The sequence below is a fragment of the Cygnus atratus genome, chromosome 3 (genome assembly GCF_013377495.2).
Source record: "Cygnus atratus isolate AKBS03 ecotype Queensland, Australia chromosome 3, CAtr_DNAZoo_HiC_assembly, whole genome shotgun sequence".
NCBI classification, from domain to species: Eukaryota; Metazoa; Chordata; class Aves; order Anseriformes; family Anatidae; genus Cygnus; species Cygnus atratus.
In genome coordinates, this window is record NC_066364.1 from 25,575,396 (window position 1) to 25,647,484 (window position 72,089).

Genomic DNA, 72,089 nt, shown 5'->3' on the forward strand with positions numbered 1-72,089 from the left:
TACAGAAGATTGCCTGCAAAAAAAGGAAAATAAAAATCATGTGGTCTGATGCAATTTTCCCTCATCCACATTTCTTTATCTATGACAGGGACAGTGTGAGAGGCAGGTCCAATAAAAGCTCTGCTGGCAAGAAATTATATTAAAGACTCAAACATTTGTATTACAATCCCATATGTATAAACACACACACACACATTCCCCCTTAATGACTCTACCATTCACAGCAATGCATCCAGACCAGCTGTGCTGCCAGCTGTGCTTTCAAAAGTAGCTGTCCTTTGATTCTGTGACCTTCTGCAGCACTGAACAATCCAGTAGAAATCACAAAGGGAAAGATTCCCTTCATTCCCTGCCATTAACTTCTTCAGGGTCCTCTCATTCACTACAAAATGGAAAAGGAAGAATGACGTTTTTTTTTTACCTCTGCTTTTTCAGCTTTGAAGACTTAAATTGTCTTGTAACTGTTCATATTTCAAAGTATGTTATTTTTTTGCAACTTAGCCTTGTTATCTCTGCTAGCAGCTTCAAAATACTCTGCTCTTTTTTTCTGAATCTTTTAGGTTTTGGCAACAGTACCATGCATATTTCTTTAAGTCTGCAGTCAAAAAACCTGGAGAGCACGGAACAAGTAATAAAGGCTGTTATGCATGTCTTTTGATATCTACTGTTTATCTTCATGATTTTATTATTCCAGCCATTTACTTTTTAAATTGGAATGAGGACTCACTAGTAAGTATTTATTACCCTATTTACATAGATTTCCAAGTTCATTTTGAATCAAGAAATGTGAACTTTAAAAGAATATCTTTTGGGTAATATTTTATGTTGAATATCACCTGACTTTTAAAACGTGCCCACAGTAAAACAGCGCAAAATTAAGCATATAAAGGAAACCTAGATCACTGGAAACAAGATAGAAAAGGGGGGATGCAGGATATGTTTACTGCAGTGAAAGTCAATGATATATAGCCCTGCATATCAGATAGGAAAATGAAGGTGAAATGTAATCTAAGTATAATTTCCAATCATCTGAAGAACATATTAGTTACAGGTAAATGAAGCCAGGAGGAAAGAGACCCTCCTTTAACACCATGTGCTCATTCCTCACGTTTTGATTTTAGAAGCTTAAAGTATAGAACTAAGATATTGGACCGTGTATATTCTGCATAAGAAACCTTTACTACAAATTTTCTTCCTCACAAAAGAATGTACCCAACATTTCATAATGATGGATACATAGCTGTGGCTTTATTTCCAGTATCTTTTTTTTTTTTTTTTATCTTGGGCAAATAAAACAGTTTATAACATGTCTGACTAATGATTAACAAATACAGAGCCTTCATAAAATTTTGTAGTCTGCAGTTTTCTGTTCAGATTTGTTTCTGAATAGTAAGTGGAGGTATTCCATCTGCAGTAAATGGATATTTGCTGATAAAGTCAAGCACAGAGAGACTTAAAAAAGGTGTCTAGAGGTGGAAGAATGTGGCTAAGAAGTCAGATCTTGCTCTTATATTGCATTGCAAGTGAAGTTTGGATGGCAAAGCAGCTTGACTCTAGAAGAAATTTGCCCCGGGGACTTTACTCTGTTGAAGGTGGTGGTTCTTCAGGGTGGGACAGGCTGAAAAGGAGTCTGTATCAAGGAAAGTCCTGCAGGATACGAGGCTGCTGCACAGGAAGAAACGATGACTGCAGCTTTAACATTGCCTCCAGAGCAGCTATATGTTACTGTGACCAGTTCTGTGCCACAGGTCCTCCTGGCCCTGTGGACTGTTGTGCTGACTACTGGGATGTCTGTGACAACACTGTTGAGCCCACCAGGTCAGATGAGCCTTGGCCACCTCCAACATCAGGTGGGTATAGAGAAAAGACCCAGTTGGTATTAGTGTACCACAAGAAAAATATAGTTGGAAGTAAAATTGCTGATTAATCTTTAAAGTGTGTACATCCTGAAAACGTGCCTACAGACATAGCGGACAAAGACATTGTTTATAAAGCTGAAATAAGAATTATGCTTCCTGTTATTTCTTTGCCTCTAGGGATACATTTCTAGAGTTGGCTCGATCGGATCTCTGTTGGCCAGAACCTCTGTTTCACCTGTAACTTTTCTAGAGATAACCTCATCAGTTTGAAATTAATGTGATCTCATCAATCTCAGCTTCACAGATTAACACAAGATGAACAGAAAGATCTAAATTTTGTACCCATCAGTACAAACAGATAATTCTTAAAACTTATGATTATCATAAACGGTACTGCTCTGAGGTATTCTGTAATGGCTTAGATCCACCAGAGCTCTCCTCTGGGACACCACTTTTCTTGCAGCATCTCAGTGCAGGATTAGCTGAAGGGATGTAATTAGAACAAGGATTTCTGACTGGCATATTGTCCTTTTATAGTTTCTTGCTGCTTAGCTTGTAGTGGAAGTTCCTCCAGAACTACTCTAATCTTAGTCTCTTGTCTTTAGAACTAAAGATTGAAAAAAAAAAACACAACACAAAAACAAACATACAAAACCCACAAATATGTACAAGCAGCATTTACGCATGGTTTCTGTGGAGGGCAAATCTCCGCTGGTGATACAGTTTTAGAATTGTAATTTTAAGACTATAGCTTCTTGCTAGGACAAATTTATCTGAAAACGTAAAGACTACCAAACTTGCAAAAGCCTAAAATCAACAAGAATACTACCATGGCTTTTAAAAATTAACTGTTTCTATGAGATATCTCTGCTGTTTGTACTCTAGCACTCAGACCACAAGCTCTTCATGAGCCTGTGCTCTTAAGCCAGGCACACAGCCAAAATCTGATAGGTGGGAGTAACAAAAAAGCCAAACGCTGCAAAACAAGCTTGTTTTTCCAAAGTGTTTCTAATCCTCTAAAAGAATGTTTTATGATTTATGTAAATAAAGACATTTGTTCCATACTTATTTAGGATGCACTGTTGCATATTATTTCCAACAGATTGGGGGGTTGCTGTCATAAGCTCTATGTAAGCCCTGAGCACTGTTTCTGCTCCAGAGCTGACAGCCTTGGGATAAGGTTTTGCAGACTGCTTAATGGAAGGGAATCACTACAAAACCTGCAGCATTTTGCCATATGGGTCCTGTGATAGGCCTACCTCTGAAAGGTAAAAATGTAACAGAAGTTTTAGGTAACGGAATAAGTGACGGGTAATATTTGTACTGCTTTTCTCAATCCAACTTTTGCATGTGTGTTCACTGTTTTGTAACTCCTGGGTTATACAAACCTGACATAGGTGGCAATGCTATTTAATCTATTCAAGCACATTTATTCGTTCCATATGTGAGCTGCTATCTTATTTAATTTATATCTCACATCAAAAGAAGCTGATGTTTTTCTGGTGCAGAAAGTGTTTCACTGATGGGAAGTATGTATTTTTCTAAAAATCTGTTTATTAGATATTTGTTATAGAAGTAGTTTAAAGGGTTAAAGGTGAATAACAAAGCAGGCAAAATACAGCAGGTAAAAATATCACTCAAGAAGGAACTTTCTAGAACTGAAATGACTGTGGGACAGGGAGCAAAGAATGAAATTGGAAGGAAAAGATGAAGAAACAAAAAGACTGAGTGTCAGAAGATTAAGCAAACTATGAAGCATTTTTAGAAATGCCATAAGTATATTGGCTAACTTTTAATAACTGAGACTGCTTCTGCCTTTGGCTAAGAATTATGTAAGAACTACCAGACCACATACACCAAAGTACATTTCACCTTGAAGATTTTGATCTTTTGGCTGTCTGTGGTTTTGCTTTCAGTGCTTTCTGAGTCATATTGCTTTAAATAAACCAATAAACTTCAGTACTTTACAAGGGGTAGAATGAAATGCAATAAAACTGCACAGTGCTGTGTTTCTGCATCCCAGCGCAGTGACTTGGTGCACAACAGTAGTGAGCTATTTTGTACACCCTAAGTGTCTGCACCATGCTGAGGACTCCAGATGTAAATGTGTGGAACTGCTTTGACTTTGTCTTTATGAACCCAGCATTCAGTATGTTTCAATGGCTTTCTTGTGCCGTTTCACAAGAAGCCGTGTATACTCATTCCTCTTTCACCTGTCCTAGACACTGAATAGAAGTTCTGGATTTGTTGTTATTGTTCTTAGGAGAATTTTTAGAGTTTTATTTATAGAATACATTTATTTATAGAATACATTTATTATTTATTCTTTTTGTTTCAATTACTCTGATGGTATAAAAAGCGTTATCTGACTCGGTACACTAAATCTCACACTGGTAGTGGTATAAAAGGGATGCCTAGAGAGTTTGCTAATTGATTTTACACTACACAGTCAGGATCTGGCCTACAAGTGTGTACATCTGGACACATTTCACTTAGAAGACTACTTACAACAAAGATGGGGCAAATGAGGTGAGAATTATAGGAACTCAGGAACACTGAACCAGGAAGGAAGTCCTGGTTTATCAAGTCCACTTCATTCCTATCATGATCTTCACACCATACAGTCCCATGAAGTCATCAGGCTGCATCTTAAAATGAATTAATTTCCCACATATTTCTCACTGTATTTCCCACTATATTAATATTCCAGCCTAATATACTCATGGCCAGATAAACTACCTCTGTTCTTATGCAACCAGTGTCTTTTAGCTTAGACATCTCTACTCTGACACTGATATCTTAGACAAATTTACAGACAGCACTCCTGGCCTTTCAAGTCTTAATTTGGATAGGCTAATGAAACTGTTCTTAATCTTCTATTCCTTAAGCATGTATTTTTTGAAAGCTTCTTCTATACTTGTTCAGGCTTGTATTTTTTTCTCAGGCATGGGTTGTGAAGGCTGCTAGCAGAGCTCATCTGAAGATTCATCCTGTCTCTGAGACCACTGCTTTAATACTTCCTTCCCTTGCTATATTTTAAATAACTTGCTCTATGCCTCCTTCCAGCTACTGTCTGATGTTGGCACTGGGGCACACTATGATAAACTGTGACACTTAAGTAATTTGCCTTGGATATTCTCTGAAAAATGTCTCAATTCCTAGCAGAAATTGAATTAGAGCAGACACTTTGGGCCTCGGACTGCTTGGGCAAAATCACCTATGTCTGTAGTAGTTAATGTAGTCTGCTGTATGGCTAACAGGGCAAAATAGGCGTTTATATTTAACTAATTGGTTCTAGTCCACTTCTGCACTTTGGTACTTCTCCTGTCAGTAAAGGAGGTCTACGTTGCTGAGGAGTGAATGTGTATGGGCTCTACTCCTCGTTGTGAGATGGAGAATAACTTTCCTTATGCTTGAAAAGAAAAAAGCATGATATAATGCTAATGCAAGTCAACACTTTATTCATATAAAATATGAATAAAGAGGCTAAAGCTTCTTGAAAACAGAGGAGAAAAAAAAAAGTTTGGAGTTCCTTGCTCCAATTCCTTCACTGGGGGAAGAAACATAATCCCTTTAGGATTATGACCTTTAGGGTCACCAGTGTCTGTAGAGAAAGCATGAGAAAAGGCTGGAAAACAGAGCCCCATATGATAACTATACTATATTTATTATAGATTTGATCCAAAGCCCACTGCAGGCATTCTGGATCTTTCTTTTAGTCTTGGCACTTAAATACACTGAATAATATGTTTGTGTGGAAGATCTTATAACACATGCAAGGTCTTTTCTCAGTGAATTATTATCAAAAAAAGATATATACGTAGGAGGAGTGTTATATTTAAAAATAATTGATCTCTTTGTTTTTCAAAAATGAATTAAACTCTGCCAAGAAAAAATAACATAATACAATACGTGTTTTGAAACAGGTATTATTTTTTAAAAAATCAATAACTGGAAAAACTGAAACCTATTTTAATTACCTATTCAAAATGATCTTTATTAAAATGTATTGTTTTATTACTAGAAAATAATTTGATTTGTGTTGTTGTTTATATGTAAGATAATCACTTTTCAGTGAGTGTTTTGAATCTGTTGTTGATTTTGTTTGGTATGAATAATAATGTAAATGGGAAAAAAATAAAATTCACCAAACTGCCTTCATTACTGGGAAAAAAATGGAAATAGTTGTTTTCTTTCACCTAAATAAAGTATGTGTACTGCATACAACCTATTAATTCAATAGTAGCAAAATTTTTGAATTAATTCAGTTCAAGAAAAATTATTTTTTTCACACATCTATATGTTATGTTGGCAGGTTGTTATAAAGATGGCCGATATTATGGAGAAGGAACAATAATTAAAGACAACTGCAATTCATGGTAATGTTTCAGAGAACAGCAAATTGAATTTAATTTAGCATATGTCATGAAACAGGAATTACGTTAGTGAGCATCCCTAAATTCATATTAAATGTAATCAAATCACAATGGTTGGAAGACTAATTCTGTATTACGATGTTATAGAATTAAACTACAGCCAACATAGAAGAATAGCAAGAGGTCAATGGGTTTTCTAATCAAGACATAAAACCAAGAGTATTAAAGTCTCCTCCCCACTGGCCTAGTTCTGTCCCTGTTGAATCTGCTGGCTCTGACATGAGTGGAAATGGTTTTGGCATAGACCTGGACATTGACATGAATACAGAGAAAACCAATATCATTAAATTTTTGGGGAATATTTTTATAACGTTTTGCTCTGGCACAAGAGATGAACACTTTTGTATGGGGGAGAATATATAATTTATGTAGGAAATGGAAGAACTGTTTGAATACCCCATTCCCCACCTTGGGACATCTGCATGGAGCAGGCAGGGTGCTCTGCTGCTGGCCCTGGCAGTCAGCTGCCCCAGCCCTACCTGCTTTTCCTCTCCAAAAGCTGGCTCCATACCTCCAAACCCAGGGCAGCCCAGTGGGCTCCAGTGGCATCCACCTGCCTTGAACTTGTCCCAGGGTCTTTGGAGCAAAGTATGTACAGCCATGTAGCTCCTTTCTGGTTCTCCAGAGTTAAACTCTTTCACTCTCTCTCTCTTTTTTTTTTTTTTCTTTTTTTTCTAGTGAGGCTTGGCCTTACAAAGATGCAAGCAAATTTTTTCAAAGATGTTTTCCACAAGCTGTAAACCTTCCCACCTCATTCCAATTAGGATTCATTAGGTACTGAAGTGACACTAAGTAAAATTGTGTTTTTGTAATTACTGTGACATTTATAGTTTAGGTTCCCCCCCTCCCTTCTGCTGTAAAAGTGCATATATTTCTTTTGACAATTTATTTTCTGCTCAATGATATTCTTGCCCTTTCAGCAAATGCTTCCAAAGTAACTGGAAATGTTCAAACGAAGTATGTCTTGTTCGCCCAGACTTGATTCAGAACATCAATTCTGGAGATTATGGGTGAGAATACTTTTATTTTAAGGTTTTGTTGTCATCTACTTAATTGCTTATAGTATGTAAGTGCAAATTACAAGTTATGTGCTTCTCTCTGTCTTTTCCTTCCCCAATTACATCCCATGAATATGATAGTAAAAGTGCATCTGTAAAACTTTTCTAAATCTCTGGCAGATTATAGAATTTTAAGTGGAAAGATACTGGAAGTCTCATGCTAGTAAGAGCTAATATTGTACGCACCTATCTAAGACACTCTCCAAAATTCATATGATTTTATTTATTTTTTTTTCCTCACAAAATGGTCTTTAGATCATCTTCCCTTATTCTTCACTCCAATGCTTAGGATAGATGTTTTTAATTTTTTTTTTTTTTTGGTGCCTACCCTCAAGAATATCATTCTACATACCAGGACTCTAGGTAGTGTTGGAAGAGGAGAGAATGGGCCAGATAAGGACCAAGATATCAGAACTTTGTGAGATTCAGTGTTTTTCTTGTTACCAGTTCTTGTTCCCTGTAGTGCAGAAGGACACCCTGGTATCAGAGCAGTGCCTTGGGAGCCTGCTGGTAATTTACAGACAGAGATATAGTGATTGCATCCCTAGCAGCTGAGGTGCTAAATTCACCAATGAAACCTACACAGGTGCACAGATTTCAAGCTGTCACTCTGTACTAGAACATGTTGTACTTCATGGGAGAGATTCAAACCAATTGAGTTAGGACAGACAATTAAGTCAGTCACCTGGAGCCTGATAACCACAGAGTGGCTTAGTCCACCTGAGATACGACCCAGCTTCTTCAGGTGTCCATATTCTCCACTGATTACAGGCAGACCAAGAGTGATGAGGCTTGTCATTTAGGCAGCATGAATCTCACCTGTTTTCCTCATATACAAGCAAGAAAGAAATTAATGAAGAGACTGCTCTCTCTTGTAGCTCAGTTCTTCTCCAGTAATACATACAATTTCAGTTTGTTCAAAAAGTGTGTAAACGTAAGGTTTTGTTATGTTGTGCATATGGTTTTCAGGCTTAGTGCTAGATTCTGAGGCTAATCTACCTTCCTCAGGTAGAGTAGGGAGGGAATAATTAAAAAATGTTTCTTTTTCTGAATATTAATGTAAAACTGAGGCAGAACAGCTGGGCTTTCTGTGTGGTTCAGCAGTGTCTCACAAACACTGCTGGTGCGCCAGAGCTTGAAGTCAAAGTAACCCACTAAGTGAAGCTGTTAGTTCTCTGTTGGCATCTGGTCTGAAGCATAATGTGAGCACAACTTCAAGACAACTGTAATTGCTTTTATTGAACACCTTATTTTCTAGTGCTTCTCTGAAGCATTGCATGCTCATCTGCTGCAGGCTGACACAATGCTGACCTTAAATAATCACTTTTCATACCCTGCTGTGTTGCTCTAGCCTGAATTTATCTGCAGTGAAAACCCTGTACTAAAGATTGTCTCATGCATATCTAATAAAATGTCTCAAAACATAATTTGAAACATTTATTTCTGGATGTTATTTTTAGTGGTGCTCTTATAAAGAAGGAGTAAGGTATTAATATGAGCAATATCTCAAATGTGGCTTTGTTTGCTTGTTTTCTGTCTGTGAGGAAGATGGAAAGCTGACAACTATAGTCAATTCTGGGGAATGACACTGGAAGAAGGCTTCAAAAAGCGGCTGGGCACATTACCTCCATCTCATTCTTTGCTGAATATGAAAGAAACTCCAGTAAGTATCAGGTGATTTTTTTTTTTAATATATTCATTATTGGAATAATTATAAGATTATGACTGAGGTATTTAATGCTAAATGCTTCCATGTTGTATATGAAACTCCCAGAAACTTCCAGAAACTCTCCTAGCCACAGAGATAGTCTGCTAGCCATAGTCATACCTATTGACATTCAGCAAGGAGGAGCAAAATAAAATGGTATCAATTGGGAAGCTGTACACCATTATTCACATATCAGTGTTAGAGTTGTAGAATGGCTTGGGTTGGAAGGGACCTTAAAGACCACCTACTTCTAATGTTCCTGCCATGGGCAGGGACACCTCCCACTAGACCAGGTTGCCCAAAGGCCCATCCAGCCTGGCCTTGAGCACTTCCAGGGATGGGGCATCCACTGCTTCTCTGGGCAACCTGTGCCAGTGTCTCTCCACCCTCTGAGTGAAGAACTTCCTCCTTATATCTAATCTAAACCTACCCTCTTTCAGTTTAAAGCTGTTACCCTTTGTCCTATCACTACACTCCCTAATAAAGTGTCCCTCTCCAGCTTTTGTGTACCTTTTTGGTACTGGAAGGCTGCTATAAGGTCTCCCTGGAGCCTTCTCTTCTCTTGGTTAAATAAGCCCAGCTTCTCAGCCTTTCTTCATAGGGAAGGTTCTTGAGCCCTTTGATCATCCTTGTGGCCCTCTTCTGGACTCAGTCCAACTGCTCCGTGTCCTTGTGCTGGGGGCTCCAGAGCTGAATGCAGCACTCCAGGAGGGGTCCTCACAAGAGCAGAGCATGAGGGGAACAATCACCTCCCTCGATCTGGTAGCTATGCTTCTTTCATTGCAGCCCAGAATACAGTAGGCTTTCTTTTATGTCCAGCCTATTGCATCTTTGTTATTAAGCTTCCTGTAGCTTCTTTGACTGCTGCACTACTTATGACCTTTGTTCTGCCTGAAACATTTCTCAGGCACGTGTTGTCTAACTGGTCTCTTTTTACAAAATCTGTGAGCCACAACCCAAATATCTTTGGCCCTGCCAGAAACCCAAGGAGCCTGAATGCACTCTTCTCCAGAAAACCAGCTCCATGAATTTTTCCATGTAACCCTCAGAAAGTCATAGATGTTGCTGGAAGCACATGCTTTGCACAGGAGTCTAAGAAATCTTTCTATTTACTTACAAAAGCTAAAAACATAAAATAATAATCTCGGTATGTCTTTCCCAGCTTCTGGAGAATTCTTTGAGTTTACAAAAAAATTATTCTGAATTGTACAGGAGCCCATCGTCTACCTATGGTTTCTCTTCAGAAGTATTAAAACTTCCTTGTTCCTACCCTAGTGGTTTTTGTCTTGGATTGTTTTGATTTAAAAATATTTTTCTCTGAAACTTCCTGTGAAGCTCCAAAGCTCCCTGATCGTGTCCTCTTCTACGGTTTTCAAGAAGATCATCAGCTCTTAAGTGTCATTATTCTGCCTCAGGAAATTTTCAATCTGCCACGTTTTAATATTTCCCAGAAATGTAAGAAAACATGCTTTTATTCCCTTAAGCCAAACTTTAATCACCGTAGTAGGTGATTCCATGTGAATCAGCAGTTATCAGGACCTAAATGCCCACTGTGTAAAGATGTGATAAATCATCTCTTCATAGCTGGCCCAATATCTACTGTCATTGAATGATCCAGAAAGCTCGTAGCATGAATCAGGCTCACCAGGGGTAGAGACAAATTCTTCCAATTGGCAGACCAACAGTAGTCATGGAGATAACTCCCAGGCACTTTTTAAGATATGTGTTTTACTAGATTTTCAGATAAACTTGCTTTGGCTTTCCCTTCCATGAATAATTTTCTGTAACTGATATTTTGTGAAGCATACAAACGCATTTACAAACACCTAAGTGATAAAAAAAAAAAAAAGCGAGTTTTTATTAAAGTGTTTCCATTAAGCTTCTGTATCCAGGTGACAGCTCAGAAATGTATAAAAATCTATAAATGATGAGAAATTCAGAAATGATGATTTTTAAATATAATTTTTTTTCAGAGGTTTTCTTCAAACTTTAATGGCTTGGCCTTCAAGTGACTTTGTTGAGTACTAATTTACCTGCAGGCCAAGGTACTACTTACTGTGGATAAAATAGGCACTATGATTATTACTGTCTTTCCCATTTTGCTAGTGTGAAAACTGTGAGTCACTTGCCCAAAGTCACATAGTTGATAAAAATGGTACAATTAGTGTTTGGGAGCTTTTGGCTCTATCTAGTGTTGATCTGATTAAAAGCTGCTGGCTTTGCTAATGGAGAAAGAAAACCATAGTTACCTATTCATTAAATACAACATTTTCTGACTTGAAATAAAAGCCATTTTTTCAGCATGCTAATGGTCTACTATCTTGAATATAAATTACAGCATTTGGTAACTAAGGGGCTGCTGTTTCCTTTTGTGTTTTAGGGATGCTCGAGAAAACCATTTTCACGTAGAAGGAGCTCTTTATTCAATCAGTTTATCTACAGCAGGTTCTTAGCAGTGTTTTGTCATGGAGTAGAGGTTTTTTAGTTGTTTCATTGACTTGACATGTTCAGCTACAAATTTGGTTTCATAATATTACTCTGTGATAGAGCTACTTTTAATTTTAGGAAAAACACAGACTTCTTGACTTACAAAGCTTTTAAAAATTCTGTTATTGTCTTTACAAAGCCCTGTGATGTCCAAACCTCCTTCTTATTTTTTTATATTAAAAATAATTTTACATTTAAAAAAAAATCCTTCAGGAAAACAAACAAACAAACAAAAAACTATTTTTACGTTTGCAAATTCAGTAACCTTTTTTTATCTGATGGGCCATCTAACATTTCTGAAGTAATAGATGAAATCTGAGTATTCCTATATATCTCCTTACCTTTCCATTTTGGCCAGACTGCTAGCTTCACTGCATAGAATACATATGAAGGTTTAAAAATAGTTTGCCAGTCATTCTTCTGATTGCTTTGTACTGTCTAATGGTAGTTTATGGAGCATACGTTGAGAAACAGTTGTCTAGACTTACCATTTATCACAGAACAGCAGTGCTTTTCAATATCAGGGTAGCAATTTCTCAGACAAAAAGCTAATGTTTCTGGCTACAGAACAATCTTGCATTTTGAAATGACAAGGCTGAGGGTTAATAAGGGATTTGCTCTGGGATTTACAATTTGAGGCTATTAAATACTTTGGCAATAGTTTAGGAATATATAAATTAACGCATTGGCTTAGACCAAAGGTCTATTTATTTTTTTTTCAACTACCTCATTTGGACTGTAAATGGTCATTGCTCAGGCAGGCATGCTAAGCAACATTTGCCAACTTTTATTTGTCTACTTGTTGATAGTGAGCAGGTTTATCAAATAAATGAAACACTCTTTATCTGCAATTTTGCCAGTACGATTAATCTTCAAAGTAAATCTTGTGCTTGTGCTTGTTCATTAATAATTAACTTAATGAAAATTTAGCAAGATCTTTAACTTAGCAGTTATTTTGTGCATGACGTTTGTGGTTGCAAGTCTCATATTTCTAACAAGCTTTTGAAGGAAGCAGGCTTTCGAAAGCAATTAGTGAAAATATTGAGATTAAAATCTTAGCAAGATTAAGATTACTGGTTTGTTATGTGTGAAGGTAAAACTTTCAGAAGAACATAAGTGACATACGAGATTGCAATATACTTTTAAAATGACTAATGGTATTTAAGACTCACAGCCTACATCTAAAGTGGTAAACCTCAGGCACTTCAGAGTTACTGAATCTGGGTGTATGTACAGACTGTATCATTCTGTCTGCAAGTGCTGTATACCAGTCTAATATCAGATAAAGACCTGATGTACAAGCTTCCCTTTTTTTCTCACACATTTCTTCTCAACTATTGGTTTTATGTGGGAAGGAAATCCAGATGTACAAGCTGGATGGAGATGTTGCTGTTTCCCAATACAAGCCACAAAATTATCTGTACGCAGCCAAAGTGGCAAAGTTCAGTTGCTAAAGGGTCCCGAGATAGCTTGAAAGAACTGGGCACAAATATGTAATCATCTTAGAAAAAGGTACTTAGTCTTGTAAGTCACATAAGCAATTTAAAATAATGGTGCAGCAAGGACACACCGAATTAGAAGACTAAGGATAAGTAAACCAAAATAAAATAAAGGATTTTGACCAGGATAGAAGATTTTGTACCTCTGGGTGTGAGCCTGAAAAGAAACAACGTTAAATGTTTTGTTTGGGAACAGATTATCATATTTTGTATGTTGTATTTTCCTCTGGAACAGATGTTACAACCAATTGTTTCAGACAAACTGCTACTGGATGGACCAGTCCTGTAGTTTTGTATAGCCATTCCTATTTCCCTGTGCAGCAGAAGCAATCAGTCCATAAAGTTAAGCAATTTAAAAAAATAGGTCAATGATTTTGATATGTCAAACATAGAGCAGATTATTAGCAGTTGTACCAGATGGTTCTTGCATATGTGGATATGTGTTCAAAGCATGGAGGACATAAATTAAAGCTGAGAGATGAAGATGCCAAAAATGGCTGTCCAAATGGCTTTACTGAGCAGGCCATGAATTCTCATCAGCTCAACATCAGATTGCAAACCAGAACGAAAATCATGGCTTTTCATTCTGGAATGAAAGTAAGTGCTGGAAATCAAAAAAGCTCTGTGTAAAAAGTGAATTAATGATACACTCTACTGATTCCCTACTAGTAACTGGAATTTTCTATTGCCAGCCATGTGGAAATATGTAAAGCATGTCAAGGAGAATAGGGTAGCAGGTACCTGACTTCACTACTGTTTGCAGCAGGCGGCTTTTTCTTCCAAAAATGCCAGCTGGGCCATAATTGACATGTTTCATAGGGAAACTTGAGATAAAAATCAGAGGAAAACTGGACGGGTTATTCAGGTTGGCAGCTGTGCAGCTCAGCTTTCCAGCTCAGACGGGGCAGCGCCAGAAGCCTCTGGCTCTCAAGGCAGCTTCAGCGCACAGACAGGATGGTTGCCACGTGGATGCTTGGCAAGCCACAGCTGCCGATGTTTTAGGTTTCCTCAAATCAAACATTAAGAATTTTTAAAACAAAATGAGGGAGATATTGAAGGCAAAAGTAGGAAACGAAGCATATACAGATCTCCTACATTTTGTTTTAGGGAAGTTCACCTCCGGAAGAAAAATTTCCTGAGTTTTTTGCAGCCACTTATGCATGGCCCGAGTGGATTCATGATCCTTTGGATCAACGAAATTGTGGAGCATCCTGGGCTTTTTCAACTGCAAGTAATATTCATGTTTTTACCTCCATTTAAAAATATAATTCTAGGTTACATGTGTAATGAAAATGTACAGTGATTAGTAATGAAGTAATTTCATTTAGCAATGAAAATTTCCACTTTGTTAACTTTTTATCAGCAAATAGTAATGTTTAAAATTGCTACACCTCTCCCTCTAAGATGTCCCAAAGACAAAGAAACCAATAAAAGCGGTAGAGATTTTTCTTTGCTTTTCATAAGTTTCTGTATCGTATGAAAATTTTTGATGACAGAAAGTAGCAAATGAATTGACTAGTAAAGTTTATCATAAATGGTGGAGTAACTTTAAACAAATCTGCATTCTTTGCTTGCACAACTGCATGCTTGACTTGAATGCTTAAAACAGGAAGTCATTATTATATTTTTTTTTCATATCTGTGCATTTGCCATTGCCTAACCCTTGCTATTCAAGTACATTAGGTGCAATCTTTTTGATTTTATGAGAAGAAAACCCTGAAATTGGTCAGATATTTGTGGAAGAAATTATTTTCAAGGTTTATATATAAAAATATGTCAGTAATAAAATCATGTGTTACAACCTCTGGTTTTATGACAAATGGACATGAGTATTTGTGTCATTTTTCCCAAATAAAATATACTGATCAGTTATGTTCATTTATCTCGTGCTGCAACAAATCTCAGTACCTATTAAGATATCTAAAGATAGAGAAAAAAATATTAAATAAATCCTTATTACTTGATCTGGCCAGTGGGTCCTCATGGGTGAAGGTTTCTTCTTCTTTAAATCACAACATTACAAAGAAGTCATTTGATTTCACTTATAATTTAGTTAATTAATCTGCCTTTAAACCTCTGAATAAATATGTAAATACTTAGAATCATGACTGCCTGATCTAGTTCAGACATCTAAGGTGACTATCTCAGAAGTAGTTTTGTGTGAATCCCATACTTATACATTAATATGAGCAATTCCAAATATTCTTTCCAAAAAAACCAATACATATTTTCAGTCTTGAATAGTCCTAAAGGAAGAAAAGGTAAAAAAGAAAGAGGGACTTGGAAATTCAGCTTAAGAGATGTGGGGAGTATTTGTATCTTCTGCTGAAGATAGATGAATGTGAATGTAGATGAATATTCATGTACAGACATAGAGATTATCAGACTATATTATCTAAAGGTCTCATCTGATGCTTATATTTAAGTTTTGATGATATTTGGTAAATCTATGGATTTACAAAATTACAGTGAAGTTGCTCATGGTGCTTTGCAGTTTCACAACTCTCTTAAGATTCTGACAGATAATATCCAAATTCTTTTGCAAAAATGTCTACAGACAGAAAATACTGATGTTATAATTTCAGTCACTCTTTCACAATAACTAGTAAAAAGCAGTGAGTAATTATTTGTTTCTAATAACACAAAATTTCTTTCAAAACAGGTGTTGCAGCAGATAGAATAGCAATTCATTCTGATGGTCAGATCACAGACAACCTTTCTGTTCAGAACTTGATTTCTTGTGATACCAAGAATCAGCATGGATGTAATGGTGGAAGTATTGATGGTGCTTGGAGATATCTGAAAACACATGGGTAAATATTTTATCTGTTTAGTTTATCTGAACTTGACCCAGTCACTTAATTTACATGTGTGATAATGATGATTTCTGACCTTTCAAGACAGAAACATTTAGCTCTGTCTTAGGTCAGATTACCTGTGTCACCTCATCAGGACAATCACTTTCTCTGGTTTACACCTTCTTTAAAACACCTTATTGAAGCCCAGGAGCTATGAATCATTCCCAAAGAGATAAATGAAGACTATTTTGAATTAGAAAGATAGGAGCTCTTGCTGAGAAAACTCTTAAAATACCCATCTCCTCTTCAAGGCTCATTATATCTGGATGTTGTCATTAGTTATAATACTATGGAGAAAAAAGGTAACTTCTCTAACAGCAAAAAAAGCAAGAAAAGATTTTTTATGTCTAGGAAAATACCATAAATGCACTCAAAACTTCTATAGTTATAGAGATACAGGCTTTTCATGTTAAACGACCTTGAGAAAGCAACCAGTTGCAAAAGACAATATTTTGAATATTTAAAAGATTCAGACGTTTTCTTTATATAAAACAAATTGTAATCATACTGTATCAAGATTGTTTCAGAATGTAACACCGTAGCAAGGACTGTACCTGAATTTTTCTATCTTCGAGTTGGACTCAGCAAAATTAATAACCCTCAAACTCTACATGAACAGTTAGAAGCTTTTTGAAGTGACATGGAGCAATTTATAGAATTACAGAATGACTTAGGTTGAAATGAACTTTTGGAGGTCACCTAGTCCCCTGTCCTGCTCCTGACTAACTCTGAAATTAGATTAGGTTGCTCAGGGCCATGTCCCCTGTCATGTCTTGAGTATCTCCAAGGATGGGGGTTCCACAGCCTTTCCTGCAATGTGTCTCTGTGTTTGATCATTCTTGCAGTAAAGAACTTTCTTCTTTTATCTAATCTGCATCTTTTTAGTAAAACTTGTGATCGATGCCTTTCATCTTTTCACTGTACCTCTTGAGTCTTGTTCTGTCTCTTCTGTGGCCTCTCCTTACGTAGCTGAAGACAATACTTAGAATACCTTTTAACCTTCTCTACTCCAGGCTGAACAAATTCAGCTCCCTCAGCCTCTCCTTGTATAACAGACGCTTCAGCCCCTTAAGCACCTTTGTGGTTCTCCACTGGACTTGACCAGCTTGTCAATGTCTTTACTGGGGATGCCATAAAAGAACACAGTACTCTAGATGTAACCTTACAAGTAACAGTTTGAGGGGGATAACCACTTTTCACTATGTCTTGGCAATGCTCTTGCTTAGCAAGATCAAAATCAGTATTGTGGGTCCACCTTTATCAGGAGGGCCCACTGCTAACCTAGGTTCAACTTACTGCCCATCAATACCCCAGGTACTTTCCTGTAAAACTGCTTTCTATAGAGGTGGTTCCCTGCCTGTACTGCTGCATGCACAGTTCTGGCTCAGTGGTAGGATGTGGCTTCAGTCTTTGCTGAACCTTATGAGGTTTCTGTCAGCTCATTTCTCCAAACTGTCAATGTCCCTGTGAATGGCAGCCCTGCCCTACTTTCCAGCATACTGACCACTCACCACTAATTTGGCATCCTCCACAAGTTTACTGAGCATTCATTATGTCCCACTGTTAAGGCTTTTAATATAGATGACACAATGTTGACTCCTGAGGAATGTCACTAGTAAAGAGCTACCAGTCACTTTAACAGTCAACCTTTTATCATGGCAGCCCAGTTCACTTATTGAAATTGTAAGCAACTCATCCAGTCCCTCTCTCTCCAGTTCAGCTAGAAAACACTGAAAAGGTTGCTAAAGTCAAGGTAAATTACATCATCTGTTTTTCTTATTCTCCATGGAGCTAGCAATTTGATCTCACCACCTCATCATGGTGAGGCATGATTTGCTCTGGTAAGTCTGTGCCGTCTGTTCCCAGTCAAGTCCTTGACCTTCGTGTGCCTGGAAATGGCTTCTAGGAGGATTTGCAATAACCAGATGTTATATACTCTATAATTAAATTCAGCTGTTTCTCACATTGTAAAAATTATTTTTTTGTGCTTCCTGTTCCATACCATAATCTACTTCCCCTCACTTTCATACGCTCTCACCCTTTATTCTGTCTTTGATGTAGCTCATACCTGTAGATAGAGAGATCTCAGGTCTGCTGTCTGTCAACTTTTAATTTTAGTTTAAAAACAAACAAACAAACCATGAAAAGATCAGGAAAATGTCAGATGTGCTGCATCAGACGTCATAGTTGTCATGGCAGCATGGGGATCTAGGTGAAGACCGAAGCACTGTCATTCACACAGTCACTAAGAATACAAAGTGATCATTCTGCTTGTCTTCAAATGCATTAAACAGGTGAACTATTTTTGATCTGACAAAGATCTCAGGGCTTCAACATTAAACTAGTTTTGACTAGTTTTGAGTGGCAAGCCCTTTAGGTAGGTGATTACAGTGGGAAGTAATGGATTCCACCCTGGTAAAGGCCTCTCAGCACCTCATTTAGGCAAAGGTTTCATTCATGAAGAAATGAAAGTTATAGCTTTATATTTTAAGTAACTCTTTTCTATATCTAGAAGAGCAGGCTCCTTTTAATCTGTAGCTCATGCTCTTTACAGAGTAAATATAACTCTTTCTCAATGAACTGTTTGCTTGCCTACCGTGTTAAGGATGGGAGCACAAGATTTGGTAGTGTAGACAAGATAAAAGATTCATTTTAATCAGTATTATCTCCACAACAGTTGGAGATAGCTATTTTTAGAGGGAAAGTCCTAAAGAATGCAGGAATCCTGCAGCCTCCTGGGTTTCTGCTCCCCCTGACTGTTATCCCTGTATGGGCATAACCACCATGAACCCGTAATAATAAGATTCTTCCTATACCAAGAAACTCTATCTTTTTTCACCTGAAGCAGTGTGATTAGTGACACAAAGCACTCTTCAGAGGCAGTTTAGGCATACCAGAGTTAATTTATTTCTATAAAGAAAGCAAGGCATGCTGAAGCTGTATGAGGCATTTTGCTATCTACCCAGCCATATCTATACTCCAGATTTCAACGTATGTGCATTATTGCTCATTCACTTGAGACATGACTTGCAGCTCATTCATCTGATTTACCGGTCTTGCAGCTGACTGTCTGAGCAAACAATTTGACAATTTGCAGAGCAGTTGTGGTGAGAACCATCAAGAACTTTTGAAGGCTATCTAGATCTCTAAGAAATTTCTGCAGTCCAAGATCATCTTCTTAGCCAATCTTAGCTTTCTCATCCCTGTGGAGCCAGCTCCTACACATACAGCTTTTTTGCTCTTACAGAAGTTTGCCTGCCTCCCATGCTTACCCCCAGTTTTTGCTTCACCATCAAAGTACCAAACATGAAAATATCTCTACTTACCCATTTTTATACACAATATTTCTAAATCCTGATTTTTATTCCTCAAGTTCAGATGATATTTCAAATCCTCCTCCAACTATTCTAGCCACAAATAAACACCTTAATGAAAAGATAGAAAGAGTGAGAACAGATGCTGGAAGAGCACTAGAATGGTTATGCTGGGTCTAAGCAAGGGTCCTTCTAGTCCAATCTTCTGTCTCTGACAGTGGCCAAGAGCAAATGCTATCACATTTACCTGGAAAAAAAAATAAAAAATTTAATCCACTAATGCTGATGATTGAATCATTTTTATAGCTAAAACCCCACAACACTTTACTTTTGACTATGAAAAATTGGAATTTTATGGGATAAATTCCAAAGTGTTTTTTGAATGAGCCCGGTTAAGTGGTGCTTGCTTCCTCACACTTTCAGGTAACTTTTATTTTATGAGCCAGTGTATTGCAATCAATTTTTTTTTCATTATCTCCATAGCTTGCAATAGGCAGAAAGCACATTGATTTTCTGTGTGGGCTTGTAAACTTTCACAGCAGGTGTTCAATGCTGTTTTAAAGCTTCTGGCTTTCTGATTTCTGAAGTGTCCTTATCTCAAGTTTTTGATAGATATTCAGGAAAATATAGTGCTGGCCTAAACTATTGCCAGTGAAGTCAAAGGAAGACTTCCATAAAGTTCAGTGAGGAGAGCTTTCAGAAAGGCTGAGCACCCAGTTAACAGTGAAATCTGCTGTAAGAGGAGCTGAATCACTGTCTAACTCTCTCCCTCTCTCTCTGTCTTCCCCCATTAATTAAAGAATAAATCTAATTATTAATAATTTTAGGCATCTCAATTACAAGCCATATTTTCATAGGAATCAATTTGGTTTGGAAGCTCTTTTTTTTTTTTTTTTTTTAATCTGGTAATGGAAATTAAAGCTTACAGTCTTTATGAATGAGAAGGAAGTATTTTACTTTCAGGAAGTAAATGGTTACACACTTGAATACAAATACTGCTTGTAATCAGGACCTGATCTGTTTCATAGCTTGGGCTCCTAGTGGTTGCAGGGTTTGATAGGGATGTTATTGTAATTAGGTTTGGCCAACTTGCTATTAACATAATCTAATATTTTAAACTATGTCCTCATTTCTCAATTCAGATATGTATGCAATAAAAAAGGAAATATTTTGATAAAGCTAAACACATAAACATGACTAGATGAATTCACCAAGAATTTATGAGAACACCACAGGCTTATGATGCTTCTCCATGGATGTTGCTTGGTCCTAGTACTAGTATTTATTTATATGCTTATGTATATGTACACTTAAACCCATTAACATTTGTTTCTGTTTTTCTTCTATGACTCATGGCAAGGACTTCTCTGATTCACTTCCCTTAAAGGTTTTTAGTGTTTAATGTTGTACTGATATTTCAGGATGTACAAACAGATGTTCTGGCAAGGAGTTAAAGGCAATCTTTATGTTAAATTATGTATGGCAAAAACTATAGTTAGTGAAAGAATTCAAAAGTAACTGCTATTTCAGAATGAGTTGTCAAGTCTGGAATACTACACAGATCGAGAATGCTAGTTAATCATTTGCTTCATTTCCGTTACCATAAATGTAAGACCCATCCATGCAGAATCTGTGACAACTCCAATGGGGCAATCAGACTGAAAGAAGGGGGAAAAAGATCCCCATCTCATGAATGCACTTGTCGTCTGTTCTTTTCCATGGTGTTTCTAAGCATACTTACACTGGGTTGCAGTCACTTCTGCTCTGCTTATGAGGGATTGTGCTCTAAGGGCTGTGTTTACCCACCTTACCTGCTTTGCAGGCCTAACTGCACTCAGCAGCAATGCTGTATTTCTCTTGGAATGCTATGATCAGTGGTGACTAGAGTAATTACATATATAGATACATTATATAAACATTATAAAAATATATATATGAAAACATACACATATATATAAAACAAAGTATTATTTCTACCCAGTGGAAGAAATAAAGTATAATACATTTTAAAACAAACAACAACATCGTAGTACATACGTAGTACATGTAGCTTAAATACTTATCATTCCCCAGTTAAAATCTGGGGAATCATACTATCTTCAGCCATTTCAGAAGGAATTAAAAGGACTTCCCAGTAAGTCGGTTGAAGACCTAAACAATAACAGCCTGATTGCCCTTAGATGGGCAGTCTCTCTTTTTTTTTTTTTTTGTAGGCAGAGTTACTGTTTTCTGCAGCTCCTGAGTGTGTTGGTCTAGTTTGGGCAGAAACAATTTCCTAAGCAAAAAGACACTCCTCAGGGTCAATTGCTCTATAACCGAAGACTTAATGGGAAAATGCCAGAGTAGCTGAAGCATGAGTGTGCTCATCTTTTAAAATTCCTAATGATTAAGTAAACACAAGCAAATCTAATTATGCCTCAAACTGCATGGAAATGCAGTTTATTCTTTTTCAGATTCACTAAGTTCAGTATAATTGTTGAGCTACTAAAATACATATCCTTTTCATAGGACTACACATTTCAAAATATTCTGTTTCAGTGAGCTACTTTATTCCGTTCCTTAGAAGAGCCCTTCTGATATGCTTCCATGGCAACATCATAGAAGCGTGTATATTTTTTTAGAAACATATAGTGCTATAATGTAGAAAACCAAAAAGTCCCAAAAATCTCATAAAATATATAAAATAATGGTAGATTCTGGGTGCTTTTACTTAAATGTTTCATATTGTTAGTAAGCGTATTTTAAATTTATGCTTTATTTGCTTCACTTTATTCAAGTAAAAAGGATGTTCAGTTAGTCAGACAGTCAAAATGACTGAATATATCAGGATAAGCTACTTGAAAGAAAGAAATTTACTGTATGAAGAAGCAGTTCATTATAATTAAGGTTTTGATGTATTGCCAAGGTAAAGAATTAAAACCTCTCCTTTCCTCTCCATGAAACTACCCCTTATTTTCATTACCATTCTCCATTCGTGGATGCAATGGGGGTTCTTAACCTGTTCTTCAAAGCTCCTTTGATTTAGCACTTTGCAGATTTTCACCTCCAAAATTAGCATGGGTTTAAACCTCAGGTGATTTATTGTAGCTCTTCCACTATCATTCCTCTGACAGCATTAGTCTTAAATACCTTTGAGTCTTTGAAGTCTACAGCTAGAGGAGTGTCATCCAGAAGAATTTTTTTCAGTTCAAAGATTTGTCTTTGATTGAGTTAGAACTATAAATTCATTTCACAGATTTTCTATTGAACATTTCCTCCAAGATTCTTGCAGTAAATGGATATTTGTGATTTTGAAATCTTCATAACAATAGAAACTGTCCAATCATTACTGGACTTAATATTTAAAAAACATAATCTTTCTAGAATATACAAGTTTATTTAAAACTGTTAAAAATGAGTCATTTTCTATAACTAAACTCTAAAACCTTGAAATCAAAGCATTAATGCAGATTTATAGTGAGCAATATGAAAAAATTAACTGTTGTATGTGTGATCAAAAACTCAGCATTTGGAAAATGTTTTGATATACTTTTCTAAGAAGTAGATAGGATGTGTTCAAGAGCTGCAGAGAGCAGACACATACTGCTGTTATATCACAGCACGGTCTGTCATTTCAGTTTCCTCAAAAGGGTCCAGCTGTCAATAACCAGAAACCTACAGAAGAAGCCCTGTGGCCTGATCATCCCAGGATAGTCACTGACCTTTTCTGAACACTGGATGCCACATGCTTACCAGCCATTTAAGTTTACCTCAGCAACCTGATCTAGTAGGTAGCACCCCTGCCCATGGAGAGGGGTTGAAGTTAGATGATCTTTAAAGTCCCTTCCAAGCCAAGCCATTCTCTGATTCTATGGTTTATGATTCTATACTTCTGCTTGTCCTTTTGGTTTGTGTTCACTTCCAGGCACAAGCCTATACTTTTCTGCTTCCTTGAATTTCTCTATCTGGAATTATACTTTCTGACTTCAGTCTGAGTTTAACCCTGTCAAGAACAATGTGATGGGAAAAGGAAGATTACAGATAAAGCAACCTTACTTAATCATACTCACATTGGCTTTATAAGCATAAAACATTATTGCAAAATAGTAAAATTATAAAATCGCAATAAGTCCCACCACTCTGATCCCTACTGAGTTTCACACTTTCTCTGTCATTTTTCAGTGCTTCAAACTAGGCAAAGTTCCTTCTGTTAGCATCACTCCAGAGAATTTTATTTTTCCCATGAATCAAGATAAGGCAACCCAGTTACCAACCCATAATCAAATGCTTTTCCTAATACTTCTCTACTGTCAGATAGTTCGTTAACTTAAGTTCAGTACTTAACACCTTCTCAGGTCGTGTTCTCACTTGTACTTATCTCCCATGTATTTCAGGTAGTAAAGTTCCCTTTTAAGGAGGTGCATTCACTCCAGAGGTTTGTTGTTTCTATTAATTAAGCATTAATTAGGTATTAACCACTAAGCATTGGACCTTTCTTTGGAAGAACCAAAAAATTTACTCATTTGCCAACAGACCAATTATTTTTACCCAAACCTTTAAAAATTTAATATAGGATTTTTTATGTCAACAAAAGTTCACAAGAAAATATGAGCAAATATTCTCTTTATTTTGTGAGAAAAATGTAAGTTCTAAGACTTTTTAGCTGAAAGAAACAAAAGCACCTGTAGCTTCTCAGCAAAATTCCTGTAGAAAATGTAGATAAAACTAGAAAATGATTCATTTCCCTTAAAAGTTTTCTGCTGCAAATATGCACATTTCACAAACCACTTTTGACAAATTGATACTGTTGAAAAAGTTGGTAATTTATTGATCTTATTCAGTGTGAGCATTCATGCATTCTTAATGAGGTGAATGTGCTAGGTGACAAAGGGCAGTGCTGACATATTTTCTATCCTACCTCTATTTAGAGAAGGGCGGGGAGAGAACTACTGCAACTGAAACTTGATTATAAGCATCATACATACAAAATGAAGCAAACACCTTCCTGTTGAAGCTGTCAGACATATTCATATGTTTGAAGAATGATTCTTTCTGTGAACTTACAGTAGCAAAATAATTAAAAACTTGAAATAAAACAAGTTTAAAAATACTCTTATCAACTTTTTTATTTTATATTATTTTTTAAACTGAACAGGGTTGTATCTTATGCTTGTTATCCATCATTTTGGAAGCATCACTTGGATCCACCAGGTGAAAATCACTGTTATGTGTCAAGCGAATATGGACAAAACTATACAAATGGGCCATGCCCCAATGATTTAGAAGAATCCAATCGGCTATACCGCTGTGGCTCTCACTACAGGGTCTCCTCAAAAGTAAGTTCATGCCGTACACTCATCCTGTCATTATGTTTTTTCCTTTGGGAAAAAATATCTGGCATGTGGAAATATGTCTGTTTTACTTGAAGAGTGATAGAGTGAGTTTTCATTTTTATTGCCTATGTCTTTTCAGAATTGGTTTAAATTTCCTACATTTTTTTTTGTTGTTTTATGTTATCTCTTCAAAGAGATGTTGCTTTGTGGTTCTATAGGAAATAGATAAGAAATTATGCAGCTGGAACTGTGTATTAGTGATTCTTAAACATGTTTCTGAAGGTTTTGCTCATTTGGTAAACCAAATGTTCTGTAGCAGAAATACAAGTACAATGACATATTTTTTATGCATCTATATACATATGTATACAATGATAAATTAGTATGTGTTTTTAAAGTAATTTAACAGAATGTATTTTCTTCCCTTGCTTTCTCTGCTGCTGCTTCCCTCCCATCAGGAAACCGATATAATGGAAGAAATCATGAACAAAGGACCAGTGCAAGGTATGGTAAGTTTGAAATATGTTAATATTGTTATTGAAATAATCAGTGTACAATGATCTTGTATCAAAGTATTAGAAATCATAAGTTACATTCCACAGTTAATAAAAGAGGCATATGCACAGACTCCAGCATTTATGTAACTTTTGTTGTGTAAGGAGCCCTCCTGCAACAAAGGACTCAAATCCTAGTGCAATAAAGAGACTTCAGCAGGGAGTGAGGGGAGGGAGAAGAGTTAGTTGTTTAGCTTGATTGGTTGCAGCCATGAATGATGCTGACATCATCTGAGGATTTGGAAAGGGCATTGTGCAAGATGTCCACGTCATGGATGGATGACCAGTGCAAAACCAGGGGACCTCTACATTTCTACTGACCTCAAATATATAATGAATTATCACAGCCTCCAATTCATTATTAAAATCTTCATTATTAGATATAATTCATTTCAGTGTATCATGGTGTTGAAGTTACTTCTTAAAGCTTGTTAGGTGGGCAGCTGCAATCTGAAGCTCAGCCTTAACAAGATCAATAATATTAGTCTATGTTCTGCCCAACTTTGTTTGCTAAATGGAAATGTTCTTTCCCATGCTGCATTTGGTGAACACAGTATTTCCATTGATTTTAAGAACATGCTAAAAGTGGGATCCTGAAGATAAAATTTCAGATCACTCTCTAATATTGCATTCCTAAAATATGTACACACAGTTTGCTAAATTAATCTGTCCATACTAAATATTCCACATAAAGTAATCTAGATTCAGCCATTTGATACGTTAAACCACTCAATAATTCATATGATTTTGGTATGTCAATGATTTTTCAGAGAAAGTGTCTGTATGAGGTAAAGCTAATGTTTATGTGGAAAATTAGATCTAAAGGAGAGCATATATCTGAGACTGTCTATTGCTGAGTGAAATTGCTTTCCATACTTTCTTTTTGCTGTAATGAGAATCTTAACTGAGTCACAGTTATGATCCAGTAATTTGTCACTTTTTTTCCTCAAAGCACCCTGCAAGTGTTCCTCAGCTTCTGAAAATTATTTTCCATTTTTCCTTCACCTGTCATTCTTCAAGAACTTACAAAGTGCTAATGGCTAATCTTATCTAATGTAATAAGTAATATTTAATAGCTGGAAAACATTTGAGAATCTTTCAAGATAATGACATAGAAAGTGATCTTTTCTGATGATGAATATCCTTGGATTTTTGTGCATATTTAGCAGTAAGAATAATATGTATATTTTCAGCAATTATGAAACAGTAGACATAGAAAGGTAATTAAAAACTTTCCAATGCAGCTTTCAAGTTTAAATGACAATTTATCTCATCAAACATAATTGTTTTATTTGATGATGTGGTCCAGGAACTGAGTGATTAGCAGTTTCAGGTACAAATGATGAAAAAGTTTTTAAAAAAATCAGTATTCAAATAAACACAGTGAAGATTATTAATTCTTTGAAAACTTTCAAATGGGCATTTAAATACTACCCACAACATTCTTTAATGGAAATGCTCTGAATAGTTACAGTGCTGACATTCTCTTCTATCACATTAGTCAGTCTCAACCAAAAGAAAAGTGAACACATTGTTGGTAATACATAAAGTTTTCAACCCTAACAAGTATTGAAAACTTGTAATTTCAGCTATCGTGATTTTGGAAATAAAAGAGTATCCGATTTGCTGCCACAATAAAAAGATCTGGAGAAAGCACTAAGCTACATTAATGTACAGTGTTCCCCCCTTTTTTTTCTTCTGGTAGCAACCAAAATTTTGGGTTTGTATCTTCACGTGTCTAAGACACATGGATTCTAATTTAAGAATTTTGTGCAGAGGTATCAATAGTAGGACAAATCTTATAATCTGCTGTATTTATACATGGACCTGACAGCTCAGCATGACACGTAGTTCATGCATAAGCTACAGTAAGATATTAAAAATTGCTGCCTCTTCTGATTCATTAATAATTAATCCATTCATTTTGCAAAATGAAAAAGTATCTGTGATGTGGGATAGTACACTGCTGGTTGGTGTAGTGTGATCATCTCATCCCATCCAAGTTACAGTCCAGATCAGAACATTGTCACTGAGTAAATAAAAACATCTCAGTGCTTGATTTTGAGTTATCATCTCTGTTTACTCTACACTTCATGTACCTAGTTCCTGATTAACTTGCTTGGTATGTATATATGTACAGATAAGTATATATACATATACACAAGAATGTATACAACTATACACATATCTGCACACACACACCATATGTGTAGATTTAATACACAAGCAGCTGAAATTCTTTCATGTAGACTAAATCATTCTGGAAACACACTTCAGAAATTTCTATTTCATTTCAGTGAAAGTAATTTAAGTATGATGTTTCTTCAAAGAGCCAAGAACATGCTTTTGATTTAGAGGTACTCTACAGAGTAAGTTGTTTCCTGAAATTGAACATATAGATCTTGATATAGTGGTACAGGAACATCCAGAGGAGTTAAAACTCCTAGATCTATACACTAGTGAGCCTGGGGGCAGAGGGAAGAGGTAAACCTTTACAGAAAACTCTAGTGGAGTCCTGACCTTGCAACTAGAAAGCAAGAGTAAAGCTTGTGCTATTTTCCCCTTGGCCTGTTGCTGTCAGTATCTGTGAGCTCTGGTTCTGCAGACAGCTCTGGCAGAAGCTGTAGCATTAAGTCAATTTAATTTATTTATTTATTCTTACTTAACTGATATAATTCTCCCCAAGACTTGCCACTTATCTTCATGGTTTCTAATTCACTGTGTTGCTATCTGCATACATTTTGGATGTGAATTAACTAGCAATGAATATTTTCAGCCAAGTTTCATGGGTAGGTGGGTTTGTCATGTTTTGAGCTGTTTTTTGCCTTCCCATCTTCTTCCCCCCTAAAATTTGTGAAAGTATTTTGTTTTCAGCCAACTTGATAGAGGCCAAGAGGTCATAAAGACAGTTAATTTCCTTCAAGTTTATGACAATATGCAGGTAGGGGAAAGTAATTTGAAAACATTCCAGATGAAAAAACTGCAGCATGAGCTCGACTTACTGGGTGATTCAGATCTATACCAGACACACATGTTATAAATGCTCCAACCACATTAAAATCGTCAATGAAACTAGTACTTTATTGAAATCCCAAGGCGCAAGACTTTAGGACGGGGTTTCTTTAATTCTCATCTTCAAAGTTGTGTGGCAGTTTGTGTGTTAAAATCATAAGCTAAATGTAGGCTGGAGTTAAGCTTGTATTTATGCTTCTGATTAGGTAATGTAAGTCTGGAAAATATTTTCTTGTCTCTGGATCTTGTAACCCACCAAGTAACAAAGCAAATGGTACTATGGTGGCAGAACAAACTGGAAAAGAAGCCAAAATAATTTCCTTAAAAATCAAATAACTGATATTCCTCTGAAATAATGAATAGTTATAAAATGCAAATTGTAATATTCATTCTCTTGCACAAAATTTCCAGTTCATCAGCTCTTTGGCCTTATGTTGTTATTGACACACAGTTTTTTGCTCCACTTTTTTACAATACTTTCTACTGAAAGTCGGCATGAATATAGGTATAGAAAATCCATTTTTCCATAAGGATATTCCAGTGTACTTAATGAACTCTATATGAGGTTCAGGAAAAGCCATACAAATCAGCACTCTGCCATATTTCACAGGATGTTATATACATGGATAAACATCGACTGTTAAATACTTTTCTTGACTACGCAGATGCTTGTCAGAACTGAGGATTTTATGCATGAACCTTGAGGAGATCTGTCATATTGGACTGGATTCGATTGGAATTGACAAAACTTGTGTAAGCCTTCAAGAGGAGATATTTCTTCTTACTGTATTGGAATAAGTCCATGATAGGGAGTTCCCATGACAGGGAAAGCCAAGTAATTTGACAAGAGACCTTTGAGAGACAGGTGCTGCAATATTTTGCCTAATTTACTCGCAGTAGGGAACTTCTGAGCAATTAGTAATTACTCTAATTACAAAGTACATTTATACAGTCCAACACACACACACACAAAAATCTCACTGATAAAATCCAAGGAGCAAACTACAGTACAAGCAGTATTTACTGACTGTGTTATTTTTCCTATTGTTTTTCTTTTAGCTATAATGAAAGTGTATGAAGATTTTTTCCTTTACAAAGAAGGGATCTACAGACACTCCTACAAAGCAGGTTCCAAATGGAAAACGCATTCAGTCAAACTCCTTGGGTGAGTAAAACATATTCTTTTACCCTTTTCTCTGCTAGTTATGAACTTAGTAAAACGTTATTTCCCAGTTTGGAACCCAATGGCTTCATTGTCACTGTTACCTTCCAATGTAAGATTATTGTTGCTTCATTTTTCAATATCTGAGAATTTCAGAAATCATTGAAAAGAGCTATAGACCTATGACTTTTTAATCGACTCCAACATTTGCTCTAGGACTTCAAATACAGTGGTTTATAGAATAACATGTTTTGGTGAGTGCTCACACGTCTTCCATGTACACAGCAAGTTAAGAACAAAACAGAAATGATTAAATTGAAGCATGTCACCAAGAAGAATGCAAAGTGAAATATAAAAATTGCCAGTGGCCTCCTAAGTAACAAGCACAGGTGTGCTTACACAGCAGTCTGGGCTCTCCATACCCACACAGAAATAAGCTGCTGCTGGGGTGCTGGTTATTTTATCTGGGATGCACAAGAAATACACACCTAGGTCTGAAACTGCTGCAGAAGAATACGAATAATACACCAGTGGAATTTCCCTCAAATGTAGAACAGTGCCACTATATTGAGATGACAAGTATCTAACAATGTGCATGCACTTGAATTACAGAATATACCTCAGGCCTCTTTTCTCTGACATGGAGGGAATATACAAGGATGCACTTATTAAATCACTGAGTGAATAGTTACATAGACAAATGACTAGAGATAAGCCTCAAACAAATATTTTGTAGGCGATCTAGAATATCAAATAAATAATTATTCAGGCCTGTGCTAGGAAGATTGCTGAGACTACCTTCAACATGTAGTTCAAGAAAATAATGTAGTGAAATAAATTGCATTTTGTACCTGTGATCTTAGTGAAGATACCTTTGCAAAGGACAAGGAAATGCTTACAGTTGTGGAAAATGCTGGCTAGGAATTATGAGTGTGCCTGCTAGTGACACAACAGCAGAGAGAAGCAGCAGGCTTATACAGGATCAGCCTTGAGCCTATACAGTTGCAAAAAGTATTGACTCAGACTAATAGAGGAAAAGCTCCTGAAGTGAATGTTATGAAGCAAGGAAAGTGAGAAATTGGCATGGACTATGGAACAGAGGACTGCATTAGGAAAAGATGTTTAAAAATGAGTGCCTGTATATGTTGGTTTATGTATATGTATTTAAGAACTATGCTATGGAACTGTGGGTGCAGATTCTGTGAGTCCTATGCTTGGTGAAAATGTAGGGTGGTAATAACTTCCCTCAGAGGAATATATGCTGAGCAATTTACAGAGGGGAGTGATTAGACAACACTGGCACAGGGGGGAAATGTGATGGCTGAGAAGGGAGAAAGAGGGCTGTTAATGTGCTGAAGTGGCTGTTGATTTAAATGGGAACTGATAGACTGTGCATGGGAAACTTAACCCTTAGGTAAGGAGCCATTTATGAGCAAAACAATGAAAACCTTGACTTAGACCAGCAGCTTCCTAGAGGTGATCATGTTGACTGGTTGGTGCAAAACACTGAGTAGGAGGAAAGGCAAGTGGTCTAATATGCCAAAGGACACAAGCAAGAAAGTGAAGGAAAAAGAAGAAAAGTGAAGGTGAAGAAACCTCAGGCTATTAGGAGGTCAATATGGTGGAAATGCATTTATTTACTTATTTTCACTGAAAATTGCTGAAGTATCCAATGGATCCAACAATATAAAGAATTACCCATCCTTCCGTTTTCTAACGTATAAGTGTTCTGACTACTGAGATTATGCCACATAAATATCTACAGAAGTGTTTAACTGTAAAATTGGATCCAGGTTTGACAAGTTGGAGGGTGTTAGATCCCAAGACCAGGTGTGCTTAAATTTCTAGCAATGATAAATCCAGTGATAAAATGTGACTCTGCACTATGAAGTCTAAAACAGTTTTGAAAAGACTTACTTGTCTTCAGGGTAAAACTGTCATTTTTTTCATATCATTCAATAGTTTGAACTAATTTGAATGTAAAATATATGGCCCAGATATAAGCTATTTGCCATTCATTGCTTGGTTTTTGTTGCTGTTTTGTTGTTGATTTTTTTTTCAAAGGACAATACAAACTCCTTGACCTAAATAAAAACTCATGAGAATCTAATTAAAGTTGAACATGAAACAAAAATATTGATGATGGTTTTCATTCTGATTCACAGAAATGGTTTCTAGAGAGAGAAAAAGGGGTAGACATGATGATGTATGGTAAAAAAAAAATGCAGCTTTGTGCAGGCTGATATTTATTGTAATCTGATTTTTCATTTATGACTCCTGTACAAGAGAGTCAATATTTGTAAAAGGCAGCTATAATAATGACTGACCATATTGAACTGATATTTGCAAAATCTAAGAAACATTTTTGAAAATGCCATAAGCTGCTCATGCATTCAACTACATATAAGGTAAAGGAGTGTTATAAAATGGAAAGAAATTTTAGTGAAGCTTTCCAGAGCTATTTTTAACAAAAACAGATTTGCACATATAAACTGTCTAGCTGATCACTGAATCATAAGAATTGTGAATTAATTGACTGAATTCCATTGTTGTGCAATTTAAAATTGTTAGCTATTTTCTATCATTTTAAGGCTTCTATTTCATAAAAACAGCTCTGATAGAACGATGAATCTTTCTCCAGTGAGGCAGTGTGTAACCTCAGGCTCAAGGAAAGAATGGGAAAACAACTGCATGGAAGCATGAAAGCAAAACATGGAGCAGCCAGGTGGAGGCAGTTGAAGGTAGCAGACGGTTTGGGTTAGAACATGGTCTCTGTGGACAGTAAAACAGGGCTTTCAGCAGTCAGGAGGCAGGACTGGCCTGCTGACATTTTGAGAGAGTAGGATCTCTCAAACAGTTTCTGTGCCTTGTCTGCAGAGGCAGGGAGGTAAGCAGAAAAAGTGAATAATGGAGACTGGGATTCATAAGAGCTAAGTTTTGATGTGTAAAATTTAGATGTCATATCTCTGCTAGGCAGTCATGGTTCTCTTTATCATCCATGGCTGTTGATCTGCTCTTTCCTACCTATCTGTCTTTAAGTGAATCGAATTGCTTTGTTGGATCCTATTTCTTTTTGTTGACTATAAAAGAACCCCTGAGGATAATGTCAGACTTGCAGAGCTAACATTAAAATGTCTAGGCTAGACTAGATGAATCCCACTTGTAAAGGCATTATAAAGTAGCTTAAACAACAAACTGACTGGTGCATTATATTTATAGTAAGATAGTATCTTCAAGATGTCTTGCATATATATGTTTGTATATATGTACACACACACAAGGATTTGTGTATATACACATATATTTACAACTCAAATCACACCATAATGAGAACAAGCTAAAGAAGCACAAAAAACTTACGAAGAAAAAAAGGGAAAAAGGAAGACAAATTGGTTGAATTTAGCAATTTTCACATTTTCAGCTGCACTCATTTTAAGAATACTAATGACTGAAAAATGATGTGAAACTGTACTCTTTATCCCAAGTATCATAAAAACAGACTAAATTCCTATCAAAGAGGAACTTGGTTGCTGATTTACCTACCAGATCTAGACTTTTAAGTTTGAGTTGCCAAACAAACATGTCAAGTCTATTCTATAGCAGATTCTTTATAAAACTAGTCCACCTTTTCTTCCACTTTTTTTTTTCCTAGTTTTCTACTCCTCTGGCTTTCTTAATTCCACTCAGGAAAAGATGACAGAAGAGAAAAGGAATGTTTATAGGGATAAAAAAGAGTGAGAGTGAGGCAGGTTTGGATATGGCATAAAGATGTCAAAGTCTATAACTATAGAGGAAGTACGTTGGTTTAAGTAGCTACGCCTCTAGATCAAATATATCTTTTTTAAAAAAGATAGGCATAACATAGTAAAGAATCTATCACTAATTTTTGAAACCTGCTCAGACAAATTCTCCCTCAGCCTTATTCCTCTGTATCAGTTCAGCATCAGTGCCAGGCTATAATATCTGATCTGTCCACACAAAGAACTGCATCTGCTGCTCCCCTGACACTGAAAAGTTCAGAAAGGCCTTAAAAAAGGCCAAGTCTTTGGCTACAATCAAATCTATGAACTGTCACCTTAAAGATTGGAGCAAGAATAATTGTATTAAAAGCCTTAGATATTGATTCATGAACAAGATAGATTTTCAGATATGTAGAAGATGCTCAGAATGACAAAGGACTTTCATAAGAGGACACCAAGAGATGTACATTAATAGGAAACAAATTTCCCTTCTATTTTTATCAGTGATTCACTGTAAGCTTTAAATTCAATAATGCACCAGACTAAATGGCATTGGAACAACTATGCCCTGAAAAAGCATGGGCGGAATTCATTGCTTCTTTACACAAAGAGGCACACTAATGGAGATAAAATTGACACGTGAGGCAAAAACCTGTTTTAGCATTGAGGGGCTAGTCACACAGAACAACAGCACTTTAACATTTAATATACAATTAAATGACTCATCTGTGTGAAGTCCAAAGGCTTAAAAAAGATGCCCAAGACTACTGTTATTGACGCTTCAATTTTTGGCTTTACAGATATTGTTTTACTCTTAATTTTCCTATTCATTCGTCCTTACTCCACCTCAGACTCTTAATAACAAAGAGGCATCATCTTAAACCACCAAAAGTCATAACCCAAATTATTTTCTTCCCAGCTAAAGAAACTTTGGGATGAATTCCGTTTTTCTTTCATGAGAAATAAGTTCATTTTCTTTAATTTCTTTCTCTTTATTTCAGACAATCAATATCAGATACTACAGTTTAAAAAACTGAACAGCAACACAAAAATATTTTACAGCAAAGATAAATACATTACAAGATCACAGGGAAAAAATACCCAATGTTTGGCAATTCTTGCTGTTAAATTCATGAGACTGTTTCCTATACAATTTTTTATGACAGATTTGTGGGAATGATTTAACTACTGACTCACTGATGATTTCACTCATCTCTCATGCTAAAATGTCCAGGCAAAACCATAGGTTCAAATTCCAGTAGCCGTTTTCTGAAAAATTTTGTCTGGCAGAGAACACTAGTCAGTGACTCTGACCTTAAAAATCAAAGATTAAGAACAAAATTGTTCTCTAATTTAGTAGATTAAAATCCTAGTCTTTAAGAAGGTACTGTGTTTTTGTGTACCTGCAGGTATTCAAGAATAGGACATGCCCTACCATAGTTATGGTTTGGTTTTTTTTGTTTTTTGTTTTTTTTGGCCTGTTATTATCATGACAGTTATACGACCAGGTCCAGGGAAGAAGTGAGATGAAAAGTGTCAGTGCTTGTGGCCTGCTCTCTTTTTATCTGTAGAAGAAGGTACTGTGACCCTCATATGAAAGCAGAACTTTTCTATCAAAATAAACCAGGTCAAGATGAGAGGACTTGAGTAATCTTTGTATCGTCTTCCTCAGTATGTGTAGTCTGTGGGAAGACAGTCATTTTGCAAAGAAATTTCTTTCTTTTTTTTTTTTCTTTTGGCCAGTGTGGTGACACTAAAATAACATTGCCTACATAGAAAACACAGTATTAGGTGGACAAATGAGTCCATTTTATTAACATTGGCTGGGGTCAGCACTTAGGAGAGATGTGCCTTCAGGAGTTATTCTTCTCTCTTGATTGCAGAGTGGTTCTTTTCCTAATTCAAAGTCTCAGTTAACATAAATTGAATGGGATGAATTTGGACTACACCAAGTCATATTTGATCACCAGCTACTTTGGGGGGATGGAAAGAGTCAGAAATATCTCATTAAACATATAACCATATAAATCATGTGATTTATATTGTATTGGAAGTTATAAAAGGTTTTATAGTTTACCATTTGACCTGAAGATCTCTGTGAATGTAGAAATGACAATATTTGAATTAAAAAAAAAAAAGAGAATTAAGAAAAAGTAACAATATGAGTCTTATATTTTGTATGTAACTTTAAAAACATACATGCAATGTTTCCTTCATAATTCTTTTGAGCATGCTGTTTTTAAAGACTTATATCTGTGCTTCATCTTATTCAAAGAAATGTGACATGATCTTCAATGTGCACACACTCTTAAGAAAGCCAGGGAGAAGCCATGGCAAAAAAGTGAAACAAACAAAGAGCAACAGAGATAAATCTTAATGTTATTCCTACAAACTGGGAGTTTTGTCATTGACTTCAGTGAATCCAGAATTCAACCTAACTTGGAAACTGCAACTGTGAATTAAAGCTGATAGAAAAAGAATTACAGAGTGATATAAAATAGCATTTTACTGTTTGTGTATTTTTGATCGTAAGATGGGGATGGAAAGTATGTAAGAAGAATCTGTTCTAGATATAAGTTGTTGGATGGGAGAAATTATAAAGATGATGCAGAATGCTGATTCCTAGAGCATCTGTGTTCAGTAAACAGTTTAACTCCTAGGTTAATGCAAAACATTGACCTCCAAATCCACTGCATGAATCTTGAGCTGGAGATTTTAGCTCACATTTTTCTCATTTTCCTTCACTCTTATGGCCTTATTTCTTTTTAGTTGACATCTTCACTCTTAAGGAGTCAGTTAGTGTATGTTTCAGAATGCACTCCAGATCTCTTCACTCTATTTGCTGTTAACAGCATTTTACTTGCCAAGCCGAATGTAAGCACATTAGGATCTAGTCTCTGTTCTCCTGCAAAACTGACTACACCTCCATTTTAAAGCAAATGCTGATAGCTCTTCTTGTTTTTTAGGTTATACTTCTAGTTTTGTACTGTATTCAATGATATTTAACTATGAGCTGCTTCATTTTCCCTGAAACTTGTTTTATTCCTCCTGTGCCTCATGAGGTCCATCTACATTGTACTAATGCAGACTCTTAAAAAAGAAACTAAAGAATGTTCAAACAAAACCGTGCTTTGAAAAACTCTCCATATTCTAGTTTTGTGGTTTTGTTTTTGTTTTTGTTTTTTAACGTCACACGTTGTGCATTCAGCGCCTACTTCTACTGTATTAATATCAAGGGAAAATTACTACTGAAAAAGACAACCTCAGAATTAGACAAAAAAATTATGAAAATCCTTTTATGGAAGAATGCACGTGCTTGTGCTTTTATCTAAAGGAGTGCAAGAATTGTGTTTTCAAAGCAAGTTGGAATTGATTTCCCTTGAGAAGTATTTTGCTTATTTTTTTTCTCCCAAAGGGGACTGAATACAGGTTGGTGAAATTATTTCTTTTTATTTGAGGTTATTTTCAGTTGAAGATCATGAATGTTTTCTTTGGCAAAACTAAGTACTACATTTTTAACAGAATAGATTTGCCACAGAAAATAAAACTCCATTTTTATGTAATTTTCTATAACTAATAAGCAGACCTTCTCCTTAATGATTCCTTAAAATTGTTTCTTGTTCTTAATAAAAATGGAAATTCTGTAGAGGGTAATGTTGAAAGCTTTTCCAAAAAAATACCAAAGGTTGGGACATCAGTGGTCTAAAGCTTTGTTACAAATAAGCCTAATAGATTCCTTGTCTCTGTGAGTAATGAGGTCCAGCATTTGTTTACATTTGAAATGTCATTCATTTAAAGTAAATATCAAGATGGAATAATCACAAGAGCAAGAGACAAAAAGTGCTTTTAGATTATTTTGGTCATTTTCCAGAAAATGTAATATTGTTCTCTGTAGGATGTTGTCCAAGAATCTGTCAAGTCACTTTTAAAAGTCTCTGTCATTTCCCCTTGGGAACAATTCCCCTGGGATTTAAATTACTTCAGTATCAGGAGATTTTTCCTTGATGTTTTCTTTCCTTGATTTCTTCCCACTCTTCTATCTACAGACTAATATATGACATTGAATTCTCTCTTTCTCCTTGGACTTTGAGCCCTACACATATCTAGGTTGTTAATTATTGTATATATATTTTTTTTCTCAGTTCCTTATACAAACAGAATCATAGAAACATATAATATTTTGAGTTAGAAGGGACCCACAAGCATCATCGAGTCCAACTCCTGTCTTCACACAAAGGAATGCCCAAAAATCTGACCATGTGCCTGAGACCATTGTCCAAACACTCCTTGAACTCTGACAGTCTCAGTGCCCTGCCCACTTTCCTGGGGAGCAGTTCCAGTGCCCAGCCACCCTCTGGGTGCAGAACCTTTCCCTAACACCCAGCCTGACCCTCCCCTGTCCCAGCTCCATGCCGTTCCCTCGGGTCCTGTCACTGTCCCCAGAGAGCAGAGCTCAGCGCCTGCCCCTCTGCTCCCCTCGTGAGGGAGCTGCAGGCCGCCATGAGGCCTCCCCTCAGCCTGCTCTGCTCTGGGCTGAACAAACCAAGGGACCTCAGCTGCTCCTCATACATCCTCCGCTCTAGACCCTTCACCATTTTTGTTGCCCTCCTTTGGACACTCTAATAATTTTAAGTCCTTATACTGTGATGCCCAAAACTGCATGCAGTACTCAAGTTGAGGCTGAACTAGTGCAGAGTAGTGGGAGATACCTGTTACATTTACTCTTAATTATTTCCAGTTGTGTCTTCTCAGATTTAGTGTAGTGCTCCAGTCATACACTGTACAGTTCTTCACTGAAAACATGCGTGATCTTGCTTACATTTAATCCCAGTTTCTTACATTTTCTTTCTAATGTTATTAACATACCTAAAGCAGATTCCATGTCTAATTTGCTGCTCACTAACACATCATTAGCATTTTCCCTCCAGCTTCCAAGGCCTTGGCTTCCCTGGAGATATTGGAAATCTCTGATTATTCAGCTAGGTCAGAATGTCATTAGCAAGGAACATGTAGTTTGGATAGGTGTACTTTAGGAAAAATTGGTAGTGAATATATTGGCAGATCTACAGGATCTCAGGAATAAGCTGTCAGAAAAAAGAACTGTAGAAGGAGATGTAATACTGACTGTATTAGACAAATTATATCAACTAACAACTCTGACAAATGTCAATTTTTTTATAAAGTAATGACAATCATTAATTCCAACTGATTTTAACTTCTAGTCAAATATCAATATCCCTCAGACTCATGAATAGATTACTGTCTTTTTCTTTCTATAAAGATTACTTTCTGAAAGCAGATAATAACAACAGGATTTACTCTTGTACTGAATCATTTTCAAATACAATGTCCATCACAAAGGGATTCTCTTCCATGATTAAGACTGCAATGCACAGATGTTATACAGTAAAAATTAAATAGTGTAATTTTCCCTCCCAATCTGTTGTTGATCCCTCAACCAGCTCTTGTTCTGAGCTATAAAGGAACATAAAATGCAGTCCAAATTAGTTTAACAACCTTTTTAGCACAATAAATTCCTGGTGTAATTTTGTTCAACCAAACTGTATCATCTATGATTTTGTGCTGTGTTGTGAGAAACTGATAAAATATTTTATGCCTTGTTGTTTATTATGATAACTTCACCCCCTCTCTAAATTCTTTGATTTTATCCCTAATGATTTAAGAGCTACAGAACCCAAGTCCTTCAGTGTGTAGTGTCTTAATTCTCATAATTTATTCTGAAATTATGCACTACAGCTGTGTATATTTGGAAGCTGATATAGTCAATTTCTCCAACAAGTGGATGAAGATCTTTATTTAAAAAGCAAATCAGCTTTGATGACTTTTGGAATTCCAGGGTGAAATCTGACTGTAGAGTTTAAAAAATTAATTTTGCACGAGACTGAGAATGACTATTATTGTCTGTAGTTGTTTACAATTCATGTAAAATAGCACTCTACTTCCCTTTCATTTCTTTAGTACATGATTTATAATTCTTTACAATTTCATATTTAATTTGTTGTGTTTGCAGTCTTCTATACCTACACCCCAACAGTCTTGTGTAGGCAATATTTTTTTTCTCATAACTGCTGTTTTTGTTTGTTGTTGTTGTTGTTCTTTTAGATGATATTTAATTCATATGAAGATTTTAAATTATTACTATTTTTATTAAAATATCACAGCACATTAGTAGCCTTGCTGATTCCCATTCCAATGCTTTATTCAGCACATATTTCCAAATAATTTCCAGTCTTCTCCTTCACTCTACTCACACTTCACTAGGCACTTATGTCAGGACTCAGTTTAAGATTCAGTTGCCTACTTGTATGGTTGAGCAGGTAAGTGTGATGTGCTACATATCCAAATTTTCATCTCAGAGGTGGCGATCTAGACAACATAAGCAATGGAGTCTGGAGAGTAAATCAGTGACATCTGCTTGTGAATCCATCTGTTCCCTTTCCCCCAGGTAGTTAGTGCTACCAGAAGTGGGAAGTTCCCACCTGGCTGTGTCTCCAAAAAGACATGGTTCTCTCATAGGTCCTGTGTCATGTCTGACAGAAACATGTAGATATTTCAGGCACCCTAAGGCATCTCAACACCTGGCCCTAGACACCTGCACTTAGTCAAGTGATTGGATCCCAATGTTTGCTACTGTGGGAAGCTTCACTTTTAGACCCCAGTGGTTTACTTGTCTCCATCAGCATAATACTTAGCATAATTTTACTTAATAATAGTAAGTAAGATTACATGTATAATAAGTAATTATTATTTACTTAATAATTATGTAATTATTACTATGTATTATTATTATGTAATTGTTATTACACAATAATACTTCTAGATGCTCTTTATTTTATTTTATTTTACATTTTGATTTCAAAGATTTTGCGGGACCACTGAATGTTTTGTCTGAGCTAGTACTCTCCAGTGAAAATGATTGGGAATGCTATCATTTTTCATTGCTGCTATCAATAACATAACAGGTCATTTTTTACACGTAGTATATCTTCCATGAGGACTTTCTAGTTTATTAGTAGATAGATCTTTGCAACTAATGTCTGTTTTAAAATGTAAAAGAGATAAAGAAGTCAAATCTCAAAGATGACCCAGATTCAGTAAAAGATATTTACACAGACTCCTATCTTATTATGAAAACATGATGTAAACACCATTGAAACAAGACTGATTTCTGAATGTTTGAAATAAAACACTATCCAGTTCCTATTAAACCTAGTGGATGGCTAAGAGTTTTAGAATGTTCACATTTCCCCTGACTTTTTTTTTTTTTTAGGTTACTGAATATTTTCTGATCATTTTAACAAATTTGTCTCAGTCAGTCTTCGTACTTCAGGTAGCAGTACTTACAACAGCAAGTAAAACAGCAGCTAAAATTCAAGCTGACTTTATTATTATTCATTTCTATAATATATTTCTTTTTGACTCAGAAAATTCACCCTCAGATGCCTGACTTAGCAGCAGAAAGGATATTTAGGGATTTTTTTTCCCTGAGGAATCTGAACTTAAATTAAGCTTTAAGTGGAAGCTGTGCCTGGGTACTGTAACGTGTTATAGGTACAACCAAGGGATACAATGTGGAATTAATTCATTTCATCAGTAAGACTGAAATCATGAAAGCTACTGAAGTACAACTTTATAGGCAAGAAAAGGGAAAAAAAAATTGCAAAGATTAAATGAAATATTTCTCCTGAGAAGTCTCGTTTGGAAAATTGAGAAATCTATTTTAGAAAGTACTTTCTCCTTTTCTAAAGGCACTACTGCAGAAACACTTTTCACTTAGGAGTTTTTTGGAATTGCTTCCAATATTCTTTTGGGAATATTGCTTTAGAAGCTGTATTAGGATGAACAAGCCAAGAAGTCTCCAGAAATGCTCTTAGCTGGAGCTGACATTCATTCCCAGAGGCAGGATGTCAAATCGAACTGACAGGGGGCCAAAACCACTGTATCATCAAACAATATATATCTTTTTGTTTCACAAAACAACAGCTGTTTTCATTACAGCTGATTGCTTTTCAGACAGAGAGAAGCACTATAGCCTGGGAGAAACAAGAACAAATGAATCTCAGCCAGCCTATAGAACAAGCCTGAACCAACCATGCCAAGTTTTAGGAAAGGCTTTGGCAAATGGGCCTGGCAATTCATGCCACATTTGCTGCCAGTAAAGGTCAGCATCTATGGAAATGTCAATCTGTTCCACCTTTCCTGCTAAAATCCTGCTCCTGATTCACCCAATAACCTCAAGACTGGCTTTGACCAGTAAACAATAAACCAACTTTATTATCTGCTCTTTAGACTACAGCCATTAAAAAACTGGCAAAATCCCTTGCCTCATCAGAATCTATAATCTATTACTTAGTTATACAAATGTTACACAAAATCTATATGTTGAATACAAAATAAGTTAATAATTCATGGAACCGCAGATTAGTAGGGGCAGCATAGATCAAGTTGCTTAGATCATTAAGTAGTTTATGCCAGAAAGGATTTCTGAAGGTCATCTAGTTCAATCCCCCAGCTGAGAGAGACAGCTTCAAACTAAGTTCAGGTTCCTGGGGCTTCTAAGGTTGCTTTTTGGGTATATCTGAGGACAGATATTGCACAACCTCTCACTTAGAATCACACATTTACAACATTCATGTTGTAAAATACTTTTTCTTCTTTATGTCCAGTTGCAACTTCCCTTGCTGAAAACTGTGACTGTCATCTTCTGTCTATTGGCTGTGCGTATACCTCAGGAGAGTCTGGTTGTCTTCACTATACCATCCTTTTATTTAAAAAAAAAAAAAAAAGAGAGAGAGAGAGACAGCTAATGATTCTAATTATCAATTCTAATCAATCTAGCAATTCTACGATTATAATAGATCTCCACTGAACCACCCCTACTGACCAGCTCCCTTGTACGTCATGAGCTACAGACCCAAGCATGTCAGTGGATTCCTTCTGGTTTTGTTCCAGCCTGTATTTTCTATATGGGGGAGCCCAACACAGTGCTCCAAGTACAGAATGGCAGGTCATGAATAAAGGAGAATAGTTTTCTTGACCTGCTGACTGCGCTCTTGTATACTTTAATGTAACGTATTTTAGCTTAGAATATTTGAATTAATGACCTTGGGGATGGATTACTGAGTAAGCAGCTCTTCTTTCTAAACTGTAAGATAAAATGCATATATCAAGTCTTTCTGTTTGTATATGACTAGAATGGAACAAAACCTGGGAAATTAAATTCATGGCTATACTATAGTCAAAGTTAAAAAGAAAAGGATTCTCTTCCATTTTGTTCTCCAAGTTTTCTTCCATTTAGAAACATTTCTGAGAATCAATATACTCCTATCAACAAACGAAACTAAAAGTTGAGATTTTTTTTTTAGAAAATAACAAGCATTAGAAAACAGTTTAATGGTAGAAATATGAGTCTGAAGAACTGCTCATCATCCTGTTCAGACAAATGGGAGAGAGAATGTATAGTACTGAATGCAGGAATACAAGAACATAAATTTGATGTAATTTTCATCTATCCTTAACACTGATGTAAGTATTGGATTTTCATACTGCAGCTGATGTAATTTTTTAACAAATGGCCACCAGAAAAGAAGTAGATCTCAACTTGTTATGAAATGAGATAGCCTATGTATATAATGTATATCTATTTTTAAATTTATGATCATGACTAACTGTATCTGAAATACATTTGGCAAAGAAATGACAAAGATTATTAATAATCCCTAAACATTCACATGGTAGTGCAAACAAAATGCACAATGAGGCCTTTTTTTAAAAGACAACAATTAGATTAAATGCTCATTATCACCAACATTATTTTTATGATTTCTTGCATTGAGTGAGCAGTAGCTACAATATGCTCTTGCATCTGTAATCTAAACTTCACCTCTATGCTAGTCGCAAAGCTTTTACTTCCAAAGTGGACATTTCTATCTATTGTTCTGCACTTCTTCTTCTCAGACAGTATTGAGCCCATGATTGACAGTGTCTGGAAAACAAGCAGCAGCACAATGGGCCAGGAAGGGATTTTACCTCTAACCTGCAGTCATACTATCCAACTGAATTTGTAGGAGATTGAAACAGGAAATCATCATCAGGCAGAACTTGTGGCTAGATGAAGAGATAGATACACATTGCAGTACTCTGTTCGTTTCCTACATGGTCTTTGTTAAAAAGAGGAATAGTGTGGTCCCAGAGCCTGCAGTGAGATGCCTAGTAATCTGAAAGGCTGGAAAGATCTTTAATTTCTCGGTTTAGATGCAGCCATGGTACTACAGCAAAAAACTGTGAGCTTATTCTGCTCAGCATGCCTTCATATCAAAATTATGCTGAAAGATTTGTTACCTGGGGTTTTAAATATGTCTTTTTTTGCCTTTTTTTTTTTTTTTCCCTTTGGCTATTAATGCAGGTGTTCTACACAGATCATAGTTTACAGTTAATCTAGGATAATTTATTTCACTGCAGCTGTTTTTTTACAAAGATGACATGAAACTCCATATTTCCCCATCCACACCATAGGATTTCTCATTGTATTTTGCCTGCTTGCCTTTCAAAGTGAATGGAGCACCACAAATACAGCCAAATCACATGGCACTGGTGGGATACTGGTGCGATAAACATCCTGTCAATTTTATACGTTCTAGGATTAACTTACACTGTAGCAAAACTGCAATAAACGTTCACATATTTTCACATCTTTACTTTTCTCTTTATCTGTCCCCCTTGGTAGGTACCCAGCATTGTGGTCCATGAACAGTAACTAGACAAGTATTCACTGTATAAATGCAAAACAAGACAGGGCTCTTTAAGCAATCAGTAGACATACAAACATACCCATCTACCTAAGGTATGCAGTGCAGCATCACCCAGACTACATCAGACTACACCCAGTTGATGGCCTTGGACCTTCTGCTGCAGTGTATATACACACAAAACAAGGTTTAACAACTCGTACTGAGCAATTCAGCTACAACTACACAATTATGAAAGGTTTATTACTCAGAGGAGGGGACAAGATTCTGCATGGCTTCATGGATATAGCCACAACACTTAGCATGTCCTGAAAGATGTCAAAGAAAACCTCAGGTTTACAGGTCATTCACTTCGCTGTGCAGTAAATCAAATTAAGATGTCAGCAATTCAATTTTTGCTGAGAGCAGCTGGGAACACTTTTAGTCCCAGCTCACAAGTGATATTCATAAAGGTGTTGGATGAAATCTTTAACAAAAATGTTCCTAGGGATCTTCAGCTGAACTGAAGAATTGTGTTCACATTAATTTAAATACTCCTACACAGTTCAGTTAGTTCAGCTGGCAAGCTCTCCAGAGGAGGGATTCTGTCAGTGAAAACATTAGGTAGTTGCAATGAGAAACTAAAGATACACTTGTACTCAGAAGTTTTTCTAGTCCGTGATGGCAATTTGGCTTGTGGCTAGCAGGACAATTTTCATCATCATCAGAGTTTGTTGTTTAAACACGGAGACATCTATTAGTCATGCTGTTTTCTGTTCCTGGTATTAGGACGACTAACTAACATAAGCATTACCCTTGCGTTTGATTGTTTGAAGTCACAAAATGTGAACAAATGCATTAAAGGTTTCAATTGGATATCTCTTGTAACAGGTGGGGTTCATTACCTGACAAAAATGGACAGAAACAGAAATTCTGGGTAAGTGAATCCTTAGCACTCTGTTTTGAGGGAGAAGACAAAATTTCTACAGTATAGATTATCAAAAAACAACTTTTCTTTCATTCCCTCTCTCAGTATCTACTTTTCCCTTCACCTGTAAGTCTCCTGTATAATTCTGTTGCTTTTCTGGCAAACTTTTATCCTGCTGGCCCTTGAACTATAGCATCACTTGTCTCAATTTCAAAGCCTGTTTTATCTGATTTCCCTACACCTACATCTGTGGTTTTTCCCACACCATCTTTTCTGTCTCAAATCTTATTCAGGTTTCCCATGAAGACTTTCTTCATTTTGATTCCTGAAAATGAGAGTCAATAATATATATCAGCATTAATCATTAAACCATTTTGAAAAGACAAGCTATTTAAACAGCATTGACAATGCCTTCCAGCTATGAGTAAAAAATTAAACATTGGCTTTCAATGATTTACAGTAAGTCAGATTTTATCACTTTGGTTATGATTAATAGCTCATTCCTGTGTTGAGAAGGTAATTTGGAGTTTACTTAGCTGATGGCAGGGTTTATGGTAGTTGGTTTTACCGACATCTAGGGCAAAGCTCCTACTGACTTCATTAGAAACTAAATTTCTCAAAATGTCAATAGCTACCTGAATGAAACTTAATTTATTAAAAGTCAGCTTTTTCATATCTAGGTTCTCTCTTTAACATATTATTTGTAATTGGAATTTTGACCACTGTTGTTTAAATGACCATTTCCTTCAGGCAATGGTTGGATTATTTAATGATATCTGCTTCAATATATCAAACTGCCTAGTAGAAATAATAGTCCATTATTATTAACCTTGACTTTGGAACTAAAACTTTTATCAAGATAAACAATTAAAAATCAGGAAAAATGCATTCTGATTTTCGCTGAATCAGAGAAACTGTTTCTTTAAAGAAAACTACCACAAAAGATTAATTTTACATTTTACACCTTGCATTCTTAAATACCACTTTACAATAATGAAAAATATATATTTTTCCTCTTTCTTTTTCTTTAGATTGCTGCAAATTCCTGGGGAAAATCTTGGGGAGAAAATGGCTATTTTAGGATTCTACGTGGACAAAATGAGTGTGATATTGAGAAGCTGATTTTAACTACTTTGGGATAGCCATAGTCTTCTACCCTAAAGCATTATACTATATGCTGCTTTATGTGTCTATTCTTTTCATTGTTGCATATAGAGTCTTTCTAGAGAAATAAAAAATTCTTCTCTGTAAATTATCTTTCTTTCTATTATGGGTTGTTAGGGCTTCCTGACTTGAACACACTGCAGCTATCATAACACTGTTACAATCTCACCTTGCACAAAGACTCCTCTATACAAATAACAAACTGTCTCCAAGACTACTGAAAACCTTGGTGTCTCACAGAGCAGGAAGTTCCCTCACCTGTTACTTACATCGCACCACTATATTGTTATATTAATAATGGCTGATTCAACAGTGCTTGAAAAATGGGGCTACATTGTTAGTATTAATCTCTTTATGTTGCATACTGTGGTCACAAATCCTTTTAGAAATATGATGTGCTCTTCCACACAGAATTGCCTCAGATAGCTCATGGTCGTGGTAGATTAAAAAAAAAAAAAATCACTAGAATTCTCATCCTGTTAGAGGACAAATGTTTCTTATCCTAGATTACATTAATTGTATGTATGTATTATTTTCTCTTCCTGGAAAGTAATGTTTTACTAGCAGATTCCATAAAGTTGATGTATTTAGAGTAATATAAAAATAGCTTGTGATGAAACAGTATATTCCCATTACCACAACCACAATTAAAGATGTACATTGTAGTAGTTTAATTGAACGAAAAAGAAGAAGAAGAAGAAAATATAATTTTCCCTCAACCAAATCTAGTCAAGTTTCATTCCTGAGCTGCTTGCTTTCCAACCTGGGAACATGCATGTGACTGGTTTCTTATCATTCCCCAAAACCTATTTCTAGTGTCCAACAGAGAGTGTCAGAAAAGACATTCTGTTGTTTGTCTGTCATCTCTGTAGTCTAGACACAGCTCCCAGTGTTGGCCAACAGGATGTCTACCAGTAGTTCCTTAGAGCTGATGAGAGACCTAGGGGCCCTTTCATTCCTAATGCTCCCTTAGCTGCTTCTGTCTGAAGAAGCACCCTACTGGAATGCATCCCCTCCCATCAGCATTGCTACAGTTCTTCACAGGCTTGAGGACCATTTGGCTTATTTATGTATTAAAATATAGATATTACCACTACCATTATAAGAAGAAGTGAGCTACTCTCTGTCCCTTTTAGTCTCAATTAATCCAAAGGCCAATTGCCAATTCTAATCATTGGTCATAAAATTATCTGCAAAAGAATCAATGTTGGCATGTTAAATATATGGGAGAAAAAGCTGCCATGAAATTACAGTAAATGAATTTTCAGTGACACTTTCAGTGTATTTAAGACTATTCCTTCCTCATTCTCTCACTTCTAGAAAATGAAGAACTTGACTTCTAGTATCATCAGCAAAGGAGTAATAGTTTTTCCTTCAAGAACAGTTCATATTCAAGAGATGTCCTTGCCACTAAAATAATGTTTCTTAAACTAATCTCGGGCACAATTTACATTGGATCATTACTGGAAGACCTATTATTAAAATGTTGTATCATATTGCTGCAGATCAAGCTCCTCTGTGGCCTCTAGTGTCATACAATGAATTTAGACACAAAAACCTTAATCACTTGAAATTTATAGTAAAATATAACAAAAGCAATTTTAAAAGAGCTAAGCACTCTGAGAGAAGAAGTAACCTTTCTAGGTTTGGTGAGCTAATCAAGTACTTCTGAGGAAAATGCTCTGAGCCATCTACAAGGCCACTTCCTACACACTTAATGCATGTTGATTCTATAAGCTTCAAGATTTCAAAAGAGTAGGACTTAGCTCTGAAGTGAACAATATTACAAAAACACAGGCAGTCCTTTGCAGGTTTTATTTTATTCAAGTCCGAGCTGTTTTGCACTCCTACACTCTTACAGTGTACTCTACTCGCTCTTACAGTGACTGTTGCTACTCTTGATTTGCTTGCAAGACCTGTCCAGGATCTGAGCAGTCATGTTAAGCATCTTCAGTGGTAAGAAGGCTCAGAATTAGTCTTCTAGATCTTTATCTGCTCAAATGGTCATATTAACTTGAACAAAACACTATAAGCAAGTGAAAAGAATCTCACCATGTCAAAGCAATTTAATTTTTAGCAGTGATATCATTTTACCCGTCTTCTGTGGTTTACCTTTGGTACTCTGAGGAGTTTGTGCAGCACCTTCTTCATGCTTTCTCAGCATCATAAAGCTGTTTTCAGTTTGCTACAGTATCTGGAGTTTAACAGGCATCCACAAGTTTCTGTGGAAAAACCGCTTTACACTTTTAAAGCTACCTTGATGTTGCAGCAACTCCTCTGCTGTTGTTCGAAGTACGAGCAAAGGGTCTCCTGTCTGTGCAGGTCTTCTCACACTGATCAAGAGACACTGGGACCAGAGCCTCTCATGAAAACTATCTGGAGACAGATTCTAAATGTCAGACAGGCTTTGAGCTCTAGTTCACTATCTGGTGGGAGTATGAAGAAACTTGCTCTTCATTAAGATGCCACCTTTCTGATTTCTCTCCTTTTTTTACCTCTCCCTCACTAATGTTCCGCTGTGCTTGCTGTCTTGGACTAAAAGTGCCACCTAGTTTGGAGCTTTTTTCTATATGAATAGAAATAGACAATATGTGGTTCAGGTTAACTCAACAAAGAACGCGTTGGCTTTAAATCACTAGCATTATTAATGCTTTGCAGAAATCACAGAAAAGGGTGGTAGCAGGAAGGGAAGGCAATGCAGGAATATCCTTTTGTGACATGGTGTTAACTTTCCTTTTCCATAAATACTGGAAGATAACATTGTTATGGGAAGATAAAAAAAAAAATTCCCACTCAGACATCCAGATTATGCATTACAGAATTTCTTGTTAACAAAATGTTATATGAAGTTTTGATTTGCTGTCAGTCTGTGTAAGTTTTAAAACTGAGTATAGAAATATCTACAAAAGCATCTGTCTTGGGACCTGGGACCTGACAGTATGCATAACTATTGTAAAGTTCCTTGTCTAAATTCCTGTATATTTAGAAAATATTTCAAATAAAACTCTGAACAGAAATACCTGTAGGCTTCATGAGAGTTTGAATCTTTCCAGTACTAACTGAGCAGAACAGGCTTCTTTTTCAGTTTATATTAGTATTCCTTTTGGTCTTTCCAGCAATCAGATCCTAAACGTTACTGACAGTATCTAATAGTTGAACAAGGCTATTACCCTTTCAAATGGTTTTAAATGCAAATTTACTTAAAAATTAAAATGGCTAACAAGTCAACAAAGGAACCCTGTTATTCTTATGTTACTGTTACCCTTTATTCTATCCTACTGTGATGGAAACAATGACCATCTGATAAATGATAACAAATCACACCCTGAAGATTGGCTTACTGTGCTATGGAAGCACTATCAAGCCTGGCTATATTCTGTGGGTTTGTATCCTTTTGTTTGCGTATGGGTGCCCTGTGTGTCTTCTGTATCATTTTGTTTGCATATACGAGTGCCTGGCAAGCACTGAATTCCTGAAGGCAATTGCTCTGTTGAGGAATTTGAGTCACACACAGGCACCTGAGTCTCAGGGAGCTACTTCTACATGTGGCTCCAGACAGAGATTTTGGTGGGCCTGAGAGACATAAAAACATCCTTTCCTACCTCACTAACAATCACTGCACACAACTTGGCAAGACCGGGTTTCCCGAGCTCTGGAGTTTGCTCATTATCATTAGGAAATCTACAAATTGATGGCACCTGCCACAATATTCAATACAATTTTGTGTAACTGTTTCAGAATCCTGAGTGTGATGAAAATGCTTTTACAAAGCCATACAATATCATTAAACTAGACAACGTACATATTCCTGATGAAATTAATTAAGAAAGTTGAAGCACTTGAACATCACACCTAATGAGCACCCTTGCTTGAGAACAAATGCAGCAAGGCTGCAAAATGTGGTTGGAACAGAGGGAAAGGTTTTGCCAGTGTGGCATTTAAACACTTCAAATTATTATGGGAGAAGGAGAGGACATGGACAACCTCCTGAATTCCTCCTCAATGCCTGTGCCAGTGCACCTGTAGTTGCTACCCTGCCTCTAGCTGGGGGATGCAATACATAGTTTGGGTTTTACTAACGGCTTCTCTATCTGCTGTTTAGTGTGTGTTACTGCCTGTAATTTTCCCTTAGGAGGCTGTGGTTAGGTAGCAAAGAAGGGTTTTAAGGTGGTTGCTTTGTTCTGGATGTCTGGGATGAAGGCCCTCTAGAAGAGCTTTCCTTGAGTATCTGGGCTTCAGTCTGGCAGCCAGCACTGAGACTCAAACCTGCACAGCTTTATGTATAGCTTAGTACAACAAAGACTTTGTTATTTGGGAATGCAACCTAAAGCAAGCAGACAGGCAAAGCTATGAGACGTAAGGCACTTGCAGCTGGAGCAGTTACTAGACAAGCCCTAAAAAAAATGAAAAGGGAACTGTTTCCCCATAGTTGCAGGATCAAGACAAGTTGCTAGATGGAGAGAAACACTGAAGAGAATGAGCTACCCTCCCAGGATCCAGAGGTAGAAGGAGATTTGCTTGCAATTGTCTTTAGCTTAATGTTTGACTAGTTGTGTGACAGGACCTCAAGGCAAAAAGGATGGAAGGAATGGAAAGGGGAGGAGGGGTTTAATATTTCTTTCTGCTTTTAGCCAGAACTGGAAGAAAAAACTAAACATATTTTTGCCTCAGAAACAAAACTAGTTTTGCTGGGTTTCAGCTCTCTCTGAAACAAATATTTTGGTTATGTTTGCAGACTTTTCAGAAAGTCTGGGCCAAGCTTTGAGAAAGTCCAAAGCAAGAGTACGTTTCTATGAGAAGCTGGGTTTTTCTCCACCCAACCTGTTTTGGAACTCACCCCCCTTTCACTTTGACTTCTTCATTGGTTGTAGTCCAAAAACAAAGTGGACCCTGACATGAGATTAACACAGTCACAGCGAAGCCAGTCAGCAGTTTTTTGTTTTTTGTTTTAAATCCACTTTTGATGTCCAGTCAGTGGATCCTGCCAAGATGCATACAACAGTGTTACATACAGAAATGTTAGAGCACCAAGGGAGAGGCTGCCCTCACGGCATTCACAAGTAAATAATTGTGTAATGATTCACCCAGAAAAAAAAAAAAAAAGAAAAAGAAAAAAAAAGGTTATAACAAATCACTCATTTGTCTAAACTCTGAAGAATTAACTGTTCCGTTACACTGGAAAACTTCCTCGTTTTGAGTGAAGTTTGGATGAACAGATGGCATTTCACTAATTGGCTATTTTTAATGTGGATTTTTCATTCACTCTTCTGATGCTTCTCTGCTTCCTCATGGGGTGTTGCCTCTTAATGTGTTTGCATTTGTGTATTACCCTTGTTATTACTGATATGCTTATGTTTTTGACAGTAAAGGTGATATTTAAGTATGGTTGAAGGCAAGCCATCTGTGTATGCTTGGAATATTGTGCTCCTAAACGTTTCCATGGTATTTCAGAGAGGCTACAAGAATTTACTTTAGCAGAGCAGGAGAACAAGAAAATTAACCTAGTTCCTGCATACTGAATTTTCTCAACGGGCAGACCACCCAAGTGACAATTGCAGAGAGGGGAAGAATAAAAATGGGCATAACAGAAGTTTTGGTATCACCTATAATTTCTGATGCTATTGTACTCTCCTTTCAGCCAGCTTCCCTCTGTGCACAGTAGTTCACGCGCGCTCCTTGCTGGGGTAATCTGCTGAATCCATATAACTTTAAAAAAAAGGGGGGGGGATTATTTATTTATTTATGTATTTATTCCCAGCAGGGACTTACCTTAAGGGAGTGGTTAATGATTAGTCATCAGAAGATAAAATCCTGAGAAACTGGTTACACTTCATTAAAGATGCTAAGCAACCCTGTGGTTCAAGTCTGAAAGTCCTGGCCTATTGCCGTGCTGAGTTTGGGTAAATAAGATGCTGGGATAGTTCAGACTGGTACCCCAAGATAGGCTACTGTATGTGCAGTTCTTAAGGCTACTGAGAACTCACTCTGCATGAGATACCCTGAATCTTCACACACTTACATCTCCTGGGAGAGCTAAAGGCTATCGGGATGTGTGTGCTGCAGAGGACAAACAGGGATCATGCTCAACAGCATAACAAGAGCTACAGTACCTGTTTGCATCTGTGGATACATGGATCGATGTGTCGGGGTAAATACAGAGAGAACATTTTGTCCAAAGCACTGACATGGGGCTAGAATTGTCCTAAACGGGAGCTAAATCCAATTGACAGGTAATTCAGGTAGCAAGGATGTTCAGAGCTGGATAAATCTCAGGAAAGAGACCATTTTACAGCATTGGTGGATAGAGGAAGAGCAACTGACATCACCTACCTGGACTTGTGCAAAGCATTTGACACTGTCTCCCATGATATCCTTGCCTCTAAATTGGAGAGACAGATTTGACAGATGGACCACTTGGTGGGTAAGGAATTGGCTGGATGGCTGCAATCAGAGTCGGTAGCTCAACGTCCAGGTGGAAATCAGTAACAAGTGGTGTTCCTCAGGGGTCAGTATTGGGACCAGCCCTGTGTAACATCTTTGTCAGTGACATGAACAGTGAAATTGAGTGCACCCTGAGCAAATTTGCCGATGACACCAAGCTGTGTGGTGCAGTTGACACACTAGAGGGAAGGGATGCCATCCTGAGGGACCTGGACAGGCTGGAGAGGTGGGGCTGTGTGAACTTCATGAGGTTCAACAAGGCCAAGTGCAAGGTCCTGCATCTGGGTGGGGGCAATCCCAAGCACAAATACAGGCTGGGTGACGAATGGATTGAGAGCAGCCCTGAGGAGCAGGACCAGGGGGTGTTGGTGGATGAGAAGCTCAACTTGAGCCGGCAAGGTGTGGTTACAGCCCAGAAAGCCAACCATATCCTGGACTGCATCAAAAGAAGTGTGACCAGCAGGGCAAGGGAGGCAATTCTCCCCCTCTATTCTGCTCTTGTGAGACCCCACCTGGAGTATTGCATTCAGCTCTGGGGCTGGAGCACCTCTACTATGAAGATAGGCTGAGGGAGTTGGGGTTGTTCAGCCTGGAGAAGAGAAGGCTCCCGGGAGACCTTATAGCAGCCTTCCAGTACCTAAAGGGGGTCACAGGAAAGCTGGAACAGGACTTTTTGTCAGGGAGTAGAGTGATAGCGCTGGGTGCAATAGCTTTAACCTAAAAGACAGTAGATTTAGATTAGACATTAGGAAGAAATTCTTTACCCAGAGGGTGGTGAGACACTGAAACAGGTTGCCCAGAGAAGCTGTGGATGCCCCATCCCTGGAAATGCTCAAGGCTAGGCTGAATGGGGCTTTGGGTAGCCTGGTCTAGTGGGAGGTGTCCCTGCCCATTGCAGGGGTTTGAAATTAGATGACCAGTAATGTCCTTTCAAAACAAATCATTCTGTGATACTAAAGGCATGTTGCTCAGGTAAAGGTTGTGAAGGTATCAATAGAAAGGAGATGAATTTGCTTTGCTGAGAACACTGACTAAACAAGCTAAGACTGTATGATTATTTTCTTCCTGTAATGATTTCAAAAAATAAAAAATAAATATCATTATACATGAACTAATGGGTATCCAGAGGCCAAGGACTTACCATCAGTACAAGACAACAAAAATATCACATCCTTCAATTTCAGTGGTGATGCACTCTCATACAGGAGGCGAATAGGCAGGAAAGGGGAAAGAAAGAAAATATATACACTTTCATAATGTATATTCTATAAAATAAAGATTTGAATTTCTGTAGCATCTTCATGAGAGAGATTTACACTGGTTTGTTTTATTCACCAGCTTCCTTTCAACAAGAAAAACCCAGAAGAACAGTTTAGCATGCTGAGTGTACACAAAGGTTAATCTCTGCCCAGGTTTCAGTGAGACTGATGTCCTGCTTGTAGACCTAGTTGAACTGGGGAAAAAGAGAAATCACTGTTTTTTCCTTTTATTTTGAAAGTCTCCCTCTTTCTTCAAACCCTTGAAAAAAAAAAAAAAAGCAACATACTTGCTCAGTGCTCATATCATTCTGAAGGGATTCAGTTACATTGCACGTAAAAGCACTCAGGATGCTGTCAAGACATGGCCTTAGTGCAGTGCCTGTCTGGGCAATGGTAGTTGTCTTTATTGGGGTCAAACCCAGGATGCCAGTGTAACAATCTGTGGGATTGCCTGCATCTACATACATGAAAACTAACTCCAGAAGAATTCTGTTAATATGTGCTTCAGTGCTTGTAGAGACAGAAATATTTATGCCTTTGTTATGACTTTATTTGGAGGGGTGGCATGGTGTGGGTGAAAATTTCTTGGACTTCATATTTTCTTTTCAGAAGAGCAGAATATAGCAAAGTTCCACATGCATTTAGTAATTTTTGACTATGATGAATCTCCTAAGGAGACATAGTACCACTATAACTGTATGGCACGCATAATGCCAAACTGTAACTACTGAAAAATAAGACTGTTCCTGACTCTTCACTGAAGAAATCTTCTTTTGTGGCTGCTTAACCTTTCAGTTTTGCTTATCAGTGGTTATTTGTATGCAGGAAATCTATGATCTTTGCATATGGCCATTATCAAACCTATTTCTCACTGGCAGTAGTAAAAAAAAAAAAAATAAACTATTGTAAAAGAGTACTTTTGCCCATGGAAAAAGCCTGAAAACTGGGATAGGTTGGATGTTAAATTTTACAACAAATCCTCCCATTCCAAATAAATTCTGTCCCACTGCAGCCCGTGTGTGTTTTTATCCTTCTTTAAGCAGACAGGCTTCAACTCAATTATTATTTTTAATAACAGTTTAGCTGTCAAATACACATACGGTGTTACTTACCTGGCTTTGGGTATCAGTATGCCTCCCTTGGCCTGAACTGCCTACTTTCCCTTCCCAGGACTGGGCAATTGGAGAGAATAGCCAGAGCTGTAGGAAAACTTTGGACCATATGAAGAGAAAGGTAGCAAGGAATCAACAGTTTCTTTCCATCAATTTGTTTTCCAGGGCTGATGTTCACCCAAACAAAATAGGATGAAGCACTTGGTGTGCTCAGGACCCAGGACAGCATGACATGGCCCTTGATGAAATGCCCCTTCAAGATATAAGTGCTGGCTCCCCATTTTTTTCCTTGCACTAATCTAAGTTTCAGGTCTGTTGTGTTAAAACACCTTTTGGAGTTTGAGGGTGCATCTGTAGACAGAGCTAGCAGATCCAGAGGCAAGGCATCCCAAACCATTTGTCACGTTGTCCAGAAGTTCTTTCTTTATTCAAACCGACTACTTTCAATGCACACAAAAAGCATCTGTGAGGTATTGATTGCCTTTTTTTTTTTTTCCTCCCACAAAGTTATTTCTATTGTTGCTGTATTCAGAAACAAACTGGTTGTCTCTAGTATAACTTTTTCCTCACAGATACATTTAATAGCAGATATGCAGGTAAGGTCTTCTGAAAGTGCTTAAGAAAGCAGCTAGTCACGCTCTATCAATGCACAGGGAAGTTGGGTGAATTGTTTCTGGGTGCTTATGAAAAGCCCACCTATGGCTATTAGAAAACTAGTTTATGTTCATAAAACTCCACTCTTTGCAGACACAATGTGACTTAAGAAAACATCTTAATGGAGTCTAGCTAGAACCTCAAATCAATATTTCATTTCTCTTAAAGAGAGTCTTTGCTTTCTAAAAGACACACAGTAGTGTCTGGAATAAGGATGTGAGAGATTCTGACTGATAAGGTCATACAATCCCTCATCTACCAGCACTACCACAATCCATACTCTTTGTTCACTTTGTACTTTACACTACAATTTGTCTTTTGGTATGAACCATTTGATATATGATTTCCAGTGATTTTTACATTTATAATTAAGAGCCTGCTTTAAAGGTACAGGTACACAATTTTGTGCAAGAATTTACATACAGTTTCTTGTACCAATGCCAGAAGCTTTTATAGATGAGTTCCCCTCTTGGATCTCCTGTGATCCACCAGAACAGAGGTCTGGTTACAATGGTAACAGTACATGGGGTTTAACCATCTCTTCTCACAAAAATAAGGCTCCTTATCACATAGGGCCGTCCTTATCACATAGGGAGTCCTTCAACATTGCTAATATTTGCTTACTGAATATCAGCAAACATTGTAATGCAGGGAAGCCTTTCAAAAAATTACTTATAGCTACATTTCCATTCTCTTCAGACTCTAGAGAGGCACAGGCTCTTTTTCTATCTGGAATTTCTATTTTTAGAAGAGCAGTAAATTTCATTAGTAGTTTCTCCAGGCTGGCTGTAACTCTCTGAGCTGAATGGAACTGAAAGAATGAAGTAATCCCATCCATTAGTTTCTTTAGATGTGCATCATTTGAAATGGCACTATTTTGCTGGGCCTTATTTAGCTTGACTGTAGGTTGCACTTGATCTAGCTTTAATGAAGACAATCAATTTTATGTTTCAAAGTAAAAGCAGCCCATTGCATTCTTTAAGAGAAAAATCTTGCTAAATCCTACAGTTAAATAATTGTAAGTCAGACTTCAAGGAATCAAGAGTTTAAGTAAATCACAAATATATATCGTTCTGTATCTAATAGTGATGTGCGCATTTTTATATAAGTATTTATTCCTTAGCCAGATGCAGTAAAGACTCTGAATGTTAGAGAATTTGGCATGTTTGTTAGTGTCCTGGTTTCAGTTAGGACAGAGTTAATTTTCCTCCTAGTAGCTGGCAGGGTGCCATATTTTGGATTAGGATGAGAAGAGCACTGGTAACACGCTGATGTTTTAGTTGTTGTAGAGCAGTGCTTACACCAAGCCAAGGACTTTTCAGCTTCTCACTCTGTCCTGCTAGCGAGCAGGCTAGGGGTGCAGCAGGAGCTGGGAGGGGACAGACCCAGGACAGCTGACCCAAATTGGCCAAAGGGGTATTCCATACACCATCTGGCATCATGCTGAACAATATATAGGGGTGGCTAGCCGGGGGGGGGGGGGGGGCCGGCTGCTTGGGGATAGGCTGGGCATCGGTCAGTGGGTGGTGAGCAATTGCATTGTGCATCACCTATTTCGTACACATTATTATTATTAATACTATTATTATTGTTATTATTTTTCCTGTCTTAATAAATTGTCTTTATCTCAACTCACAGGCTTCACTTTCCCATTTCTCTCCCCCATCCCAGAGAGGGAGGGGGGAGGGTGAGTGAACAGCTGTGTGGTGTTTAGCTGCCAGCCAGACCAAACCACAACAGTTAGGAAATACCGTAGTGTGCTGTGTCAATTTGAAGCTAGCTACTAACAATAGTTATTGGCATTTCCTCTTGTTCTAGTGCTATAAGACTGATTTTTATTTTTATTTTTATTCTTTTTTTTTTTTTTAAATGTGCTTCCCAGTTTTAAGTGGTGTCACATCACCCCTTCCCCAAGACCAATTACGGGTGACATATGCATATTAGAAGACCTTGTAAGTACTTAGTAGAAGACTTCTTACTGGAATAGAAAAGGTCTTTTTTAATCACCATGATCATATCTAGTTCACACATTCCTATAAAAAAATGTAACAATCACTTGGAGCTGGAAATTTCATTCCATTTTCATTGTAATAAAATTATCCTGTGACTGGTGGCTTTAGATAGCAAGCTGAGTTACATTTCAACTTAAAAGCTAAATATATAGTCTAGTTATCAACCTGAAAAACTCAGAGTTAACCTCTGTCTGTGTCACCCAGAAGTTTCTGCATTTTTCTGTGCTTTGGTTTCTCATGTATAGAAGTAAGTAGTTATTTTCCTACCTAATAGTGCACAAATATACCCCAGGTTCTAACTGTTGCTCACAACAGCACTTCTGGTTTATCTGATGAGTACAACATAAGTCTGAATGATTCTGATGGCAGACAATGAATGTGATGTCTCATTATTCTTACTTTGAACAGAGTAGAAAAAATATGGTAGCCTGTATAAGTTCAACAGCTCTGACATTTAGTAAAGAGAAGCTTTCCTTGTTTAATAAGTATTTTAATATTAGACATTTGAACCTTGATTTTTATCCTACACCAAGCTCTAACAACTCATACTTTTGAAACACTCAACGTAGTGAAGTGATGGATTGACAAGAGCCACCAAGTGACTAATTAAGATATCTATCCTTTAATTTTCAATATGTTTGGTTAGGAACATAAATTGGAAGTCCAGAAACATGAGAACATAAGGACAGCAGCTGGGCTGGGTCAGAAAAAAGCTCTATTGTATTTTGTCTCTGATAACAGCAATGTTATGTGTCTAAGAGATATATAGATCAATAGATCAATAATTATTTTTTTTAGGAATATACACCTTTGAGAATTCCACATCTGGTATTTTTGGATGTAAAGTTGACTAAGTATTCAATAATCCCTAGTGGATTTCCTCATTCTGACTAATACGGTAAACCAAACAACCAAATATCAATTATTTAACTTTCAGAATGTCTTGAAATTATTTAAAATTCTTAATAAATTAATCTTCATGAGGTATGGAAACATATCTGTTATTTTAAAAATTGAGGAAAGAATAAAGCACTCATGTCCCATCACACAGAATTTCAGTAGAAAAAAGATTATTCTGTTGCATTGATAAAGGAGAGCATACTGTCAGTATAAAATCCCCTAGAGTGATCTAGTAATTAGGAGAGAAATATTTAGGTCTCATAATGAATTTTTGAGCTTTATTGTTATTAGTTTTTTTTTTTTTTTAATAGCTTTTACTTCTTTAAAATGCTGTTCTCCTGTTGTTGACTTTTACCCTGGTTTCCTAATGTGAGTTCCTCTCTTCCCTTAATAACCTATTGCCAGCTAGAGCCTAACTCAAGGGTAGAGGACTCCTAAGCTAACCCATACATCCTTGGCTGCTGTGGAGAGTACTCCTATGCAATGGGACATCCTTCTACTTTTAATTGTCTCAAAATCATTGTCCTGTAAGCCAGTTTATAGGAAGTGCAGCAAAAAGGACATAGCTGCAAGAATTAAATACTAGCAGTTATAGCATTCATAGAAAGACTGAGCAAGAAGGAAAACTTTCTTACATCTACCTGGCAGTTAGTCCTGGTGACCACTCTGACTTGTGCAGACTCCTACCCCAGTGAGATCCAGTACCTTTGAGCCTTGTCTTGGTACTTTAGGACTTTTAGCTTCCTTTTATAACAGAACTCACACCTGGGATTAATCCTGCTGAAATCATCCAATCTTCTCTGCCTGCCCTTTTCCCTGCCCACTTTGACTTGATAAAAGTGAAGCCAAATTGTCTTAATCTGAACATTGCATATTTCCAAGCAGTATGATTGTGGAAGTACAATTACTGTGACCTTTTGTCAGGTGCCTGCAGTGCTTCCAATATAAATTCCCTGCTCTGAGGAAGGTAAGTATGTGTGTGATGGGGAAAAATCTATCACAGTGGGCACGTCTGTTGGGGCACCACAGAAAGTCTGTGCCACCTGCTGGCTGAGAGCATCCAGGAGATGTCAGTATTTGTGTCCTCTGCTCAGGGAGCCACTCCTGTTCCTGGGGCAGGGTGAAGGTGGGCTGCTGCATGCTGTGAAGGCTGCAGTGGGATACAGCTCAAGCTAACAGGAGGAGGAGGAGGAGGGATATGAGAACATAGATGGGGCAAAAGGTCCAGACAGGAGCTAACATGAGTAGGCTTAAGAAGCAGGGATGGTGGAGGCTCACGCCTTTTTCAGAAGTCCTTTTCTTTGCCTTTGCTTGCGCAGACCTTCCTCGCCTGTTCCCCATCTTTCCAAGGCAGCCCCCCTGGCAGCCCTGCTCCCAGCCCCACAGTGACCCATGCAGGCTGGAAGGGTGCTGGGGTGCTGCCCTAGCCCTTCTGAACCTCGTTGCTCTGTCCACCTCTAGAAAGGGCAGAGGGTTGTCCTCTGAGAGGTGCTTAGCTAGCCAGCAGCATGATTAAATACTTTGCTCCTCAGGATTCAGCCAGAGGGCTAGGTTTTGGACACTCCTGCTTCTACTAAAGAATAAAAAGAAACTTTTGCTTTGTCTATCCTCATATTGGAGGGTATGGCTTTGATGTAGGTGGTATTTCTCTCCATTCCAGTAATGAGTAATGTAAAAGATAACTGTTTTCATGGGGGCAATTTATTTATTTATTTATTCCTGCTCCACATTAACAATTACAGTATTTTCCTTTAAGGGATATATTTGACAACCAATTTTAAAAATATGCCTTTCTAAATATAACAATAACTCATAAAATTAATAACAGAAGAAAGTACGCTAGGGAGGGACGATTCTGTGTGTACTGTTTCTTATGTGTCTTCCCAATTCACCTGTACTAATTCCTGATGGAGACAAGATGCAGCACTAGGTAATTTGTTGGGCCATTAAGAACATAAAAAACCTAGTATATAGGATAGTTAAGCAATCTTCCATTATGCACTTCCTGTAGCTAAGAGCAATACAGGCATTTTTATTTTTATTTTTTAAATTTTATTATTATTTTTTAATCTACTAAAGCTGCATCGTTCTTTTGAATAAAACACGAGTAGGAAAACTTCATTGGCTTGGATTATGCCATTTCCTGCAGAATGAAACACAAGTACACAAGTCAAATTATGTCAGTGAATAATAGTCTAAAGGTTTTGAACAAATGTGGAACATTATTCTTCTTAATTTGAAAGAAAAGCAGAGAAAAAGCACAAAGCTCTTTGTTTCCGTAATGAAATTGCCATCAGAACAAATACATTACAGGTACAAAAAACAGAATTCAAAAGCAGTAGTTGTCTGTGTGCTATTAAGACAGGGAAACAGTACGTTTCCAGCTGAGTGACCATACTTCTTTATGATCCATTAGGCAAGCAGAACTTAAAGTTCATTCCAGCCTACATGCAATTCCAGTAAATAAAACAAAACATGATGTCAAAGCTGAGGAATCACTGATGGCCTTAGCCCAGCACAGGAACAAACTAGAATGGGACTGACAGGAACAGAGCAATATCGCTTTAGACCTCAAAGATATTTAATTTGAGTAAAAGTCTTTTTTTTTTTTTTTTTTTTTTTTGAGAACATTTTGAATGGCAGTATGATTCATTGGTTACCCTGTACAAGCACTATGCTGTACTGCAGGAGAAATGCTATCAGGCTTTCAGTACCACAAGCTGGTCTGAGTAGACTCAGAACTGAGCTGCAGGGAACGTGTGCTGGAGATCCAGGAATAAGTGCTGGATTTGAAACTATAAATAGCATACTTGCAAAGTGAAAAATCTTAGTGGAAGAGCAATGTTGGAAATGAGTATCTCCTATAATGACACTAGTTATACAATGTACCCTACTGGTATTAACCTGTGCACTCTTTTCTTTAAATATAGTTTTGCTCAGGATCACAGAAAATAAGTTAGGGATCAGAAAGTCCACCTCATTTTTTCCTCCCTTGTTTAAAGCTGTAAAACCATTCCTGACAGATCCCCAGTGAGTTCTAAAAAACCTGCAGAGGAAGAAGTTCCACATAATCCCTGAGCAATTTCCTCAGCTACTTAACTGCCCTTCTCGTTACAAGCTTTTCTGGCTGCCTAATGTAAACCGGCATTGCTGCAAGTCTAGCCAATACTACTTGACTCATTCACAGTAGAGATGAGAAAAGTTTATTCCTTTTCTTTTTTTTTTTTTTTTCTTTCGCACCAGCTTTTTAAGATTTTCATCATGTTCCCGCATAGGTTTCTTTTCTCTTGAGTAATCAAATCACATTTTTATGTTTCCTCATAGACCAAACTTACTGCATCTCTGATAATTCCTATGGGCTCATCTTTCTGAAGTGTAACGTTCACCACTGGAAACATATGACCTCCCGGGGAGGCCATAGCAATGCTGAGTAGAGCAGAACGCTTACTTCCTGTGATTCACTTCAAACAACTCAACTTTTTATCTTTCAGTATGAGGGCTCTTGGTAGAACTATCTAATTATGACTAGTCTGTAAACAACCATTACCCACATTCTGTTTTACATTCATATTACTTGAGGTTGGTTGCTGTTTAACTGATTTTGTGCATATGATTGTCTCTGTTTCTTATGGACACAGAGACATAAGACTTCATCATTTGTTTTTCTGATGGTTTCTCCCGTTACTCAAGATAATGTTTCATTCTCATCTTCCTCCTCCAGTAACCTTACAGCCCCTTCCCAGATGGTATCTCTTGCACATTTAATAAATAATCTTTTGTTCAGGTCCCTAATTAATTTAAGATTATGGAACCCATAAAAATTTCCTATAACATTTAACTCATCCTTTAATTTTAACTTCTTGAAAATTCTCTCCAATTGTCTATCCATTTTGTGGTGTGCTTCTGGAGGAAGTCAAGCGAATGTCCTGTTACACAGGGTCAATAGTCCTATTAAACTGAAGATATATGCTTTCACCAAACCACAAGATTTTTTGTCACGTCATAGAAATTGAATTGGGGTTCAACATGATTTCTTTTTTATAAACACATACTGACTATTGTTTATCTTTTTGGTATCTGGTGGTAAGTAGGGTTCTTTTTTTTTTTTCTTTTTTTCTTTTTTTCTTTTCTTTGATATTTCTTTGAGAATTGAAGTTAGGTTGATTTCAGTAGCTTTTAGACTTAATCTGTTTGGGCTGTTTTTATTTTCCCCTGGGAATGAAACACTCCTGATGTTATGATTACTGTCTCCCAAACTGCCTTCCCCCTCCATGTTCACAATGAGTTTTTGAAAGGTGTTCAGAACTGAAGTCGCTGTCCTTCAGATGCTGTCTTAAATTCCTGGATATAAAGCTGTCCAGACTTGTCCTGCTGTCTCATTCTCTTTCTTCAGTGGGTCTGCAGCCATGTATTTATGGCTCTGACCAGGTGTGGCTGTTGTGCTGGGCTATAGACTGAAGATCATTGTCTCACCCTGATTCTTGTCTCCCTTTTCCTCAAACCCAGAGCCTGTTTTCACCTCTACTCAGGTGTCATCTGCAACACAACATTTTTTTTAATTATTATTTTTTTGGGCAGAAAATGGAAGACACATTCTGTGGAAACCTAGACCAAGATATAGTCTGAGAATTTTTGCTCCACAAGATAGAAGACATTTTGATGAAACAGAACTCCCCAGACAATTTGCTTCTTCCTGTCGGGGTCTTTCCAACTTGAATTTTTGCTTCAAATGTTGTTGTTGCAGGATCAGGTCATGAAAGAGTTTAAATGCATGTTCTCAAAACTATCTGAAAAGACATTGAAGACAGACTAGATTAGCATTCAGAAGGAAATATGACGTCATAAATCAAGTTGTAACATGATTTTTTTCAAAGATTATATAGACCCTATTGGGGTGGGGGCGATTTTTTATTTATTTATTTATTTATTTATTTTTAATCAGGAAACTATGAATTCAGATCCATTAACATGGTTATTTCTTTAGACCTAATAGTGTGGGAAACGTGGATCTAGTAGTAAAAAGCCCAAATCCCACCTCTCACCCACAAAAAAAAAAAAAAAATCTGGAAATATGTCATTTTAAAATGCTGGAAAACAATGAACAAACATGTAATAACAGTAAGAGATAGCCATGACTGACTACTGACTATCAACTAGAAAATTGACCTTCTTTATCTGTTATAATGTCATAGTTTGAGGGAGCATCTCTTTACAGAGAATATCATTATTATGTTTTGTTTTCATACTTCAAAAAGCCTTACTAATTTGATTTGTACTAAAACTCCCCCAAAGAGAATACCTATAAACAGATACAATTTATTTTAATTGTGTTTTCTGAAGGGTGGCTTAGTCTCTAAACTTATGGGAAATACCTTTAGGAATTCTCTGTAATTTTAAGTATTACAAACAGTAAAATTTCATATTGGAAGGATGATAAATGCTTCTTTGTTACAACATTATAGATTACTGTGTTAAAGCAAAGAAAGCAAAATACAGTTTTAAGAACAAAACAATGAAAACAAAATTTAACAGAACCTGTGGTCTAGACATATTCAACTCCTCATTGTAAAATGTGAGCATAATATACACAGCAGGTCTGATTATTATTTTTATGTAGTAAGTGATTTAACTCAGAATATAGCCAAGAAAAATGCATTTTCTGTGCAAGCTATCTGCTTTCTGCAGAATATAGGCAAATATATTACAAATAGATTATTTACATATTATATATACATATAAATATATGTACATACATGCACATACGTATATATTACACACTTATATACAGTTTGCAAATAGCAGAATCTTCCTGACATTAAAAAAATCAAAGTTTTCAAGTAGTCAGCAAAAACTTTATCAGTTACAAAACTTGTAGTATTCTATATAATGCTTTAAGAAAGAGAAATAAAAGTGTATCATCTCCCATTTCAGATCCTGCAGCAGTGCTGTGTCCCATGCAAGTTACAACCATTCAACTACTGGTGCACTACTTACATGGGAGAAGAAGGCAGCTGGGACCATGATCTAGAGTGGGTAATAGAAACTTGAGCTATGACTCTCGTTGTGATGACATTGTTGAACACAAATTTTTGTAGTCTCTAAAAAAAAAAAAAAAATACAAATACATGGTTCTAATGTATAGTAGAATTAACAAGAGCTGGTTGTAACTGATGAAGAATACAATGTAAAATATCCACTGACATTATGGCATGAAGCAAATATACTTCATTACTGAAAAAAAGAGGTCATTGCAGTGGTAATTTAAAACAAGCTAACATGCAGGAAAACCTCTGGGAGCTGTTGAGCCCTCATTGATGCCAAGGTCAAAGATAAGGGCTATACTTAGTAGGTATACATTAAAAGAACAAATTGCTGCAGCCACTTACAGTGGTTTCTGAATAACTATTAACACCACTGGGATATGGGTCAAAACAACTAACATTTTGAGCCCTTCAGATATCTATTATGTTACTAAGCATGTCTTAGACTTCTAAGAGCCTAACTCAAAGCATACTTGGGATTTACAGGAAGATCAAGTAGGAATATGAATCAGTGACCTAGTGGTTAGAGCTCTTTAATAAGTAAGGGTGAGCCTTGCACACAGGTCAAGCTTCTGTGGTTGTTACTATTTCTCGTTTTTCATCCACTGCTAATATGAAATGTATTCTAGGGAAAGGACTGAGGGTCCTTTTTTCCTGCTCCTTCTCCCTAGTATCATTACCACTTACTTTTGACAGAAAGCTCTCCAGGACAGGATCTGCAGTTAGGACTGAAGACGTCCAGCCGCCATCCTGAGCAAAGAATGTGGCACTCAATAACTCCTCAAGGCTCACCATAAACCACCTCTTTTCATCCAAGGACCCCAACAAGAAGCTTAAAGCATGCACGTCTCCTTCCAAGCCAAACATGCCAACATACTTGCACTCCAGGAGGGTCAGGTAGCTAAAAGTTAGGTGCTGAAAAGTGTTAATGCCTGAATCCTGAGTTTAACAGGGAGAGAAACATATCAGTTACAGAATTTGCTCAAATGCTGTAGGTAGTGGAAAAGCATTAGTTTGTTGCATGCTGTAAAGGCAGCATCTCAATTTTACAAGCAATGTTAATTGGGAAACCTTTAGGGGAAAAGGCTGAATTGTGATTAAAAAATCACTGAAGGATAAGTAATTGAATTTATTTTACTGAAATCAATAAAAAGACCTTTAACTAATTGCAGGGCTTTGATACAAGCCCTTACAGTGGTTACAAGCTGTGACTAATACTGTGTCTTCCCAAAATGCAGAGGCACAGCAAGGATTTTTCTAAGAAATCATGGAGGTAAATAAAGGGAGCAAGCAGTAATATACACAAGGGACCAAAACAGAATTTCAGTTGGATTGGTTTGGAGTTAGACTCCAAAACTGATGCTGAAAATATTTTTTTTAAGTTGCTACTGGACACTGAAGGCACCTACAAAAATAAATACTTCTACTTCAATGGTCAAACCAAACTGCTAAACACTAATTAGCCACCTGAAGGTCTGTTTCTGGTCACTTGCAGTATCAGCTTTGCTGGCAGGACTCAGGGGCCAAGTACCTAGATCCTGCATCTCTCCCTGCTCCATACCTGTAGAGAAGGGGCTCTCCACCACAGCCCATCAGGTCACCAATCTCTGAGCTGCCACCAGACCCCCTCCCCCCGGCCATTGCACACATGCATAGATAGAACTGTGATTCACGTCCAAGTGAGGCATTAAGTTGGCCTTGCTTTAAGAGTAAATTATTACTTTCTGTCCAAACAGTTTGGATGGTCATATGAGAAACAAGCAATCCCAAAACCCAGTCCTTATTTCCACTATTTTACTATCTTATATGGTGTCTTTTTAAGTCAGTGGCCAGTGAAATAGTTTCAAGAGAAGCAACCAGCATCTGCTAAAGCCTGATGATAAAAGAGACGGGAAATTGTGGTGTTTCCTTTTTAGTATGTAAAAGATTATCAGTTTCCCACATCCTTCAAAATTTGTAAGTATGTACAGTCTAACTGTGTTAGAGTTGGTCCCTCTTTTTTACTTCTTTTTTATTATTGTGATTTTTTATTTTTTAAAAAGAAGTTGTAGGCATGAGAGGCTTATTTTAACATGTGCTTACACTTGAATGCAGGAAAACAACTTTGTTATTAGACTTCTCTAAAACTTCAGTAATCCTTTCTGGCTAGTGGTTGTTCTTTTTCATTCAGATGATCTTCTGTCTCGAGGTAACTTTCTTTTCCTATTCACTGAATAAAGAGCTTATATCACAGTTTAGGATCCTATACTAAACATCTAAAGAGTAATTCAAAATTTGATTTTTTTTTCCTTTAGCTTCTGGCAGCAAATATTTAATTTATAAATTGTTAAGAGAAAACTTGTTAATCAGGTTGATATTCTAGTTGTCCATAAAAGAACCCTAACAGATCTTTCTGATAAACAGTTTTCTATTTTTATTGCATCCTTAATGGCATTTTACTGTCAAAAAATCTGGGAGCTTACATTGCACTGAAAAATAATTGCTTGATTTTCTGTCCTAAAATATGTCTCTCATGTTGGCATCTGAGCAGGTACTAATAGCATGAAAGGATTCATTATCTGGCAGCCCATTGCCAAAAGTGGATGAGTGTAGAAACCTGGATGGTATTCATTAGTTTGCTGTGTGACCTTCAAAAGACACTGGAAATCTTGTGTGTATGACTTGTCTTCTGTAAAACAGGATCATTTATATTTTTACATGATTGCAGAAAGCTTGAAGAGGGACATTTCCAGGAGTCATTTTTTCCTTGTTGTCACTTCTTGAAGGCAGAGCAGAAAGTCTTGCTGGTACCAGGTCTGAGCAAGGAGGAGAGACCCTGTTGACTCTTTAAGGCTTCCTGGACTTTCCAAGGCACAATGGGAGGATGATTTGTGAAGAAATTTTTTGGGAAGAATTTTTTGTGATGCTTTGTGAAGATATTTTTTATCCTCTTTAATGTCTTTTTTTCCTTTATGTCTTTTTTTTTTTTTTAATCTGTGAACTTCCATTGCTTTATATAACATAGGGGAAACTTCATATTTCATAGGGATTGTACAAAGACAAGTTTAATAATGCTGGTGAGGTGCTTTTATATACATATGTCTGTGGTTTAAAATTTGATTATAACTGTCAAAAGTAACATGAGTGGAATGGAGCAGAGCAGGGTGAGGGTGTAGAAAGAATGGCAGAGCTACAGAGAAATGTTATTTAATACAATAGATGAAGGAATATTGTCTGACCTGCTCAGCTCAGGGAGATGTGGGCATCTTGCTTACCTCATGCTGAATGCTTCTCATGGCTTAATCTAGTTCAGTCAAGATGTAACACCCCAGACTGTGTTTGGGGAATTGAGGGAAGAAATGCTTTTAGAAATTTCTCTGTACTCATTCTGAGTGTCAGTTCTGATGCCTTTTTTCCTACCACCATATGCATCTTCTGTTTGTCAAATCAACAACAGAGCACTGTTATCCAAGCTCAGGAATATTTCAGGTGTTCCAGGGCAGGCTTACAAAGTGAAGGTGGAAATTGCAAAAGAGAGTGGAAAAAGGTGATCAGTCATAGGACTGGCCAAGCAGCAACTCTTCATCAGCAAAAGGGCAGTGCAGTAATGGTCCTCCTGTTAGCGTGGTTCAGCAAGACTTTTTAGAATATGGCACCAGAAAATGGTTGCACTGGCAAAAGCTCAGATGCTGAGCATGCAGCTGACACTGCTGGCTCCCATTAGACTTGTGCAAAGGATACTGAAAAGGATATTAGAATGATCTCTAACAACAATCCAGCGTCAAAGAGGCTCCCATTCCTTGTGTCCACACTCACTGGAAGGGAAGAAAGTGAGCCATTAGTAATGGGACAAAAAAGAATGGATAGGGAGTGGAAATGGCATTCATTTCAAGCTAAAATTGACTTTCTGGATCATTTTGTTTCACCTCTGTTTCATTTAAAACCTTGATTAACCAGGCCTGGTGTTAGTTTAATAGAGACCAGAATAACGTTGGCTTTATAACTAATTTATGCTTATCACTGGCAAGGCAAATGATTTGATATGGTCTCTAAAGTCCAGGTCTTTACATGCACTGATAAAATAAATGCTTATGCAGATTTCATCCTACATGTTCCCACACTGTCAAATTCTGATTACTTCATCTGGATATCCACTCTGACCCTATTGACTGATACATCTTACAAATGGAAGAGATACATCCAAAGAAAATGTAAACATCATCACTCCATGTCTCTGTATTCTCCACCCCACCACCCAAATGAAACAAAACAAACAAACAAAACAGAAAACAGCAACAACAACAACAAAAATTCAATTTATTCAAAGGCTGCAAAGATTTTAGGTGAAATTATAGTTCTGTTGAAGGCAATGTCAAATATCCCACCAAGTGCAATCAGGTCAGGATTTCACTGTCTGGCTTTATAAAATTGAATAATAAAAGAATGCGGGATATGGATATATAAAGTGATCAAATCACAGAAGGTGAACTATGCACTGTGTGAGTTGGGCTTTTATAATACAAGAAATAGGGTCTGAGAAACTGAGAGTTGCAAACCTAAAGCTGATGAAAAGGGAGTGTTTTTATCCTGTGCATAGTCACTTCAGGAACAATGCGTCACAATCTTCACATCTCTGAATGAAGGGCTGAGAGTCAGCATTAGCGGTTGCATAAAATCAGGCGTGAATTACAAAATGAGAACATGGAGGTATAATCCTCCACAGACATGGAACAGTCCACAAATAGGAAACAACCGGGAATAATCATTACAAATATCCATCATCAATAAAAGAAGATGAAAAACAAAAATAGATGAGCTTTGGAAAAATGCTTTGATGTAATCATAACTTTCTGAAATCCAGGGAAGTGAGTAATCATAACATATTCTCATAAACCACTCTTGGTTGTCATCTTGCCTCAAGGAACAGAGTTGCACTATACAGAAGAGATTCCATAGTTTTTGTTGAAAATAAATATTAACAAAGAGATGATACTGTGAATGTAGGGTGCATATTGTCTGCACCAGCAGTAGATAAAAGGGTATATAACATTGGGTAAGCTGGTGTTTCCCAACATGGGCAGAAACTGCACTCTGTGCCCTAAACATAACTAAACCATAACTAATGTGTTTTCTCAAGGCTGGGTTGAGTTGTGGATTCCAGAGGCCTTTGCCTGAAGTCTTATTTGGATTTACTCAAGGCTGCATTAAGCTGTGGATTCCAGGAGCCTTTTCCTGAAGTCTTGGATTTACTCGAGGCTGGATTGAGCTGTGGATTGCAGACACCTTTGCCAGAAGTCTTATTTGAAGAACTGGTGAGCCTTCTATTTTCTGGAAATAGCTGAGATCCCTTGTATAGTACAGCAGTTTAAAGAACAACAAAACAAAACAAACAAATGAACAAACAAAACCCCCACAAAATTTGAGGCAAGCAAAAAGTTAAGTCTTTAATTAAAAACTTAGAACAGGATAGGAGTGAGGGAATGGGGGCTGGAGTAGATGACCTGATGTCCCTTTCAACATGAAGGGATGATCCTATAAAAACACAAGAGGATAAGAGCTTGGAAAAGCATCAGATCTCAGCCTCCTGTCCTCATTGTAGTATGGGATTTCTCTGATCACTTTCCTGGCTTCAAGGGGCAAGCTCAATAGTACTGCTCCTTATTGAATATCTCCAGAATGTCCTTATTAATCTGCTAACTAGGGGTTATCTGTACTTTTGCCTTGGCTTAGATATCTGACACCTGTGAAAATTTTAATGTATCACTCTTGATTTTATCTGAAAATCAGTAAGATTCTCCTCTTCCTAATGCTGATTTCTCTACACATCTATGCCTAGTAAATCAACTGAGTTACAAACCCAGATTTCCAATATTTTGCTAATTATGTATTGCTAAGGTATGTTTTTTTCTTCACAGCTGTCTGCCAGTTTTTACAGAGACCATTAATGGCATATGAATTCATATCTTCCCCTTTAAAGGGCATCCTGTCACAATATGTTATTGGTCTCCAGATCAGTAATATGTTAATAAATTCACGGTATTAAAAGCCAGAGCAGTCTGGGAAAAAAATGATTAGAAAAAAAAAATCAGAACTTTTTCATGAAAACTTCCACATTGTTTTACTAACAACTTGAAAATAGCATCATTTTTCAAGCATTCTAATGCAGAAAAGACTGAGGACACATAGTAATGTGTCAGTCACCCTAATCAGTGATCACCACTACTGAATAACAACTCACACACAATTTTCTCTTTCCATTCTTGCTGGATTTATTTCATTCAGTCAGAAGAATAAAAAAGGTGATGACTTTACCTTTGTTTCACTTGGATTTAGCAACTGAGATATTTGTCCAAATTGAATACTCTAATGTTTTTTTCCTGCTATATGTCATTCTGCAAACAAGATGCAAGTTTATTTAAAGACCATGGACCAGATCCTGGAGCCCACTGAGTCTGTAATAGCAGGTTTATTATATAACTGGTTCAGCTTTGATTTAAGTTCAGAATGTTTGGCTTTTAATTGCACAGAAATCTATAAGACAGGAGATGAGGGAAAAGAATCATTGTGATTCACCTAGGGACTTTGTGAGAGAGTCATTTGGGGATCTTTCCTACACAAAATTAACCTTGCAAACATGAATTGATTTAATCTACCGGCTAAAGGAAAAAGAGTAGCACCTGAGCTATATTTGTGCCGTAATTGATTTTGCATCTCTTTCTATACCTCCCTTCAACACCTTGCATCACATCTACAGAACTACTTGTTAGCTTTTCATAAAATGTCTGATACTTATTTTAACAAAATCTATGAAAAATAGCTGAATTGAATTATTTTCCTTAGTGAAACTAAGAATTAAAATTTAAATATTATTCTTTTTGTATTTTGAATAAAATTGGTCCTAGGAAGAGAAGTTACTCTTGCGCTGGCAGATTCTAAAGTACTCTTTATCACACCAGAAAATCAAGCTCCTTGAAACTGCACGGGTTTTTTTCCTCAGTGACATAAAGAAAAATCAAATTGATGAGCAGTGAGTAATTCTATGAGAAAAAATAGCTTGGGCAAGTAAGAAAAGGCTGGTCAAATCTTAATAGGTGTATATCTGACAATTCAGGTCTATGGAGCCACTATTTTTAACCTGAGAGTCGCCTTATCAAATTACAGAGAACACTGAAGAGAAATTCAGTAATCAAAGTTTCCAACCATGGTCACTTTGCTGTTTTAAAAAAGAAAATGCTAATGAAGAGCCAAATCAAGAGTAGATGATAAAAGTGGCTTATTTGGCTACAGTCTCGTTTGGGTACTTCTGCTTTAAGTGCTTTGATGGGGAATATTCCTTCAGGATGGTTCCCTCCTGAAATAGGATTAAAATTACTTATTTAATAAATTAATGGTGTTATCTTACTGTATTACAGATAGTAAAATTTGGGCCATATAATTTTATTTAAGGGTTGGAAATATCTGCTTAGAATATTTATGGAAGACAAGTGAATTTGTAAAGTGGATAAGTGTACTGATCTTATCTGAATTTATGAAATTGAAATAAGTATGAAAAAGCTTAAAAAAACTTCATAATTGAGATTGTTTAAGATAGGATAACCATTTATATAAAGAAATTAAAATCTGGATGAAATTCCTCTCTTTAAGAGTAGCATGAATCAGTTCATGCACCCCTTCCTAAAACAAGTAGTAGAAAAAAATATATATATATTTAGTACCTTAAACCATAACAGATAAGGCTATTTTTAGTCCAGAATATTCTGGAGCTGTACAATAAAGTTAGATGAGATGGACACATATATTTTTTTTATAAATCTAACTTTGTATGACTTAAGTCATGACCCAAATGTATCAG

At 36.9% G+C, this 72,089-nt stretch overlaps 1 protein-coding gene across 1 annotated transcript; it reads left to right on the forward strand.

Moving 5' to 3' along the window:
* Positions 1-1,374: 1,374 nt before the first annotated feature.
* TINAG (tubulointerstitial nephritis antigen) lies at positions 1,375-45,921 on the forward strand. Its single transcript, XM_035543023.2, has 11 exons — positions 1,375-1,850; positions 6,175-6,238; positions 7,216-7,305; positions 8,902-9,016; positions 14,155-14,278; positions 15,710-15,860; positions 24,354-24,534; positions 24,990-25,035; positions 29,157-29,262; positions 44,639-44,684; positions 45,707-45,921. Exons 1-11 carry the CDS (start codon positions 1,481-1,483, stop codon positions 45,815-45,817), a joined length of 1,404 nt encoding a protein of 467 aa, XP_035398916.1. The 5' UTR covers positions 1,375-1,480; the 3' UTR covers positions 45,818-45,921.
* The last annotated feature ends 26,168 nt before the right edge of the window (positions 45,922-72,089 follow it).

Excerpts from the sequence above, each read along its gene's own strand:
- TINAG (XM_035543023.2), top strand. The coding sequence starts at position 1,481 with ATGTGGCTAAGAAGTCAGATCTTGCTCTTATATTGCATTGCAAGTGAA. Across the intron at positions 9,017-14,154 it reads TGAATATGAAAGAAACTCCA|GGAAGTTCACCTCCGGAAGA; the intron begins GTAAGTATCAGG and ends ATTTTGTTTTAG. Across the intron at positions 29,263-44,638 it reads CATTCAGTCAAACTCCTTGG|GTGGGGTTCATTACCTGACA; the intron begins GTGAGTAAAACA and ends CTCTTGTAACAG.